Genomic DNA, 63,428 nt, shown 5'->3' with positions numbered 1-63,428 from the left:
CAGACCAATGCCACTGTTGTAAATAGATACTTTTTCTACATGGAGCGACATTGTGAGACATCAGAGCAAAACTCCAGTGAGAAATGCATCCTGTGTGCCATGTTCTGTGCAACTCATGTTACACTGGCTGGGTCAGGTTTTTTTTGCTCCCTAGAGCACTCTTTTTGTGTAATAATCCCCTTAAAAAAATGCATCACTAGAGCCTAATACCAAGGGAAATATGTCATTACAAGGGGAGTGGGTGGATGGATTCAGCCAAAGATAGAATTCTCCAGGTGTAGCATTTGCATTAACAACCTCCTAAGCATTCTTATTTTTTTTTTTTTAATTCCACCATAAAATTATGGCATTACTTGTTTTAAAATGCAGTAAGAATAATTCTACAAGAAACTTTGGGGATATTGTGAACCTTTAATACAGCTTGTCCCTTAGGAAAGGATTTTTTTTTTTACCTTACCAGCGTGAACAACCCCAACTTGGCCATCCTTTTCTCTTTCCAACTTAGCTTAATTGCCCTTCTCTGTACCCTCTCTAATTTAATAATATCCCATTTGAGCGTTGGACACCAAAACTGTACTGCATATTCTAGATGGGGCCTTACAAGTGCTCTATACAGTGGAAGAATGACCCCTCCTCCCATGACTCTATGCCCCTTTTAATACAGCGCAAGACCTTATTTGCCCTTGATGCTGCTGACTGGCATTGCTTGCTACAGCCAAGTTTATCATCTACAAGGACTCCAAGGTCCTTTTCCATTATGGATTTGCCTAGTGAGTACCATTAAGGGTATAAGTGGATATTCTTACATCCCAGGTACATTTATCAACATTGAATCTCATTTGCCACTTAGCTGCCCAGATTGCCAGTTTGTCAAGATCCTGTTGCAAGGATGCCACATCCTGGATGGAATTAATTGGGCTGGATAGTTTTGTGTCATCTGCAAACACTGATACATTACTTGCAGTACCCTCCCCTAAGAAAATATTTCACAGTGCCATGGCCTTTCACTCCAGCCCTTGCTATAGCAGCTGTAAAAAGCTTGAAAAATGATCCATGTGATCCGGAACATGTTGTGACCTAATAAATTTGTTTGCAGCCGAGCCTGTTGTTTGTGTACTCCATCCTAATCCATGTTGGTTTAATAGCAGCTGTAAGGGGATGCCTAAAAAAATCCAAAAAGCCAAGATATCCATCATGGTGTCTCGCTTGCCACAAGCATTGCATACAAACCCACAGAGGCAACAATCTAATTGGATAATAAGTTTGAAACAGACAAAAGAATTTATTTTAAAAATATCCCCCCCCATAAACGGGTACAGAAAAACAAATTGAAAACAAAATAAGAAAAAGCTCTTTAGTTTAAAGAAAAGTCATTAAATAAATATATATTTTTTTTTAGTATAATCTACAATTGTTAGAAGAACACAGGCTTAAAATACAAACAAAAACCATAACAAGGGGGATTTGCTTGTAAGAATATTTACCTTTGGGGTCCTGATTAAATACAATAATAATAAAAAAAATCTGTTAGATTTATTGTCAAGCTTTTAACACTGCTTAAATCAGGCTTAAATCAGGCTGCTGTTTCCCCCACAGTTTGCATGATAATAATGCAGGTGTAATTTAACCCTTAACTGCCGGATGCCAAAACCCACAGAAACCGGTGCAAAGAATAACACAAGTTGGTCTTATGTATACGCATACATATGCTACAAACAAAGGAGGCGATCCCCTCCTAGCACTGCCCGAGATATCTGGGTGTTGCAATTTACATTAGCTTGAAAGACTACATGTGATATCCCTGCTACAAAATTAGGCGGCCTAGTATGAAAAACCTTTACAAAAAGAAGCTGTGTGTATCTATATGTATACCTATGCAGAGCAGGGATTGGTCAGAAGAAGAGCTGGCCAAGCAAGAGCTAGTGGCGAGTATACTTCAACTTCCTCTGAGCATCTTTATCTTCGTTGTGGCATTTTCTTATGAAAACTTTTTAGATGCATCAGTGATAATCTGCTTGTTAATGCATTTTTGGTAGATGTAACATTTAAGAAAACAAGAATATTAAATAAATAGTTTCTCTTTCATACACGGACTGGTAATAAGGAAATAAAAAAATGATACTGGGGCAGAGACCGGCACTGAAGGACTGTGGATGAGCTTCAAAGACAAAAAACTCGTAAGAAGTCGTGAGTGAATAATGAGAAAAATCAGAACACATGGTGGCAGATTTAGCAATTTTCGGGTTCCAGGGGGGAAAAAAAAGGCAACAAATTTAATTTTTTTCTGCAGCCATGTTTTTGTTTTTTATTCATGAGAACCAGCATATTTAGGACAAAATATTTATAGCCATGTTTTGTTTGCAGAAAAAGAACCCCCCCCCAAACAAAATTGCACACAAACAAATATAACACTGATCCATTAATATTCAATAACGCTGTAAATCAGTTTTAATAAACTGGGGGCAGGAAAATGGATATTTCTTGAATCGAGACTCAGGAGCTTTTTTTATTGCAAAAGTTTGCATTTTTTTTCTTTAAAAATTGCAACCATCCAATATTTGAGAATATTCATTGCAAGCAAAATGTAATACAGGTATGGGATCCGTTATCTGGAAACCCGTTATCCAGAAAGTTCAGAATTACGGAAAGGATGTCTCCTGTAGACGCCTTTATTTCTGTAATAATTAAACAGTAACTTGTACTTGATCCAAATTAAGATATAATTAATCCTTATTGGAAGCAAAACCAGCCTATTGGTTTTTTTTGATTTTTACATGATTTTCTAGTAGACTTATGGTATGAAGATCCAAGTTACAGAAAGATCCGTTATACAGAAAGCATACTGAAGCAATACAGAAGTCCAGAGCTTTCTGGATAACCGGTCCCATACCTGTAATGAATTTTGGTAAATTTGCTAAGTGTGAGAATATGGCAAAGTGTATAGAATAGATAAGCTCATCTTGCCCCAGACTGGAGTAGAGAAAGCCTAAAATGTACTTGCTTATGTACACAGGGTGAAGCTATAAATGCTTTTCCATGTATATACATACACATATATAATGTATATAAAAATACCCGTTTATATACATAGATATTATACACAAATAGATTACACACAATCTGTATTATCGTCTGTGTATGTGATGTATTAATGCTAGTTAATGTTAAGTGGCAGTGGAACTTGAAATAGCATCAGTCTGATGTAGAAGCATGTACTTGCTTGTATGTAACATAGGTGTTGCATGAACTGCCATCCTAACTCTTTTGAATAAGGATTATTTCCACCTCCTCCAGAATTCTGTTCCTACCATTCCATTCCTGGAGTGAGACACCCATTCACCCTGAGTTGTGTGGGCATTTGGGCACCCTGGATATTGGGGAGTGGGGCACCCAACCCTGGAATGCCTTATTGCCTTGAGTCACATGTACAAAAAAAATGAACAAAAAGTAACCGAAAACCGCAAAATTAAGATTAAAAAAGGCTAAGGGAGCAGACCCAACTCATTTTGAATAATGCCATTTAAAGGTTTAAAAGCACCCACTCCTGTGTGACAAAAGGTTCCTCTCCCTAAGGCAGTTTCAGTCAATGAGTGAGATCCTCTGTAACTGCAGAGAAACGTGCCAATAAACTCATTCAGTTATGAAAAGGGTTGTTGAACATTACAATGAATGACAATATATAACCGCCTGATCCCCCTCATCTCAATGGTGGGCAATCCAACGATTTATTTTAAATGGCAGTATGTTCAATGTGTCAAAAACATTAAACAGAGCCATGCGAGCCTAACATACCAGAACATTCTTGAAGACAGGCAGCAAATGAATTAGGGAGAGATGGGGGATCTGATCATTCCAAAATGGAGCGTTCATATGGCCATTGGTCATATTACTTTTAATGCTGCTAGTTACTGGGCAGGCTGACGCCCATACCCTGTATACTTCCAGTAAGGGGACTATGGGCACCTGGCGCCTCTTACTACCACTGTACCCACAACTACCCACACTGGTCCTGCAGTTGCTCCCATGAAGCTTAAAAGCCCAGGAGATGGAGGTATGCTCTTGTTGCTCTCCTCCCCTTACCCACCCAGGGCTGGAGTGTGCAAGTTCCAAAGGTGCTATGTGGCGACATGAGCCGGCGAAGGGATGGCCACAAACTCACGCAGGATGTTGCGGGCCATTTCAATATTATTGTGGGCTATGAGCAAGGCCTTGTTCACGTCCTGTTGGGAGTAACCTTGACTCAACAAGCTCTCAATCTCGCTGGATAATGGTGCAGGAGGAGCATCCCCTGAACCTCCATCAACAACTGGCCTGCGTTCAGAGTTCATCCTCCTTGGAAATGGTTTTGGGGGGCGCTCAGGAACCTGAGACGACTCGAGAAGCCCTAGAAATAAATGTAATACTGTAATTTCCGCATCTAAAAGTTCGTGATAGATAAGGTGAAGTAAGATTACAATGTACATTTTTATTAAAAGCAAGAAAGTATGGATTATGATAACAGTGTGAACCAAACAAACTCAAGGAAAAGGTACAGTACTGGCAAAGTAGTACAGAGAGTGGACAGCATTGCTTAGTAGAATGCTGTGTCTGTTGTCTTCTTTTTCTACAGTAGGCATTCTGTGCATTTTTTCTACTATTATAAATAATACTTTATCTTTATATGTGGAGTTTAATCTAAAATACTTCTAAAATCTGGTTTTGTTAAATTTCTATTTTTTTTTATAAAGCAGTGACAATGTCCCAGTTCTAAGTTATGCACTTTATAGCAGGCTGAAATATTGGGACAATTTTCTGCCTATTTTTTCCTCTGGACAGGCATTTCCTGCTTTACTAAAATATGACATTCTAGTGTTGAGTTATGATTTTGCTTGGCCTTAGCATCAACAAGCCTAAACAAAGAAGTTAAAACTACCACTTTAGAAGCAACAAGAAAATGAGTTTAGCTATTAGCAATCTTTGTTAAATAACATATATTGTATTTTCATTAGTACTATGGTGGCCTGCGACCCCCCCTTGTGTGCCCCCCCAACATGAAAGTCTGGCTGCTGTGATTCCTTACCTTGTGTAAGATTTAAAAGTTCAGTACTGAGATTAACTGGCCCCTGCACTGTTTACATAGAGTAGCAGACAGGGAAACCTTTGTGTGTGCCATACTCTGCCTGCCCTATGCTACCTGTGTGTGCCATACTCTGCCTGCCCTATGCTCCCGGTGTGCCATACTCTGCCTGCCCTATGCTCCCTGTGTGTGTGCCATACTCTGCCTGCCCTACGCTACCTGTGTGTGCCATACTCTGCCAGCCCTATGCTCCCTGTGTGTGCCATACTCTGCCTGCCCTATGCTCCCTGTGTGTGCGCCATACTCTGCCTGCCCTACGCTCCCTGTGTGTGTGCCATACTCTGCCTGCCCTACACTACCTGTGTGTGCCATACTCTACCTGCCCTATATTACCTGTGTGTGCCATACTCTGTACACTGTGGGATGTGAGCGTAAAAGGGTTTGTTCTAGGGGTTTGTTAGAATTTGGAAATTGTTGTTAGGGGCCCCTAAGGCGTTTAGTCATGTTCTGGGGGTGTGCTGTGTTATACACAGGGGAGGAGGAGCATATGGATTTAAGGGTATGTTTATAGTATATTTGGGTATGACTTACATTTTTGACGAGTGATATGCCTGCCATGAGTACCAACCGTTTGTTTTTTTTGGTGTGTTACCACCATTAATGTGGACATGATTATTTTTGTGGTAACATGGGTGTGGTTTAAAATAGAGAGTGGCCAACACTGGCTTCTATTTTTGTCCCTCAACCACGAAGGCCAGAAATATTCTGGCCCTTGGTACCACAGAAGTTGGACACCACTGGTAAATAGGATACTGTATATATATATATATATATATATATATATATATATATATATATATATATATATATATATATATATATATATATATATATATATATATATATATATATATATATATATATATATATATATATATATATATATATATATATATATATATATAAACATTGTCTTTGTACTCACCTGCTCCGGAGTCCCTGCCAGTGGTTCCAGGGCAGAAGGCAGGTGTGGCATTGGGAGCATCAGAGAGGGTGCGGCGAGCAGGAGCCATGGGCAAGTGGGGTTTCAGTATGTCATATTCATCATCCTCATTGTCGTCATCCTCTGGTCCATTGCTGGCTGTTGCAGAAGTTGTTTCTGGTGAAATAAGCATAAATGAACCCTTAATAAATCACACTGGTATTGTACAGTTCTATTGATGAGAGGCAGAGACAGGCTGATCCAGGGATAATGATCAGAACAAAATATTGACCTACAGAGACCTGTCAGAATAGGACTGTACCTTCTCAATGTGGTCCTCTGCTGACTGGATGATGGGGCAGGCTGACATTTTGGAACTACATGCACCAATGAGCAGTCTTACTTCCTTATCAAGTACATGTATTGCTTAAATGTTACTTGATACATGTAGATGTTTCTGCCTTCTGTCAGTTATGCAAAGTATATTTTTACTCTTTCAGACCAGTCACTAAGTGATTTGTACACTTTAACTACAGCTTCTTTGTAGAATTCCTTTATTTATTTCAACAGGTACAACCCAGCAAACACTAAGTAAAAAAATATATTCATACATTCTATAAAAACAAAATCTGAAACCAAACGCTGCAGCTGTACTGTAAATATAATTATACCTAGTACAATAAAATTAAAGTCTGTCTTAAGGTGTCCTTTGTAAAACATTAATTTACTACCTATGATGTCATTTGGCACAACACCACCAGTCTAAGAACATTCACAACAGTGGCCGAGCTAAAACGAAACTACACGTGCTAAGTGTGTTCATCTTACAGTGTAAGCCCACAGCTATGTGTGATTTGTCTTCTCTGTATTCTCAGTGTTTTATTGTATGTTTATCATCACTTGGGCCTCGTCTACTTTAAACACTACTAACATTACATTGCTACAGGTATCAAATAGTTCTATTGTAATGCAACAGTCAGTCTTTTACATCTCTGCCCCATAAGACAAGAAACATCCTGTATCAGGAGCTATTTTGGCACAGTGAGTAAGTACATTGGAACTGTAGAGTCTATTTAGGCCTCACCAGAATAGCAAGTAAAGCTCACAAGTGAAGCTGGACTGACAATTTTAGAAATACTTCTTTTAAAGAAAACAATGAAAATAATTGAAAGCATGGTTTTTCTGCAATCTCATATACCTGAACAATATGAGGTTTTCTATTTTGTATGCTTGATTTCTGCTTTACAACACTGTGTCCAAAATTGTCAGGTTCTTAAAAGAAAAGTAACAACAAAAAATCAAAGTGGTTTAAGATAATGAAAAAAATAATGTACTGTTGCCCTGCACTGGTACAACTGGCGTGTTTGCTTCAGAAATGCTATATTAGTATTTAAAAACAAGATGCTTTGTAGGAATGGTTGCAACCATTCAAAGCTGAAAAAGGAGACAGCAGATAACTTTTGTCGTATACAATGGGAATCTTCAGAGCTTATCTGCTATCTACTTTGTATCCTGTGCTTACATGGCTGCCCCTATGGCTACACAGCAGCTTGTTTATATAAACTATAGAAACACACTAGTTTTCCCAGTGGGAGGCAACAGTAAATTATATTGTCATGTTTTTAAAACACTTTCATTTTTTGGGGGTTACTGTTCCTTTAATTATATATCCTTCCACTCTGACTCTTATTAGTCCTCTTTTCCAAATTTTTCAGAGTATTTAAAACAAAAAGGTCAAACCAAACTAGAATCCTTGATTGGACCTTATTTATTATTTAAAAAAGCACAATTTTTCCGGAGTAAAACTCGATAAAAGTTAACAAAAATTACGAATCGTATGAATTTTTTGTTTTCTTTTCCTGGCCTTTTACCCGAAAAGTCAGAATTTTTCTGATTTACGCCCAAAAAGCCCTAAACAGTCTGGTTTTTGGGCTAATTCCAGCACAGACCACAGAAACTTACAAATAGGATAGGGACCGTTCCCATTGACTTATATACAACCTTGGCAGGTCTGAGATGGAGTATTTTCAGATTCTGATTTTTTCCATCCTCGGGGTATAATAAATTTCAAAAAAGTTTAGTTTGAAATTTGGATTTAGATTTTATAGTTAAAAAAAGTTTTTTGGATTCGGAAACATGGTTGTTCACCTTTGGTCTTCATTTTTATTATTACAGTTTTTGAATTTTTTAGAGGTTTGTTCAGCAGCTCCACAGTTTGGAATTTTAGTCACTATCTGGTTGCTAGGGTCCACTTTAACCTAGTAAATAGGCAGTGGTTTGAAAGACAAAAGAATATGGAGGAGGGCCTAAATAGAAATAAAAGTAATAAAAAATAACAATAACTATAACATTGTTATAGCCCACTAGTTGGATCTTTATTTTTACTTTTTATTTCAAAGGTAAAACAGAGGTATGTTTTTAAATATAACAATTTATGTTCAGAAGCGATTTTCCCTGTATGGACCTGAATAGACATTATATGAGAGAGATATAATGTGATTTTTATTAATCTCAGATCCTTTGTTGACCTAGCGTCAGATTAATTTCCCTAGTCAGTGTCGGTCATTTGCTACAAAATCATTTTTAGAACTATTTTATTTCGATTAGTTGGTCCTCAGGCTGTCATGCTCAAAACATATTCTCTCCATAGTATGAAAGACTGCTATTGTATTCTCATTGGTATTTTTCCCTCCACCTTTCCCTAATATACCCAAATCTTTGCCATTTACCTTCTTCTCTGCTGGGCTCCACAACAACAGGAGCGGTAGCTTGGCACTGGATATTGTACATGGTCTCATATGACTCCCTTTCAGTCTGCTGGTCAGGTGGCCTGTATACATATGAGAAAAAGAAGACAGAACATATAATTACATAACATTTACTAATTGCATGTGTACAAAACTTGAATACATTTGCTGTGATGGCAATCACCATCCATAGCTATAGTGGGCTATTATGGCGCTCCTTTTGTGACTCAAAAATGTATTCTACAGAGATCTATTTATCTTTGTCCCAAAACAAAATGATGACTTAAAGCGACACGTTATACTGACAAATTACAAATAAGAAAAAGAGACACACAAGAGTCTTTTGAAAAGCTAGCAACATCATGGTCCCACTATCCCCTTAAGAATTTTGTTCTAAAATATGAGCAAGAAAGACACTTTCAAAATGTTAAGGATTGCTAGTGTCTCATTTTCTTTTGGCCACACAAGGCTAGATATTTGCCACAGTAATTCCCAAATGAATATCTTTAACAACCATCACTGTTCCACAAGAGCTGCTTTGAGTACCAACTGAGAAACCTGTTGCTAGACATTTTTGACAGCTAAATATTCATTACCACAGATTAGACAGGGTTTGTACCGTGGAACTGCTTTACCATTAATCAAGATGGATTAAATAACAGTTTGAACATGTGAACACGTTTGATATATTGGGTTAACCTTCTGGTGTATTAAGTATTTTTATTTTACACATTTCTTTAGTATGGGTCATTTCTAACAGCTGTTGTATGCACATTAACTTAGATCAGCTTGTCCCTCTCCTGTCTATACTGTTGGGGTTCCTCCGATTGCTTGAAGTCCGTTGATAGACACCGTTCATCCACATCACAACAATTCCACAGGTAATTTTGCTCACTACTGTTATTAATATATTTACATGGTAGCTCCTTGTTAATTAAAATAAAGGGTATACACCCCTCCAAAATATGTTATGGACATTTGGCGACATCGTACTCTGGGCCATAGCCATATACAGTTTGGTTATATGCAATTCTGCCATTGATTGGGTAGCCTGTTGCTTACACATTAACACCATTCTTTGTTGCATGACAATTCTATATCATCCCACTTTGAGGGTGAGGGTGTGTTCAATATTTTAACTGACCATAGTGCCAGATTTTCTGGTCCAAGTACAACCCTGAATGTAGCATATGATACTCCTTCTGGGTACTGAAGGGATAGCCTTCAAATTAGTCATATATGCATATATCCCATTACTAGGAGCACTAGCTAGTTGCTAATCTGTCTCAGAACTCATATATTATGCCTGTGAACCGTTGGCCTAATATTTCAATCTGATTTCATTATTTGGCTCTGTACCACAAAAAAAATTCTTCTTCTGCTCAGTTGTGTATATGAATTCACAAAGTGGATGATGTTGGACAGTTTCTTGGCCTTGATTCCCTATGGGAACACCTGGTCCATGGAGGTGGCTTATGCTGCTTCATAGGAGCTCTGTATTGCCACATTTTATATTCAGTAGCCTATCTACACTTAAAAGGATAGTGTCATGGGAAACATTTTTTTTCCTCCAAAATGCATCAGTTAATGGTACTGCTGCAGCAGAATTCTGCACTGAAATCCATTTCTCAAAAGAGCAACCAGATTTTTTTATATACATTTTTGAAATCTGACATGGGGCTAGACATATTGCCAGTTTCCCAGCTGCCCCCAGCCATGTGACATGTGCTCTAATAAACTTCAGTCACTCTTTACTGCAAGTTGGGGTGATATAACCCTCCCCCATCCCCAGCTGCCTAACAACAGAACAATGTGAATGTAACCAGATAGCATCTCCCTAACACAAGATAACAGCTGCCTGGTAGAGCTAAGAACAGCACTCAATAGTAAAATCCAAGTCCCACTGTGACATATTCAGTTAAATTAAGTGGGAGAAACACCAGCCTGCCAGAAACCAGTTCCATCTTAAAGTGCTGGCTCTTTCTGAAAGCACAGGACCAAGCAAAATGACCTGAGATGGCTGCCTACACAACAATATTACAACAACAAAAAATACACTTGCTGGTTCAGGAAAGAAATGTTATATTGTAGAGTGAATTATTTGCAGTGTCAACAGTGTTATTTAGAAATAAAAACTACATCATAAAAATCATGGCAGAATCCCTTTAATTTGCTTATGGTGAACACATTTTTTGATTCAATGGTGCAGAAACAATCTGCACACAGCATGAGGTTTACTAAAGCTACTACACAACTGGACTTTAAGAGACGCAGTGTTTTTCTTTTCTTCTCTTTTAGTTTCTGGGTAGCCATCTTGTTGTCAGCCTTTTTTATTGTTTTATGAATCAATATATGCTATGCAGTTTTTATTTGTTTGCAAAGAACAGAGTGTTATAGAGGTTGCTATGGCAAGCAGAGGTTTTTTCCACCACGGGGGAGGGGGGGAGTTTCCAGTTGTTTGCTATGGAAGTTACACTGTTTGAATTTCTATACAAATTCTCCTGACGAAGATCACAATATTGTGACCATTCAATATTGAACTTTAATGGACCTATAATGAATGTATGATTTTTTAAAAACTTCTATGCTGCAGATATTAAAACTACACTGAGCCACCATTCCCCGTACCGAGCATCTTATATATAAATGTGTTTTTTGTTTATTTCCCCTTTAATGGGGGGGGCATACTAATTCTTCTGTAAATGTTTTAATACAGAGTAAAAGATAAGAATCAATAAATCACAAACCGCAAGCCAGGTAAAGTCTCTAGAGGTCTCCTTGCTTCTGATTTTGGTACTGCAGCAGGAATCAAGGGTCTTGATGAAGGACACATATATTCAGACTCATCTCCACTGTCCACATGATCCCCTACTGGAGGCTTTGGCACCGGGAAAGGCCTGGGGAAATATAAAAAAAAATGCAAGCTTAAAACCTGAACCAGAAACACTGTACAAACGTCAGATGTTTTCAAGTACAGGTGCTAGCCAAAATTAGCCTGTCCCTATGAAGCCAATGTTAATGACTTTGGTAGGTTCAATATTATTACTATTATTCTTTATTTATATAGTGCCGACATACTTCACAATGCTTACCAGGGATTTCAGGTCATTCATTCCCTGCTGCAGTGGAGCTTACAGTCTAAGGTAAATTTTAACAGAAACCACTTAATTTGCTTGTTTTTGGTGTGTGGGTTAAAAACTGAGTACCCTGAGAAAAACTATGCAGACACAGGGAAAACATACAATCGCCCTGCGGACAGAACCCTGGCTATTATAGGTGAGAATAACAGGCTAACAATGGCACAAGGTTCCAATGAGTTCCACATCATTTACTTTAAAGTGCTGTAAGTGTCATTTAATCAGATGGCTACAAGCTAGCCCTTGCAATGTAACTTTAAAGGGAATAAAAACAGTTTTCACTATAGATAGCAAGGCAAAAATGTAATCTATAAAGGCTGGAGTAAACAACCAAGAACATTACTTCCTGCTTTGCAGCTCTTTTGGTTTCCACTGATTGGTTACCAGACAGCAAGCAATCAGTGACTTGAGGAGGGGGGGGGGCACATGGGCCATATCTGTTGCGTTTGGATCTGAACTGCATGCTGAGGATCAATTGCAAGCTCATTGAACAGTTATGTCTCATGTCCCCCCCCCCCCCTTCAACTCCCTGACTAACTCAGATTTAAGAGAGCTGAAAATCAGGATGTTGGGTTCTGATCTATTATGTTAGACACCCAGACACTCCAGCCTTCATAGAGGACATTTTTTGGCTAACTATATTAGAAACATTTTGTATTTTGCACAGCCACTTTGCCCAGTTTTTATTTTTACACTGCAGTCTATATGCCAATGGCATATAGAGCTTCTATATTACCATGGGTAAATGCAGTGCTGTTAATGAGGCATTCTATCCAGTAAAAATGGTCTAACAGGCCAGTTATTGTCCCTTTATTAATCCTAATCCGAGTAATGATTGATAGTCTACTATAAAACCCAACAAAATGATGCCTGAACTGCTTCTGAATTTATAAAATCCTTGACCATGAAAACAGAATATCAACCTATATTTGTTACACACATACATGCAAGTACATACACAAACACGTATCTACCCACTTACTGCATTAACAGTTACCTGGCGGCCAAAGAGTAAATAGCATTTGCAGAGGAAGATGGCTTCATTTTGGTATCATCAGTATCTAGTCCTTCAAACAATTCTGTGGTGGCACTCTGATTTCATAAGCAAAATAAAAAGCACAAAAATGTCACATATGAACTTGAATAAATATAAAAAATGGTGGCATTAAAAGCTGAATACATTTTAGATAAAAACAATTACAGATAAAGCAAGGTGATTTCGTGACCATATTTTGTACATGGTTGTTGATACATCAAGACTGTGCATCAATGGAACCACTGATGAAGACAAGATAAAGACTATAAGTATCCATTGACCACAGTTCATCATCAATGCTCGACTGTTCCCAGGGCCTTACTTACTATGCCTGTGTTGTCCAAGCTTTGTGTACTTCCATGTTGGTCTCTCCTCTCATCAATGTGTGAAGGCAGTGTAAAAGGCAGAGAATGCCGATTTGTCAACTCTCTTCCGCCAGTCCAAGGGTCACCAGGAGTCAAATTAGTGGCAGGTGCTTTGGGAACAGCTCGCGGATGCCAGGTTTCTCCAGGTCGATTATTGGGCAATGGAAGGGGCTGTTCTGCAGGGGTAGAGGGTAGAGGTCTCCTCTGGGGCCTGCTTTCACTTGGCATAGAGTGAGGCCTGTCTGGGGGTGGTGGAGGCGGAAGGTCTCGCAGAGATGGGGGCATAGGCAAAGGCTTATCTTTGTGGTGTGAACTGCTGGAAGCCTGAAAGATAAAACCAGTTCAGATGTAAAACACACATACAGAGGGTTAAAGGTGGCAGACAGAAAACAGAGAACAATCAGTTTATACACTTTTTCAAAAACACATTGAACCAACACTTATGAAAGATTAGGGAACCTGCACCCAATAAAAGTGAATTAAACACAAAATAAAGTGTTGACACAAGGTTGTGGGACATGTCCTAGGCAACAGAGAATTATCTTAGCATATTCAGAATATTTTGTGCGCAATTTATTGGGCATTGGTGTTCCCACATGAAAGTAAATGCATTTTACATGCAGGATTTAGAACTTGCTGATCATCTTAAAATGACTTTACAAAAATATTTAAATAGGATTGCTGCCATTGTAAGCAGCACTGTGAGTACAAATATGGTAACCTTACCTTGGAACTAGTTGATGGACTGCAAGCTCCAGATTGGTTGGGCGTCCTCTGCTGCAGCAGGTCTAGACGGGGAGGCACAGGGGGAAGTGAGGCTTGTGGGGTGATCAACAGTGGAGAAGGGGGTCTTTCCACCTAGATCAAAGCAAATAAAATGAAGAAAATTTACCAGAATACCCTTTGCAAGAACTTTTAAAGACTCGGAAACTCCACTTTAGAACGGTTTCTCGAGGTTATGTTGGCCCATAGTCAATAACCCCAGACATACCTTCGCCCCTGCCAGTTCTTTCATCACAAAGAAAGAGTCATTTCCACTATCATCATCGTCATCATCGTAGCAAGGGGAAGGGGTTCCATCTATATAGTGCCGAAGCATTTTTGCCATGCCACCACCTCTTGGGTCAAATGGATCCACAACGATGGGCTCTGTTCCTTTGATTTCACAGCGACAGAAAGGACAGCCCTGTCCCTCAGATTCCTACAAAACCAGCAGTGTTAAAGAAAAGTATAGCAAAACAACAAAAGCAGAAAGTTTACATATTAACAGAACACCAGACAATAAATGTGTGACTGTTCTAGTGCAGCCACTGTTTACTATACATTACTGACAAATTATCCCACTCGCCTGCCAGGAGGTGAGGCATGATGTGCATATTAGATGGCCACAGGGCTCAATTTTAACATCCTTGTCATTCTCAGCACAGATCTTGCAGAGCTGGAAGGTAGAGCCCATCTCACAGTACAGCTCATATTGTTCCTGAGGAAGGAACAGGAAAACATAAATTAAACAGACATCAATCTAATAACAGAATAATTAAAGTAACTTTGATACACAATAGCTTGCTTAACTGAGGATGTCTGCTGAAACACAGGTTTTCATTCGTAAAGGCCATAGGAGTTTGGATGAACTTGCTAATAACATTTAAATAAATTATTCACTCTAACAAGCAACTAAAGAGTTTAAGAAGGAACATCTACCATTTGTCCCCCAGCATGACATAAAGCAGTTGCGGGCTTTGTGAAGTATCACACTTTTACATATATTACATATACATACTTATTACATATTAAATAATACAGATTTGTGAATCTTTAAAATCCTAATATAGTATTTTCATTTTCTGACGCTAAACAGAATATAAAATAAAATATAATGTATGTCCCTTTCCCTCACAAATCATATCTGCATTTACAATGAAAACTGGGAGCTGTCATGTTGACTGTGTATGCAGAGGCCAATCTGAAAAATTCAATAATAAGTAACTATTAATAGTTAAGTAACTCTTAACATAACTGCAGAACAAATTTTAATAATGACAGAAAAAAACTGTAGAAAATAGTTTGGGGGGGGAGACCTGTGTTCAGCTTACAACTGAAGAGAAAAGTATTTAACAATAAGTACATAAATTTCCTTATCTCCCACATCTAGGTGACACACCAAAGCAACCCCACAGTGAAATGTCCCCTTCATTTTACTTGCACTGACAGCTGCAGATGGGAAACTAACTGCAGATGGTCCCTAACTGCTCTGCAGGGAAACGCTCATACTTTCATATGGCAGGGGGGAGCACACCAACTTACTTCCCTGACCTCAAGCAGCTTTGTTTGCTTCCCTATAAAGCAGCCGGCGACTGTGTATCCAAAGACCCAGTGCAGTCGACATATTCTGATTATTAATCAGTCTTGCTGTATTGGCTTCTATGGCAGATATTTAACCTGTGCTGTTTTAATACTTTATGACTATCCCTAAGCTTAACCTCCCAACTGAAGCCCAGACCACACTGATCATGTGCATGGTCTTGCAAAGATGTTTAACAAAGTTACAAAGTTATGTTTGGTATACAAAATACAGTATTTCTAGCATTGTTCTATTGTAGACTTTAGTTCCCCTTTAACTTCGTGGAGGTATGTGGGGAGGACCAGGTAGCCACCCTACAAACTTGCTTGGCTAAAGCTGAATTTCTGTGAGCCAAGATGCCCCAATGGCTCTAGTGGAGTGGGTCCTAACTTTGATGGGAGGCACCTTCTTCCATGCCAGTAAGCCCGCCTCAGTGTCTCCTTAATCCAACGTGCAATGGTGTTTTTCGTGGCGGGAAGACTTTTTCAGGCCCCTGAGGGCACAATAAACAGGGTATTCCTCTTCCAAATGGATTTTGTACTGGAAATGGAAGTAAAAACCCGGGACTGAACAGGAAAGGGCCCCAAGCTCTGAAACCCGTCTATCTGACAAGGTTGCGACCAGAAACACGTTCTAACATGTGTAAAGGAACTGGGTGTATGAACTGTGGAGAAATGTGGGCCATGCCCTGGAGGAATATACAGACATCATCTGAAATGGCCATCCACTCCTGAAATAGGACGGAGAGAACAGAAATCTGGGCCTTTAGAGAACCCAGGCTAAGACCTTTCTCGAGACACACTTGGAGAAATTGCAAAATCCACAGTAATCTGAATACCACGAAAGGAATACCCTTGGAACTATAGGTCTCCCACACCCTATGATAAACTTTGGATGTAACAGGTTTGCAAGCCTTGATCATGGTTAGGATTAGGTCTTCCAAAAAGCCTTTGTGCCTCAGCACTGCCGCCCAGGGCCGGGCCAGCCTGGACGAGCGCCTCAGGCAACCCGACCTGCTGAGTCGCCCCCTACACTGAGCAAGTGCATGCACGCTGACAACAACGTCACAGCGCAAGCCACCCTCAAGTCACTTAGGTGCGCACACAGAAGTAACATCGCACGCCACGCTCCTGTCACATAGACCGGACGGGGTTAGGCAGCAGTTAAAGGTACATGCCAGGCGCCCCCCAAGCTTTGCGCCCTAGGCATGTGCCTACTCTGCCTACCCCTAGTTCCGGCCCTGCTGCCGCCTCAAGAGCCAACCCATTAAGGCTTGTTGAGGATTGTGATGGAATTATGTATACATATATAAGGGGGTCATATATTAATCTGTTTTTTCCAGCTGACATACAAAAACACATTCCGATTAGAAGAAAGGAGGTTCTGCCTAAATATTCAGAAGGAGTTTTTTAAAGTTAGAGCTGTGAAGATATGGAATTCTCTCCCTGAATCAGTCGTACTGTCTGATGCATTAGATCACTACAGGTCTATGGCAGATAGCTCATAGTACAAGTTGACCATAGTACCCCCTCTAATGCAAATTGGAGAGGTTTTAAAAGGGGTTATTTGCCTTCCTCTGGATCAACTAGCAGTTAGGAAGTTTATATGAGAGGACCCGTCCTTCTTTGGCACAATGAAAAAAAAACTGTCTAAAATTTGGATGTGGAGGAACTGGAACAATGACCCCAGTTCTGAGAAGCAAGTTTATTATGGAGATAAACGCATGCCATTTGATTTCCTGAGAGGGAACTCTGGATATAAAAAAAAATACTTGGGGGGGATGCAGTTGAACTCCAGTGGTAACCCGCTGAAACTGTCCGGACAATGCAGGGGGGGGTTGTCTATGAGTAGTATTCAGGTATCCACAAAAACAGGATTTTTTGATACTCACCGTTAAATCTGTTTCTCTGTAGTCATAAGGGGGACACAGGGACCGATGGGGTTAAGCTCCACCCTCCAGGAGGCAGGACACTTGGTAACAATTAATTAAGGGGCGTGCCGTGCTTGGCTTAACCCCGCACACAGTGCTCAACACTCAGTTTGTTCCAAAAAAATTTTAACCATTATAACTGAACTATAACTTATGACAGAATGAAAGTCAGGGATTATCCTGGACACGACCATCAGGTCAACGGCTCGTCCTAGGGCGGGAAGCCCTGTGTCCCCCTTATGACTACAGAGAAACAGATTTAACGGTGAGTATCAAAAAATCCTGTTTTCTCTGTCGTCTTAGGGGGACACAGGGACCGATGGGGACTTAACAAAGCAGTCCCAAAAACAGCAGGGTGGGACGAGCCAAATTTAACTGATTTAGTGGAAGATAGACTGCAACACCTTGCGACCGAGGGAGGCCTCAGCCGACGAAGTTTTGTCGAGTCTGTAGAATTTAGTAAATGTATGAACAGAGGACCAGGTAGCTGCTTTGCAGATCTGATCCAATGAGGCAGCATTGCGCCATGCCGATGAGGCTCCCATTGCTCTTGTGGAATGAGCCTTGACACCTTGTGGTGGTGTTCTACCTTTTGACAGGTAGGCTTGGCAGATGGTTTGTTTGATCCATCTGGCGATGGTAGTCTTTGATGCTGGTAGACCTTTACGAGGTCCGGAAGGAATAACAAATAGAGTTTGAGATTTCCGAAAGGGCTTTGACCGTTCAAGGTACCACCGGAGTGCTCTGACTACGTCTAGATTGTGAAGACGTCGTTCCTTGTCATTATTTGGAGCTGGACATAATGATGGAACTATGATTTCCTGATTAATGTGGAAGGAAGACACAACTTTGGGTAGAAACGAAGGAACTGTCCGCAAAACTGCCTTGTCCTTGTGGAACACCAGAAAGGACGGATCACAGGATAGTGCACTCAGTTCAGACACCCTTCTGGTTGACGAGATTGCCACTAGAAACACAGTCTTGTAAATGAGCCATGTGTCGGAAATAGAACTCATGGGTTCGAATGGAGGGTCAAGTAAGGCCTCGAGTACGAGATTAAGATCCCAACCCGCGACGGGCGGTTGAAATGGAGGAATTACGTGAGCCACTCCTTGCAGAAAAGTCCGTATGGTGTCCTCTGTTGCAAGTCGATGTTGAAAAAGGACAGACAACGCAGATACTTGTACTTTTAGTGAACTGAGTTTTAGACCCAACTGCAGACCACGCTGTAAATAGGACAACACTCTAGGCATGCTGAGTTCTAGAGGGGGCAGGTTGAGCTCTTCACACCAACTGTAATAGGAACGCCACACTCTGTGATAAGATTTGGAAGACGTGGGTTTACGTGCTTTTAGCATAGTTGAAATAACTTCTTCTGCTATCCCTTTTCTTCGCCAGATGGATGCTTCAATAGCCATCCCGTCAAAGCGAACAGTCCGGGATTTGGATGTGTCACTGGACCCTGGCTGAGCAGATCTGGTCTGTGTTGTAGACGGATCGGTTGTTCTATGGACATCTCTTGCAGATCGGAGAACCATGTTCTTCGAGGCCAATAGGGAGCTACCACAATTACCGTGATGGTAGATCTCCTGATCTTCTTGAGGACTCGAGGTAACATCGGAAGAGGAGGAAAGACGTATGCCAGGTCGAACGACCAAGGCTGTGTCATGGCGTCCACTCCTTCCGCTATTGTGTCTCGGGAACGAGCAAAGAACCTTTGAACCTTGCGATTGGTTCTGGATGCCATGAGGTCGATCTGTGGGTAGCCCCAGAGATTTACTAGCTCCATGAATGCCTCCGGATGAAGTTCCCATTCGCCCGGATGTACGTGATTTCGGCTGAGGAAGTCTGCTTTTATGTTCGCCACTCCTGGGATGTGAATGGCCGACAATTGTACTTGGTTGGTTTCTGCCCAACCCAGTATTGCTTGTGCTTCCTTTAGTGCAGCTTTGCTGCGTGTTCCTCCCTGCCGATTTATGTACGCCACTGTTGTGACGTTGTCGCTTTGGATGCGAACTGGTTTTTGGTGCAGGCGATGTGACCAATGGAATAAGGCTAGTCTTACTGCTCGCAATTCTAGTACGTTGATGTGAAGTTTGGACTCCTCGGGAGACCATTGACCTTGTGCAGATAGGTTGTTCCACGTGGCCCCCCAGCCCTTGAGGCTCGCATCCGTGGAAATTACACTCCAATCTGGGCTCGCCCATGATTGACCCATGGCCAGGTTGTCCATCCTCAACCACCACAGAAGAGTCTCCCTTGTCGTGTGGGAGAGGTTGATCACTCGCGACAGAGGACCTCCTTTCCAGGATGACAAAATGTTTGCTTGTAAGTCCCGTAGGTGAATTTGAGCAAAGGGAACTGCCTCGATGGTTGACACCATGAGTCCCAGTACTTTCATTGCCATGTGGACAGTTGGTCTCTGGTGAGATAGGAGTGACTGTACTTGATCTCTGATCTTGTGCTGTTTGTCTCGTGGAAGACAAACCATCTGTGTCATTGTGTTGAATTCCAGGCCCAAGAATATCATCTGGTGGCTGGGCTGTAGGTTGGACTTTGACCAGTTGATGGTCCAGCCGAATCTCTGCAATAGTCGAGTCGTCTTGCATAAGTCCTCCTTTGCCTTTTCTTCTGATCTGGCCTTCAGGAGAAGATCGTCCAAATATGGAGTCACTGAAATGCCTTGTAGTCGTAACGTTGCTGCCGTTACCGCCATAAGCTTGGTGAACACCCGTGGTGCTGACGAGAGTCCGAACGGAAGTGCCACAAATTGAAAGTGTTGATTCGCGAATGCAAATCGGAGGTATTTTTGGTGGTGGATCCAAATTGGTACATGAAGATATGCGTCCTTGATGTCTAAGGACATCATGAGCTGTTCGTGCTCCATGCCTCGTATCACTGATCGGAGTGTTTCCATCTTGAAACGAATGGACCTGATAAACTTGTTGAGCAGTTTGAGATCTAAAATTGGTCGGAAGGATCCGTCCTTCTTTGGCACTATGAACAGATTGGAGTAGAACCCTGAGAATCTCTCCGGCTGTGGTACTGGTACAATTACTCCAGTATGTTCCAGTTTGGAAATGCATTGTAAGAATGCTCGTGCTTTTTGGGGGTGTGATGGAACCCTGGACATAAGGAATTTTCGAGGGGGTAGATTTGTGAAGTCGAGATGATAACCTTCCGTGACTATCTCGTTGACCCAAGCATCTGAAGAGTGATGGATCCATACCTCCCGGAATCGTAGTAACTTGCCCCCTATTTGTTCTAGCGATTCCGGAGGGGGTGCCCCGTCAGGCTGAGGTAGACTTATCTCCTGCGGGCTTCGTGAAGGTTTTGTTGGACTTCCATGGGGTGCGAGTTTTATCGTTGGTCTTGTTACGAAAGTGGGAGCGTCGTGGTGGACTGTACTTGCGTGTGTAACGTCCGCTTTGGCCACGAAAAAACTTTCCGCGTCTGGCTGTCCCCATGGACCTGCTCTTTGCCTGAGGAAGGAAGGTGCTTTTTCCCCCTGTTGCTTGTGAAATGATTTTCTCAAGTTCTTCACCAAATAATCGTTGACCTTTAAAGGGCAGTGAGGTTAAGGATTTCTTAGAACTTAGGTCAGCTGACCAGTTTTTAAGCCATAAGGTCCTCCGTGCCGCTATGGATAGAGCTGATGTTCGGGCTGTAATTTGTGAAATATCCAGGGTAGTATCACAGAGGTAAGCGGACGCCTCCGCAATTGTTTGCGCAGAGGACAGTAGGTCAGTTCTGGGCACTCCTTCTTGAATGTCTGTGACTAAAGATTCTGCCCATGCTTGAATAGCTCTGGACACCCAGGCTGAAGCGAGACAGGGTCTCAGGGTCGATCCAGAAGACGTGTAAATAGCTCTTAGGAACCCCTCTAACCGTCTATCCGACGGATCTTTAAAGGCCGCTGCGTCAGTTACCGGCAATGTGGTAGATTTTGATAATCTGGACACGGGAGCATCCACCATTGGAGGATTGGTCCACTTATCCACAAGCTCCTTGGGAAAGGGGTAGGATTTTGAAAATTTCCGTGTAGCTTGGAATTTTCGTTCTGGATTGTTCCATTCATCTTGTATCATGTCCGTCAGCTGGTCATGCGATGGAAAAACTGTTGTGGACTTCTGTTGTCTCTTGAACAACCTAGATGTTTCAGCTTGTTTTTGTGCTTGAGAAATATTAAGTACTTCGAGCACCTTTTTAATGATGCCATCCACATCATGTTGGGAATCACGATCTCTCTCACCCTCATGATCTTCCTCTTCTTCCCCCGAGGACTCGTCTGAAGGTGGTATTTCGCCTTCTGATTGAGAGGAATTTTGTTCTGCCGACAACTCGTCGGAAGATACATGTGCTAAGGAATCGGCCTTAGAGTCATGAGAACGTTTGCGTTTGCCGCTTGGTCTGTGACTAAACTTAGCCAAGGCTTTTCCTAGGGTATTAGCAATGGCTGGTAATCCTTGTAAGGATGCTAAGGACTGAGACAGTTGAATAGCCCAGGAAGGAGCCGGTAGATCTTGCACCCGGCTGGGCCCCGGCTGTAGAGAAGGGCTTTCTGACCCAGGATTTTCTGTCTGTGTCTCTGTAGGAACAGGGTTGTTGGAAGAAGCATTTTGTGCCCCCTGCCCCATTGAACAAGATCTGCACAGTGGCTCGTTCTGACCCCCTGGAATCTTAGATTGACACTTTGTACAGGCAAAGTAAGTCACCATTGCTGTTGTGGGTACTCTCCCCCCGCCCTAGTGAATAATCCCACTGGCCTACCTTCTGCCATTGGATATCACCTGAGTGGAAAGTAGTGTGCGAGAGCTGAGTCAAGTTCCAGCTGTTGCAACTGTATTTATGGAGCGTGGATAATTTCCAACTACTCCGCTTTTGCCACCAACTGAGCTCTAAACTAGGAGTATGCCTTGTGGAGCTGTGTTGGTCTCTCCCCTGTGCGTTCCGGCGCAGCCAGCCAGTCCTCTCTGTAGAATGAGCGGGGACAAAATGGCCGCTGGAACGCATATGCGTTCCAGCGCGAGCGCGATCCAAAATGGCGACGCGCGCCAAACGGAACAGGGCTCTGCAGGCGCCGGACTCCCCGCCCCTCCTCCTAGTGCGTGCGGATCAGTTCACTCTCCCTCTCCCTGCCGTCTGGCCTCTCGGTTCTACACAATGCGCAGTGTGCGCATTACAAGTAGGGAAGCCAGCGTGTCAGTGCCTGTACTCGGCTGCAGGGAGAGGATGATGCAATGTCTTTTCCCCACTCCGGTTCCCTCACTGAAGGTACCGGGGGGCACGGGGGCACAGAGCACGGGTGGCGAGAAGAGGAGGAGGGAGGTATGAGGGGGGGGGGGGCGGAGGGGGTTAACAGCTGGTGCCACCGTAGCAGGGAGGTTACAGGCAGGTGCCAGCGTACTTACCCAATGGTAGGTTCACAACGGCCAGACCCTCTGTCAACCGAATGGAAGCCAGGCACTGTCTGGATGGTCGGTATAGCCCTCAGGCTAGGTAATGACCCCGGTGAATATTACATGGTGGGGGCTAACCAAAGGATACAGGCAGCCCTGTTCCTGGTATCACCCCAGGTGCCAGCCTCAGCTAGCCGAAGAAATCTTTCCCCACAGGGAAAATCCAACCTCCTGGTAGCAGGACACTTGAAAAACTGAGTGTTGAGCACTGTGTGCGGGGTTAAGCCAAGCACGGCACGCCCCTTAATTAATTGTTACCAAGTGTCCTGCCTCCTGGAGGGTGGAGCTTAACCCCATCGGTCCCTGTGTCCCCCTAAGACGACAGAGAAAAACTGAAGGTGTCCCCTATGCATCCAGCATCTGGAGTCTCCCAGGCATAGTCAGGAAGAGTTCTTGTCCCCTGATGACTTGGGCTGAGGCTTGCAGTGCTGCCATGACGACTTCCCCTTCCTGGAGAACGGCCCTTGAAGGAAGATTGGGTGTTCTATGGAGAACTGGACTTATAGTTGCAAAAGACTTGGGTCCAAAAGTAATGACCCTTTCTGTAAGAGGTCCTGGGCAGGCAGGCAGGCTCACTTAATTATCCGGGGGGAGCGCTGATGATGGGCATTTGGCTCCTCCCCGTAGCTGCTGGTAACCCCTTTGATTTAGTAGCCATGGTGTATGGATCACAGCTTGGGGGTCCTGAGTAGGCGACTAGACATAGATGAACAGTCAAGCTGACACGGCTTAACCCTGGGAGCAGGCCCGGACTAGCAAACTGTAGGTTCTGGCAAATGCCAGAAGGGCTGCTATAAGGTGCCATAGAAAGTCAGTATTTAGTGGGCTGGTGGGGGCTGTGTGGGCTGATTGTGCTTCTGTGTACCTGAAATGCCAGGGCCTATTTTAATTCTCAGTGCGGACCTGCCTGGGAGCTGATGCTAACCATCAACCGATGGCTCCTTTAGTAAAGCCAGGGCCGCTTCTGCCATGAGGCAAGGTGAAACCCTTGCCTCAGGCGGCAGCTAGCGGCCAGTTACAAGGGGCGGCAAAAAGCCGCCTCTTGTAACTTTAAGAGCCGATCTTCCGGGTTTTAACCCGGAAATTCGGCTCCGCTAGTGCAAAGAGCGCTATTGCGCTCAATGCACTAGCGATACTGCCCCCTGAAACCCGCTCCGACGCTAATTTTTAAGTGCGGAGCGGGAGAGGAGGGGGGCGGCATCTGGGCTGCTGCCTCAGGCGGCAGCAGCCCCAGAATCGGCGCTGAGTAAAGCCCGCCTACCTAAAGGCCAGTCCAACCTCCTATACGAAGGACACTGAAAATACTGGCGCCCTTTGAGGATAGTAGGGCATAAAGGGTCTTCAGCTCTGATGTCATCATTTTCCTTCCCCCGAATGGGAGTGACCCTTTACCTCACGTTCCCCAGGACCCCCCTAGACATGGGAGAAATGTGGATCACTACAAATAAGCAAAGTACTGGTTTGGGTTCCATTATCCGGAAACCCTTTATACATAACGTTCCAAATAACAGGACGGTCATCTCCCACATACTCCATTTTATCTATATAAAAATTTAAATTTTAAAAATGTTTTTTGCTTTTTTTGCTTTTTTCGGGTTTAAAGATTTTTTAGTAGTATAAGGTACGAAGACAATGCTTGACAAAGGGGCGTGACCCCGAAACGTTGCACCTGCACTGCATTAAAAAATTGCAAGGGCTCGCCCTGCAGCTTCAAATCCTGTGTGCCGGTGTGCTTTTTCGTATCTACTGAGATGCCAAGACATAACTAATGCTCAGCTTTCTCAGCCTTTTTGTCATTTTAACATCACTTGGTGATTGGTTTAAATAATGTCAGAAAACCTTTTCGAGTAGGAATACAAAATAGTGTTTTAGTATAACCCAGACTACCTGAGTGACTTTGATGTGGTCCTGAGGGGTGGGCTCACACAAGCCTGTCAGATCTGAGTTTTGGTTACGTCCATCAGGAAAGAGATAACTGCAGGTAATAAAGGGTAAGGGGTCAGCAAAGAACGAGCAATGATCAAAAACTGTAAAAGCATATTATACTGTATGTGGTTAACTGTACTGTGCATTTTTTCTTGACCACTTAAGACATTTTTGTATCTATTGTGTGCACTGCCCCGAGGATTGTACAGACGATTTAGAACTTTATGTAGTGTACTAAGCAAAGATGCAGTATACAAGGATAAAGATGGGCATGGTTCTTACAATCCTTCCCGAAAGCCATCGATCAATGCTTGGAAGAGTGGTTTGTTGTGTGGGATGGTCTGTAGAATATTTCCATCGCCTGTGACATATCCAATTGCCCACTGACCTAGTCGTGTGCAGCTCAGGCGAAAAATATAACTAATGAGAAAAGAAGTGAAAAAAGAAAGTTTTTTTTTTTTTTTTTTTTTAAGCCAAAACACAATTGGTCAACAAAACATGACATTTAGGTCTAACAAACTAAGCCACAGCCACACTTCCTTTCTACAATCATGCATTGTTTCAGGCATGTACCCAGCAATAAGTATATCTATGTACTATTTTCATCAATACAGGACTGTTATTTCCACTAATGAAAAAATTCCCACTATTTACATTGAAGGGCTATTTAATATGTAGGTAGGGTTGACACATTTTCTAGAAAAAAATACCGGCTATCCTGTGTTTTTCGCTATACTTAACATTGTGATCATGCAACATTTTTACATTTTTTACCGGCCAGGCAACCCTAAATGTAGGCTTTACAGTGAGATTCTAAATCTGGTTCTGGTGAGCACTTCTGCTTAAGAATGAATGCTCTACAAACAGTTTTAATCTGATTTTGTTACCTCTTAAACTCACAGCTTGTGCCCTGAATGGTTAAATATCAGTACTCTACCCAACCATCTTCAATCAAACTGAATGCAAACTAACCTCCCTGGCTTGTGGATGAATTTCTGGAGCCGAGCTTTGACCTCATCATACGTCAGAAAGGCCATGTATCCAGGATGTGTTACAGCCAAACTATTCCAATTCCTGAGAAGAGAGGACCATGGCTGCAACGGAAAAAAAGACATGGATTAACTGTTTTAAGGTATCACCACATTCCCAACAAACAAATCCATAACAGAATGCCCCTCTACAATAAATTGAAGCTATTCACTACCTATTATTTAAACAAGTCACTGAATGTAAATCGAGGCCACATGCTTGGTATAATGTTAAATAGGATATTTAGAGCCTCTGTTATATTATATTCAAGGGCTCTCTGTGACCAAATGTATGTACTTTCACTTAATGTATATTCTGTATTCACATTCTTAATTTTTTTCTATAATCTTGTCCTTACAAATCCAAGGACAGTGCACTAGTGCATCAAGTAATTCGTTTTAGTATGATTTAGCCAATAGTAGTCTAAGACATTTTTAAGATCTTTTATGGTTTGTTTCATTTAAATTTTTCATCTACAGCTTTTCATTTTGTAGTAATGTAGTAATGTAATTTGGGGGTAATGTAATAAAAGTTGCAGATTGCCAATAGTCTAGTGTCCTATTATTATTATTTATTTATCAAGTGCCAGCATTTTCCTAAGCAATGTACAAGAAATAGATTTATACATTGAAAATGCAGATTTACAAAGCAACCAATAACTGAAAAGAGCTTACAGTCAAACTTAATAGCAACCAATCAGCCAGCAGAATTAACTGTGTCAACTGTTTAAAAGCAAGTATCTGTTTGCTTGCTAGGGGTTACTGTACCTGGGCAAATTGAATGTTTTTTTATTACATAAAGGTTTAGCTGTAACAACCTGTATGAAGTTGAACCAGAAACCTGGTGTTTCTGTGCAGTCTGCATTTCCACTGTGCTATGTGAGCAGACAGCTAAGGCTATAGCTATGCTTTGTAACTGCAAGTAAGAATGGCTTGATTCACCTGTTGTCAATCTGGCGACAATGGCTGATGTTCGGGTGCCTTCAAAGGCTCCTGGTCAAAAAATTTCCATCCGGCTCGATCCATGAGCCGACCGATAAAGTCTTTTGCCGATATCGGTCTGCTCATCTCCCACCATACAAACACAGAATATCATACGAAAATTACGTACTATATTATCTGTTCGTCTATGCCCATCTTTAGCCATTAAAGGAGAATTCAACCCCCTAGGAGCAAAAATCCCTCCCCTGCATAGCTCATTACCAGGCAAATGCCTCCAACTGCGCATGCGCCGGAAAGTCACAAAGTTTCCAATTTCTTTTTCAGACCTTGGGGTTTGTTTTGAGTTTTTGGATACCATATTTAACATATGCACTCTAATAAACAGTACTTAAAATAAGTAGCTTTCTATTAGTGATGTGCAGGTCGGGTTTTTCCTGACCCACAACCGCCCACCCTTGCCCAACTTCTTGGTTCCTTTTATAGACCCGGAAGTCAGAAGCCGGCATTTGGAAGGTCGCACCACCTGGAAAGGGGGGTACGAGTAGGCCCGAACCCGCCCAACCCGTGGGTAAACTGGCGAGAATAAGGCCAGCCCGCACATCACTACTTTCTATATATGAACATTTTCAAATATTTACAGGGGCAAATGTCTATGTTTGACTTTAGCCCTGATTGTTGATTCCATCTCTGCACTTTTAATCTAGGGCCTGTGCACTGGGTGCAGCCCTACAAAGCTACTCAGGTCTTTGCATGCCGACATCAAATCTGGTGCAAAAATATGTGTAGTAACTCAGATCATTGACTATTGATAGAGGTGTATAGAACAATCCATTGCTTCTTTAACTTGAAACCTCACCTGAAAAAGCCTAGTGAAGATATCAAACTCAAACACAGAGATGTAATCATTGCATGTGAGGTCAATGGTGGATTTCAGTGCCATGGCTTCCAGTCCAGAGGAGATTGGTTGAACATCATGCAGTGCAAGACGGAAAATCTTCCAGGGGACTATAGTTCTGCATCATCAACAGGAAGAAATAGTTAAACAAGCTATGCAAAAGTGCTGTGACATTTACATATGATTATCTCAATTATATGCCATGTCTATAAAATGAAACCATGGATCCAGCTACTTTGTTTATAATATCTAAATATTAATATATATGGGCAGCCCATTGCCATACTCCCTTATTGAAATAGATATAGAGAGCTAGATGCTATACTTCTCTCCAAATGCGTTCCGCCAGAATTCCGCTGCATCTGCCTTGGTTATTCGGAATGAATCGCCTTGGAATTGTCCATTAGGGAAGATAGCTTTCACCTCTGCCAGCATGTGACTAAAGATGAGCGATAACTTTGTCAAGTTCCTTCTGTGAAAAGCACAAAAAGACATAATAATGTTAAAAACAGTCTGTAGCATGTTTGGGGTAATGTAATAAAAGGTGTAGTGTGCCAAACGTTTAGTCACCTATAGCAACCAATCAGCAACTTGTTAAAAGCAAACATCTCTTTGCTTGCTATGGGTTACTGCATCTGGGCAAATTTAGTGCATTTCATTACATTTAGGTTTAGCCCTACTAAAAAGCACCTTACTAAACCCTACTAGTTTTTATATTTCAAAACTGAACAAAGCTTTCTGTCAATCTAATGAACCAGAAAAAAGTCACTATTGTAGAGTAACTGACCTATTATATAAAATAAGCATGTTGGTCTGGTAGCAATAATGACAAATATGCCTAATTTGGTATTGTACAAATGAAAGGCCAGCACCTTAATGCATGTTTTTTTAAACCCAAGGTGCTCAATAGACATTGCAGTTATGTAGTTGAGTGCAGTGTGGTAACATGTAATAAACAAATCACACTATATCGACAAGTTACAGCATGGACTCATGTTAATTGACATAGTTATTGCAGCACTATGACCTGTGTTAGCCCCTTGACAAAGGGGTACAACCCCGAAACTTTGCACAACTGCAAATAAAAATGCAAGGGCTCTTCCCTGCTTGCATTAGCCTTTGAGAGCCAGTGAATTTTTTGGAACTGTCTTAAGGCTCTACACCTGTGTTTGAGTGGCTGATAAAGTTAGGATATAAAGTCAGCCACTTTTCCACCTCAGTGGCAATGCTTGCTTATCTTCTATTCATTTGGCAAATTACAGTGCAAGTGCATGATTATGGGTATTTCAAGTGGAATATTGGATAGTGCTTGTGTAAATACTATCAATGGAATAAATAATATGAGATTTTACACTGGCAATCAGCGAAGATGGTCTTTGGCAATCCAGCATCCCAAGTATGAGTATGTTTCAGGCAGCCGGAAATAACAGCCTAACATTGTTGGGAACATATCTGTTCGGACAGATGTATTTTTATAGCTGAAAGTTTGCTCTAAAGCGAAGTACTGGGAGCTGCATTTCTGGTTAACCCTGTTTTGGGCACATAACTGCAGAGTAGGTGAGGAACAGTAACACAGTTGCTGCTGCTTCTTATTTAAAGATAAAGGGAAGTACAACATATTTATAAGTTAATTTCAGTTCCCTTTAAATACTATCTTTCTGCACATGAACACAATGAGCACATGAACTTCTGCAATGAACACAAGCAAAGCCAACAGCCTGGATTGCCAAAGGCTCAACTGGTGTTAAAGGTGCCAGTGTTAAAGGATAAAGTGCTATAATACACGTTTATTTATATACCTGTATATGATACAAATAGACTGCAAAATACAGCTGCATATACAATGTCTTGTAATATCATAATTTATAACTGGTGGGTATTAAGATAAAAAGTGCAGATTTCCACTGACTCTATTGTATAAAAGCATTCATTCTGCAAGTGGTCTGGTACAGTCATGGAACGCTTCAGTGACTTCTCATATTCTAAGACTAATGCCACAAAGAGCTGATTTTCAGCCTGCGGAGCATTAACTGATCCACTGGCCTCTGACCGCTCCTATGCCTGCCCTCACACAAATAGTGCAACACAGTGCAGATACTCACACATAATCCACTCCGTGCATCTGCTCATAGGCCAACACTGTGACTTTGTGTGCAGACACAGGAGTGGGTAGAGGCCAGTGGATCATGCATAAAAGGCTGATTTAGACTGGATGGGACCCTTCAAGATTTATTTTTTTTTGTCCCCATCTACCTATGAACTCTACAGAGTGCAATTTATCATCATTTTGATAAAACCTGGAACACAAACATGTCATTTGTCAACTGGCCCACAACCTGGGAAAGGCTGGCTATTCTAAAGGGTTGTGTCTTAAGCTGGCCATAACCGATCGTTCCCCATCTCCCGACCTGCCACTAACCTTTCAGATCAAATAAAGTAGAAAAAAAACAGATCAGCCGATGTTCTGCCCCTGACATCAATCGTACGAAAGTTATGTCCGACAAAAGCTAGTGACAGTCTCCCACTGAAAATCGTCCGATCGGCAATACATGCAGAGATATTACCCGCAGCCGACAGAAATCTTTTAACCTGTCCGATCGAGCAAATGACCGATCCGACGAAAAATTTCGGGACTTTCCATACATGGTCCGAAAATCGTACGAATCCTCAGATCTATGGCCAGTTTAAGCTTAGACCCTGTGGTTAGGCCCAGATCATTGTGCTAGTGTGTGTATAGAATTCTAAATTTTATACCTCGTTTATACCTTGTTTTTTTATCATAAACCTATTCTCTAGTTTTAGTATTCAGCTAAGTAATATGTTTTTTTTCTTTCCTCCAAATAGTGCTTTAGTTAAATTTTATCAATTGTACACATACAGGGCTGTTGTCAATAAAAGGTTAATTTCCTGCATTCAGAACTTCCTGTATCTTCAGTTCACAAGCGAGCAGAAGGGAGGGGGTGTCCCCAAACATTTCCTCTTGTGATACTCAGAATATACATGACACCAGCAAAAATCATTTTTATGTTTTAAAGTTTAGAATACCAATCATAGGGCAGAAGCAGCAATAAATATTCCCCTGGTATGGCCCATGTGACTGACTGGTTGGCCGGTTTTAAAGCTGCTATTAGGCAATAACCGTTATGGCCATATCATAGGGGAAGTGTTGTAAAGTCTTACAGTGGCCACAACATATTTTCAGTTATGGTGGATAGTCATAAGCAGCTACACAGAATTGAAGGAAGTGGGAAAAAGAACTGGGGAGTGATCTTCTCCTCAAAGGATAAGCATGTCATCTAAGCAACAGCAAGAAGGATGCATACTTCCCTTCAAATAATTAAAGGGCATATATCCCTTCCCCAAGCCAGAAAGAAACGGTCCTCATTAGTTGTTAGTTACTGACAATGTGATTATTGCTATCCAATTTTTCCCTCGGATATGTTCCATCAGATCCACAGTATGAAGCCGGATACTTTCTGAAAAAGGTGACCAAAGACTACAATGGATATATCAGCTTTCCTTTATCACTCACAAATGAGTGAATTGAATCTACATTAGTGTCAGTTTCAAGTGGTTGGGGGCTAAAATTCTGGAATACTGCGTTAAATCTAATTTTAAGGGCGATTCTAATATTTTTAACATATGTACTTTATAGGGTTGTGAACAAGCACAATGCTAAAACAGTGCTTCATCAGTAGGTGAATAAATAAAATAAATAAATAATTCAGTAACTCTTGCAATTATAATGTGTCCATCTAAGTGTGACAGTTATCAGTAATCAGTGGCATGTTGTTTGAATTCCAATAATGGTGCCTCTCTGAGTGGGAGCTGGTTCAATTTTGGTGTTTCAGTAACACCATTTTCCTCTACTCTCTTTTAGGCATCTACTATGGCTATAAGATGCATGTCTGATACAGTTTTATCCAAGGGACAAACTTACTCATTATAAGTAAGTACACTAGAATAATTGCAAGGGCATTCATTTTCAACTTTTAAGTTTCAAACTCTATCACCCTCTATCGGTTTACGAATGTCTAGGATGACAAAAGTATCAACCCCTACTGTCACACTAACAGGGGTTTGAAGAAATTCTTGGGAATACAAATTAGCATTCAACTCAAATCTCACTAACCGGTTTAAAGCTGCACCCATTACCAAATCAACTGCCTGGTGTTTTCCCTAGGGGGGTTCAGCAATCCCCATAGTCTGTGAACCTCATAAGTGTTATAGTGTCTCTATAGAGGTTACAATATATTATTATTTAGGAACTAGGTTCAATATAAAAAACAATATCAATGGCATAAAATCTGCTCTAATTTAACCACATTTACACCTAGCAATAAAAATCTAAAAGTTAGTACTGTAGTCTTTTTTAATAAATTTTAAAAAGTATTAATTTCTAAGGTAAATTATATCTATTAATATCCAAGGTAATTTCTAACAATAAGGATGTGTCCAGATCTACATTGTTTTTACCCTATCTCAGTTTGTATGCAAGGTAGTGAATCTAATTTCCATCTCAATGTAAGGGCGGATAGGGAGTGTGATTCAGCATTCCAGCAGCTACTGACTTGTATGCAGAATTCAGCTAAATGCTTGGTGTAGGGGTGGGAAAAACTTGCTGTCTAAAGCAAGCTTATAATTAGATTCTATCTGCCCCAAAATTCCTCGTTTGATAAATATTTATATTATGCTTTGCTAATATTGCTTTGATAATTAAATCCTATTTTAATATAACTAGCTACCTATAATAAATGCCATTATTGGCTCAAAATTTTGCAATGGTGTAAACAATGGTTTTCAATAGGAGCTCATGCTAATTCTGAATCCTCTGTGAGGACACTGGTTCTTGGGGTCATTCCCATGGTTTTGCCGCTCTGGCACTTTCTTGGAAATCTCAAAGGGGATACAATAAAACAATGTTTTGCTTTCGTTAGACCAAGAGTATGATATGAGTAGACATTCTTTGCAAATCTGATAAGAATTTTTGGGTCATTTAAATGTTAGGTGTTCAAGTTTTTTCAATAAATAACCAACCAATTCAAGTTGGGAGTACATTCGAATGTCTTAAAATAACTTCGAAATTCAGCCTTTGATAAATAACCCCCTATGTGTTATCATGTAAGGTGTGTGTGGTACATAAAGGTTTACTATAGGACCTTTTAATTTCAAAAGAACAGATCAACACTGTCATTACCACAGTTGTAAAGAGTCAGTAACACGATGATAACAAGCAGTACTGTTTAAGTCTCAATAGAAGGTCTGCTTTGCTCATTTCATCTGCAGAAGCATGAGACTAGGCTAAAAAAGGCATAAGCAAAGATTCTTAAAGGGGAACTCCACACAAACATAACTTAAGCTTTTTGGAAGATAAACATAATTCCAAGCAACTTTGCAATATATATAATTTATACAATAAACAGATTTTTCATGATTTTTAATGGTTTGGAACAGTTCCCAAGTCTAGCCCCCTGCTCTCCTAATGATCTTTCTGACTACTTTTCTGAGCTGCTGACTATTGCTTCTTTGAATCAGCAGTCATCTGTCCTCAGCCTGTATCCTCCAAACCCCACAATTCCCTGCAAATGTGATTTCAATAAGGAACAGAACATCACATTGCAGTGCATTGTGGGGTATGTAGTTCCTGTGTTGTTGTCTGTAAGCTGTGGAGAAGTTGTTACAATTTGTAACATCAGTGTTTTATTGCCTACTTTCCTGCCAGGATTTCAAATGATGCAGAAAGAGAAGAACTGTTAAACAGCTGGATTTTATCGTAGAAAAAGGCATTTATTCATACTTTTTGAAGAAACAGATAACTGTGATGGCTAAATTACGGGTTTCTGTGTTATGTGGTCCTCTTTATCAAATTTTGGTTTGGAAGCCAGAGTTCCTCTTTAACCAGAAATTGCACATTTCTGCATTTCCATGACGTATTCTGCTCTGTGTGCACATTGACAGGCCAATGCTGTGAAAAAAGACCTAGTGTGCCACTTCCCTAAAATCAAAAAAGCTTGTTTTTGTTTTCGACTGAAACTCCTTACAGAAATACGCTACAAAGTACCCATGGTCACTCTAGCTCCAAATGGGCCCATATTTACATAGCAGATCCCAGATAAGCTGTTTAGGGAAATCAAATGTCATTTATGACTCTCTACACATATATAAGAGGAGGCTGCTTTCATAAAAAGGTTGGACAAACATATAACTTTTAAATATAACAGTATTTACATATCTTGCACTACTGGCCCTTTAACCATGTCCTTGCCATGGGTCTTATGATGCTATTCAATGATTTCAGGCCTTTAAAGGGCAAATAAACATAAAATAGATGTTTTTGTTTAAGCGGAACAATGATTAATTTAATAGAAAACTATTTAATTAGTGCCACTAGCAAGACAAAAAAATGCAAGTCTCTTTCACAAAAACAAATTGTGACTCAAATTAAGGTAAGACCAAAGGACCAGTTAATGGTCAGTACCTGCCTCAATGATCGGTCTTTCAGCATGGGAACTGGAGATCTCTTTTAGAGAAAGAAGCTCTAAATGATCTTCTGACCAAATATTAGGGGGCAGAAGCGGCTGTCGCTACAGGGGTGAAACGGCTGTCGCTAGTGAAAATTCACCAGAAATCCCATATACAGGCACATCGCCAATTTACTAACAGGCGTAGAGGACAATTCCCTAGTGAAAGAGACCAGCACAGTTTCACACCATATTGCTAGGTGAATCTTTGCTCAGGCGAACGATTGTTACTACACAAATTCCCTAAAGTGCGAATTTTACAGAACGTTACCGGTTTTGCCAGAGTTTCCTTCGCCAGCTTAGACCTGGTTAACTGATAAGATGAAGCTACATCCTCCTCAATCTTATGTCAGTGAAATCATATCCTGTATGCGAAAAATCAGAAAAGTTCTAACAAAAAAACAAGTGTTTTTTCATATTTTAAAGGAAAACTATACCCAAAATTAATACTTAAGCAACAGATAGTTGATATCATATTAAGTGGCATATTAAAGAATCTTACCAAACTGGAATATGTATTTAAGTTAATATTGTCCTTTTACATCTCTTGCCTTGAGCCACCATTGCGTGATGGTCTGTGTGCTGCCTCAGAGATCACCTGACCAGAAATACTACAACTCTAACTGTAAAAGGAAGAAGCATGGGAGCAAAAGACACAACTATGTCTGTTGATTGACTCATGTGACCTAAGAAGTATAGTTTGTTTGGTTTGTTTGTGAGCACAGTGAATCCTACAATCCCAGGGGGTGGTTCTTATTTTGTAAAATGGCAATTTTCTATTTATGATTACCCAATGGCACATACTACTAGAAAAGTAAATTTTTATGAAAATGGTTTGTTTACATGAAGCAGGGTTTTACACATGAGCTCAATATAGTTTTATAGAGACCTACATTGTTTGAGGGGTATAGTTTTCCTTTAAAGCAGGATTGCCTTCAGAAGTTCTAACTATTAAAAATGTTTGTGATAAGATTTTTTTCCAACCATTTGAGGGGCATGGCACATTGGTTTTAGGGTGGGCTTATGCCTAGGGCATTAGAGGATCTCTTTATTGTGCTTCCTTGGACTTTTGAAATAATAAGTGGCCACTTCAAGCATTTGCACCAACATCTCTAATAAAGACGACTATACGACCTATATGTGCCCGCCCAATTCAAATTGACCTAAACGTAAGTGTTCTAAATGATCGTTAGCAAAAGTTCTCTATGAACTATGCTGGTGCGTACTCATTAATGCAAGCAAAACTTCGCCAGCATTCGGCTGCAGAGAAGAAACTTTGCATTTTAGTGAATTAACGTAATGGTAGCGAATTTGGTAAAGTGACGCAAAGTGTGGCAAAGCCTTCGAAGGTGAAAATTCGCCCTTTAGTAAGTCTGCCCTAGGTCTGTGAGTAACGCACACAGAAACAGTATACTTTATTTTTCAACATTGGTGCAATTAAAGTAGCTTGTGCTGAAAATACCTTTTGCAATTATCAATGGTTTTTGCTATTTCTTTCTCTAAAAAGGCAAATTTGTAAATTGAACTAAAACTGCATTCTACTTCCCCAAAGAGCAAAGTCAAGGGAAGGGGTGTATTTATGCAGGTAGACACATACAAGAGTCCTCTGCACTCAACCCATTATCAATATATTTAAGACAGAGACATTTTGTGCATACTGCTACTAAAAAATGCCTTACCCTTTAAACAAAACAGGGATTGTTTGTCCATATATTGCAATATATTTAAGCTGGCCAACTACGTCAAAGTCATCCCATATCTGGCCAGTCCTACGCTTAATTTTCATCTGATTCATTAAGAATTCTATTGCTTCATTATACATTTTACAAAGGGACTAGGTTTTACCTGCAACTTAACTTGCTGCTTTCAAAGTAAACCTCCATACTTGGCTGCCCTTTTATTAGACACCAGTGGGATCACCTGACTATAGCTGGGAAGGGTGGGAGCTACAACATAGAGCTGGTCACTGCTCTTGTATAACTATAACAAACAAGGGAAAGTTGTGCTCACCACTATTTTTTAAAAACATTAGGCGGGGGTGCAATGAGGCTGTGACCACAAAATACATATAGACACATACAAGAGTCCTCTGCACTCAACCCATTATCAATATATTTAAGACAGAGACATTTTGTGCATACTGCTACTAAAAAATGCCTTACCCTTTAAACAAAACAGGGATTGTTTGTCCATATATTGCAATATATTTAAGCTGGCCAACTACGTCAAAGTCATCCCATATCTGGCCAGTCCTACGCTTAATTTTCATCTGATTCATTAAGAATTCTATTGCTACATTATACATTTTACAAAGGGACTAGGTTTTACCTGCAACTTAACTTGCTGCTTTCAAAGTAAACCTCCATACTTGGCTGCCCTTTTATTAGACACCAGTGGGATCACCTGACTATAGCTGGGAAGGGTGGGAGCTACAACATAGAGCTGGTCACTGCTCTTGTATAACTATAACAAACAAGGGAAAGTTGTGCTCACCACTATTTTTTAAAAACATTAGGCGGGGGTGCAATGAGGCTGTGACCACAAAATACATATAGACACATACAAGAGTCCTCTGCACTCAACCCATTATCAATATATTTAAGACAGAGACATTTTGTGCATACTGCTACTAAAAAATGCCTTACCCTTTAAACAAAACAGGGATTGTTTGTCCATATATTGCAATATATTTAAGCTGGCCAACTACGTCAAAGTCATCCCATATCTGGCCAGTCCTACGCTTAATTTTCATCTGATTCATTAAGAATTCTATTGCTTCATTATACATTTTACAAAGGGACTAGGTTTTACCTGCAACTTAACTTGCTGCTTTCAAAGTAAACCTCCATACTTGGCTGCAGAGGACTCTTGTATGTGTCTATATGTATTTTGTGGTCACAGCCTCATTGCACCCCCGCCTAATGTTTTTAAAAAATAGTGGTGAGCACAACTTTCCCTTGTTTGTTATAGTTATACAAGAGCAGTGACCAGCTCTATGTTGTAGCTCCCACCCTTCCCAGCTATAGTCAGGTGATCCCACTGGTGTCTAATAAAAGGGCAGCCAAGTATGGAGGTTTACTTTGAAAGCAGCAAGTTAAGTTGCAGGTAAAACCTAGTCCCTTTGTAAAATGTATAATGAAGCAATAGAATTCTTAATGAATCAGATGAAAATTAAGCGTAGGACTGGCCAGATATGGGATGACTTTGACGTAGTTGGCCAGCTTAAATATATTGCAATATATGGACAAACAATCCCTGTTTTGTTTAAAGGGTAAGGCATTTTTTAGTAGCAGTATGCACAAAATGTCTCTGTCTTAAATATATTGATAATGGGTTGAGTGCAGAGGACTCTTGTATGTGTCTATATGTATTTTGTGGTCACAGCCTCATTGCACCCCCGCCTAATGTTTTTTAAAAAATAGTGGTGAGCACAACTTTCCCTTGTTTGTTATAGTTATACAAGAGCAGTGACCAGCTCTATGTTGTAGCTCCCACCCTTCCCAGCTATAGTCAGGTGATCCCACTGGTGTCTAATAAAAGGGCAGCCAAGTATGGAGGTTTACTTTGAAAGCAGCAAGTTAAGTTGCAGGTAAAACCTAGTCCCTTTGTAAAATGTATAATGAAGCAATAGAATTCTTAATGAATCAGATGAAAATTAAGCGTAGGACTGGCCAGATATGGGATGACTTTGACGTAGTTGGCCAGCTTAAATATATTGCAATATATGGACAAACAATCCCTGTTTTGTTTAAAGGGTAAGGCATTTTTTAGTAGCAGTATGCACAAAATGTCTCTGTCTTAAATATATTGATAATGGGTTGAGTGCAGAGGACTCTTGTATGTGTCTATATGTATTTTGTGGTCACAGCCTCATTGCACCCCCGCCTAATGTTTTTAAAAAATAGTGGTGAGCACAACTTTCCCTTGTTTGTTATAGTTATACAAGAGCAGTGACCAGCTCTATGTTGTAGCTCCCACCCTTCCCAGCTATAGTCAGGTGATCCCACTGGTGTCTAATAAAAGGGCAGCCAAGTATGGAGGTTTACTTTGAAAGCAGCAAGTTAAGTTGCAGGTAAAACCTAGTCCCTTTGTAAAATGTATAATGAAGCAATAGAATTCTTAATGAATCAGATGAAAATTAAGCGTAGGACTGGCCAGATATGGGATGACTTTGACGTAGTTGGCCAGCTTAAATATATTGCAATATATGGACAAACAATCCCTGTTTTGTTTAAAGGGTAAGGCATTTTTTAGTAGCAGTATGCACAAAATGTCTCTGTCTTAAATATATTGATAATGGGTTGAGTGCAGAGGACTCTTGTATGTGTCTATATGTATTTTGTGGTCACAGCCTCATTGCACCCCCGCCTAATGTTTTTTAAAAAATAGTGGTGAGCACAACTTTCCCTTGTTTGTATTTATGCAGGGACATTTCAGTGAACAGCTAGTTTGTTAGACTTTTTCTTCTTCTTTCAAACGAGGGTCACTAACCCCAACATCTAAAACATTATTGCTCTGTGATGCTACACTTTGATTGTTACGGTTACTTTTTGTTGTTCTATTCAGGCCCTCTCTCTCTCTTTCATTTTCCAGTCTATCAAAATGTTGTGTCGTTACCCTTAGAACAACTGTAACTCTGGGAGTCTATGACACACAGAGAGCATTGGTCTCCAACCTGAGCCTCTCCATGTATTTATACAACTCCCAAACTGCTTCTGGGTTTTGTAGTGAGCAGCTTCCTTACTGAAGGCAGAATTTGCAGAATACTTTCTCCACAAGAAGGGATGAACCTAATCTATAATTATTGGATTCAAAAAAATAGAATAGAGTTCAAGAAAAAGATTTAGGGCCCTTGCCGATATGCCCTATGCAGCATCTTGAAACATAAATTCCACTGTAAAACCGCCTCCTTGATGTAGTTAGGTTGTTTATGGGAAACATGAAAACTAGAAAAAGCCAGAGGCAGACTCATTTTTTAGGCATAAAATGAGACTAAACATTCCATACTTCCAGCTTTTACGCAATGTTTTGGGGAGGATTTGAGCCCTCCTTTCTGCCTAAGAAGGGAAATTTTTGCCCAAATAAGGGGCAAGCCATTTCCACCTGAATGGTAGCCTCTTTTCTTTCCAAAGAAAGTTTGTTTGATTAGCAACCTGATTTACATGCAGCAATCTTTATTGTTTTAGCTGCAAAGTTATTTCAGGTGGTCACCCACGGGTAGAGCAGTTATCTATGCCCTGAGTGCCATTACTTTGAAGTTATGATACATGTTTATCTTAAACACTTTTTTCAAATACAGGAAGATTAACTAGCCTCATTAACCAGTTTGTCCTGGTAATTGATAAGAACATACCGGTATGCATTCTTTTGTTGGCATGGAATTACACAAACTTTTAATATGCTATTTTCCTTATGGCAAAGGCTGCAGAGTGGATGCAATATACAAATATATAAAACTGTTATATTTGCAGACCTTTAGATAGAATTGTTATTCAGCAGGTATCTTTGCAAATGGTTGAAGTCTGGTGTTGACTACGGTAAGCAAAAAAGGTGTGAGGGAAAATGTGCTGTAGTGCTGTAGTAAAGTAAGCATTTTGCATGCTATATAAAGCTATTAAGACAGCTCTGCAAAAATAAACTTGCCTCATACTGTGACAGAGGAAGTATGAACTGTGTAACTGAGGAAGCACATTTGAGCAAGAGTTAGTCTTTTAAGGGGATACTGTCATGAGAATTTTGAGAAAATGAACCAGTTAATAGTGCTGCTCCAGCTGAATTCTGCACTGAAATCCATTTCTCAAAAGAGCAAACAGATTCTTTTTATTCAATTTTGAAATCTGACATCGGGCTAGACATATTGTCAATTTCCCAGCTACCCCAAGTCATGTGACTTGTGCTCTGATAAACTTCAATCACTCTTTACTGCTGTACTGTTGGAGTGATATCACCCCCCCCCCCAGCAGCCTAACAACAGAACAATGGGAAGGTAATCAGATAACAGCTCCCTAACACAAGATAACAGCTGCCTGTTAGATCTAAGAACAACACTCAATAGTAAAAATCCATGTCCCACTGAGACTCCTTCAGTTACATTGAGAAGGAAAAACAGCAGCCTGCCAGAAAGCATTTCTCTCCTAAAGTGCAGGCACACGTCATATGACCAGGGGCAGCTGGGAAATTGACAAAATGTTTAGCCCCATTTCAGATTTCAAAATTGAATATAAAAAAATCTGTTTGCTCTTTTGAGAAATGGATTTCAGTGCAAAATTCTGCTGGAGTAGCACTATTAACTGATGCGTTTTGAAAAAAACATGCTTTCCAATGACAGGATCCCTTTAACATATCTTGTCAGAGTAGAGTTTTAAAGGAACAGTAATCCAAAAAATTAAAGTGTACTGTTGCCGTGCACTGGCAAAACTGACCTGTATGATTCAGAAACTCGTTTATATAAACAAGCTGCTGTGTAGCAATAGCGGAAATTGAAAAAAGGCTATATGGCACAGGTAAAATAGTGGATAACAGATAACACCATTATGTTCTACAGAGCTTGTCTGCTGTGTAACCTGAGCCTTTTCTCCTTTGAATGACTGCTCCCATTGCAGCATATTTTTGCAGTGTTTCAGAAGCAAACACAGCAATTTTAACAGTGCAGGGCAACACTATATTGTCATTACTTTAAAACTCTTTAATTTTTTGGGGTTGCTGTAAGAATCATTGCATTCCTCTTGAATACCAGTAACCAAGTTTTTTTATGTTTTTATACACTGGGGAAAAGTAATTAAATGGCTTCTTTATAAGTTCCCAGTCTAATATGGAAAATGGTCAAAATGTTTACTGTATATTCCCAACTACTGTAATACTATAATTCCGCCTCATAAACAAGAAAGATTATTGATTTATAACTGTCAAGGCCGCCGGGAGCATGAAGAGACGCGTCTGCTCCCGGCGGCGAAGAATCCAAAATGGCAGCCCACGTGGACACTGGGACGCCAGCGCCACAACGCCGACACATTCGTAAAACACGCATGCGCAAACACGCCGGCGCAAGCACGCCGGCGTAAGGACGCCAGTGACGTCACTATGGCGCCAGATTCAACTATAAAAGGGCGCCCAGGACGCCAGAAGGGCGCCCAAGAATAGGTTTTGCTACCCTGAACCTGGGTTCCTGTATTCCTGATTCCTGACTCCTGTATCCTGATTCCTGCCTTGGTTTTGACCCCCTGCCTGGACTCTTGACTTTTGATCCTGATCTGCCTGCCATTGAACTCTTGCCTAAACTTTGACCTTGTATCTTGCTTAACCCTTTGGATACCGCGACCTTGCACCCTCAAGAGGGTTTCCTCCTTGATCCTGACTACCTCCCTGGAGGGAGCTCCCGGCTCACTGACAATAACTAGTTATTCACTTCCTTATACCAGTGTTTCTCAAACAACGGGGCCTATTTATTTCATTGCAAAATGTCAAATTAGCCACAACATTAACAATTTACTAAAAGTTTTGGAAGATGAAGTTTGTATTAGCAAATATTTTCCTCTTTTTATTTTCACCAGATGTACCGGTAAGTACTCCACTATAAAACCAATTTATCAAGAGCACCAACGTATTTTCTCACCAAATGTAATTTGCCAGGCAGACTGGCAAACTACCATTATAAAGTCACTTTAGCATCTCATTATATGTCACATCCTCCATAATATCATTCCATATACAAAACTGGTTATGGCAATTCACCAGCAGATTTCCCCCATACAGTTGCATAATACCAATTTTAAATAAATACACAATGTAACCACGAATATACCAGTAATAGTTATGCCAGTAACTTCCATCTTCATCCCTCTACGATGGAAAGCCTTTGCAAAAAGCAAGTAGATTTGCAGAATGTACAATTTACTTGGATTGTTTTTTTTTCAGTTATTTATTTTTCTTTTTTTTAAAGAAAAACAAAAAAACTTTAAACTAGTCGGAACTGCCCTCCTTGCAGTTATCCTGCTATCTTTGGTTCCCTTTAATTTCTTCATTTACTTACATATTACAGTTAATTGTATTAAAAACACAAATATATGCATTTTTTTAAATCTATATTTAGTCTGGATATACATCGAACTGCCCAATTAAAAAAAGCAATTACAATGAAACCAATATATAGAGGACCCTAGTGGTTTTAGATCTCCATTACAAAGTGAACAAAATAAAGCAAAAATAAATGGTGCTATGGCCCTTTAAAGGAACAGTTACACCAAAAACTGAAAGCATTTTAAAGTAATGAAAATATAATGTACTGCTGCCCTGCACTGGTAAAACTGCTCTGTTTGCTTCAGAAACACTACTATAGTTCATATAAACAAGCTGCTGTGAAGCAATGGCGGAAATTGAAAAAAAGGCTATATAGCACTGGTTAAATAGTTGATAACAGATAACACCATCATGTTCTACAGAGCTTTATTTGCTGTGTAACCCGAGCCTTTTCTCCTTTAAATGGCTGCCCCCATTGCAACACAGCAGCTTATTTATATAAACTATAGTAGTGTTTCTGAAGCAAACACAGCAGTTGTATCAGTGCAGGGCAACACTACATTATATTGTCATTACATCACTTTAATTTTTTGATGTCACTAGCTCAGAGTAAGAGAGCTGAAAAGCAGGAAGAAGTGTTCAGTTCTGTTATGTTAGACATCCAGTCACACCAGCCTTTATACATTACATTTTTGGCTATCTAACTATATTAGAAACATTTTTTTTTGTACAGCCTATTTACCCAGTTTTTATTTTTACAATGAACTGTTCCTTTAAGCTGATTAGTGCCTGTACTAGTGATGTCAGACCTACCCATTCAAGTCAATACAGCACTGTCGCTATTCGGTATTTAACATTCATGACAATGGGGGATGGCATTTCAGTTGCTTTTTAGCTGACTGAAAAGCACTCATGTGCCATCAGGATTAGTTTTAATAGGTGAAAACTGTCAGTCACGCACCAACACACATGCACAAAACCCCTTGTCTGGATTAATACGTTTCATAATATCACTAGGACACTAAATGGCTTTAACAGTGGTAATGTACTTCTTCTTTTCTGCAATCTTTCTGCTGTTCTGTTTTGCAAGCTTCCTATTTTTACACCAAGCTCATCCTGTGTCTTTCTTTACCTATAAAGTCACAGCAAAATGCTTTTTCCACTCCCCCATACATCTTTAGCCATTTTAGGCTAAACAACCAGTTTATTCTTGCTTTTTATACGAAAAGCACAGACTAGGCTAAAGAAAGTTTTCATGGGTTATTATATTAACGAAAAGGAAGTGATGCCAAAGTCAGTTCCTGAAATGGCAAAATTCTATATTGCAGTAGACAGGAATAGATTGAAAAAAAAAAAACACTCAGGGAAAAAAAAGACAGGGTGACTACTAAAAATGTTGATAGCTTTTACAATAAAAAAAAATGAAACTCTCACTTTCACAGACTGCACATGAACATTTCTAAATACAACATGTTAAACAGTTCATACAAAAAAGCTGGATAAACATAAAATCAAGTGAAGCAAAACAACCCAAAGAACTGCTAGTAGACTAACCTTGGCTGAGAGTTCTCCTCATACATGCGTTCCTTGCCCTCTTTAAACAGGCTTATTGTTTGCTTAGTCTTCTTTAAGAGGTTTTCAATGAAAACACGAAAATATTCATTTTCTCCCAGAATCTCCATTTTTCCCTCATATCGGGACATAATGGTCCGAAGGTGTTGATAAGTGTCAGGAAGTAGGTCTAGAATGTATGGAGGGCTATTCTTCAGAGCTAGCCTTTGATTCTGGCACAACCGAACAACCTGTATATGGTAGGAAATCAGAAGGTAAATCACTTTTTACAATTACGAAGTACCTTCAACGTGGCACCATACAATTTGTGAACAGTTAGTTGAGTGAGTAAATCGTATTGTGATACATGTCTATTGGATAGACTTCTTTTCAGGCCCTCTCCTACTCAAAATATGTAAACCTTTGGAAACTACAGTTTCAATATTTACAACAGGGGAAATACAGGTCTCCAAATCTGAGAGCTGCAGACTACCATGGTAAGGACAGGAACACCAATCTGGCCAGAAGAAAAATTTCTTCATTCTTAAATGCCTTAACATTTGCACACTATTGCAATGACTATTATGGGAAGGCATTAAAGCCTTAAAGTTGATCTGTCACAGGAATTAACTTTTAACATGTTGAGCCTCTCTTTAGTTCCCACTGCTTATCTAGTATAGGTAAATCTAAAAAACAACTGGACTTGCTGAGTAATCAATGAAGACGTTTCACTACTCATCCGAGCAGCTTCTTCAGTTCAACTGACTGGTGTGGGAAGTTCTCGTCATATAAACTCTTCCACTAATCCAATCACAATGGCATATTGTAACTCTTCAAAGAGGTGACATCTGAAGAAATTCACAGAGGTGTAAATTCTGTGTAGTTACTGTGATAGGATTATCCAATGTGTCATGCAACTCCTAGACTTTATAACATATAACTTTATCCATGCAATAGTTCCCCTTTCTATAGGAACAGAGAATAAGAACTGCCAATATCTATTGACGAGGGACTGATATGCTGTACAATGGACTAAAGCAAAGGCAGAATTCAATGGAAATAGTATTGAATCATTTTTCTACAATGGCTATAAATAGAGGCAAACAACTTAATATGTTTTATTATTCATAGGTGACATCTAAAATCCTCACAATGTTCAGGATAAGATATAACAGATTGTCCTTGCTTAGTTTATCCACATAGCATGTGGGCCCAGCCTCCATAGTTAAATGGTTAAATGGACACTATACCCTTCTAGCTTCTCCTTTGAATTGTGCATACGACAGGAGATCTATTTCTGCTGACATTGTTTTATAGTATTATTGCGTACAGGATATGAATGAACATAGGGATTGTTTCTGCTGCTGCTAAATTAGGCCAGACTGGTTGATCGTTCTCTTCTGCTAGCAGACCATGTTTAGGGTTGTAAATGTCAGCAGCTGCTTCCCATTCAGTAGAATGGGAAACACACTGTCTAAGGCACATTCTGCTGAATGAGTTATTGTAAAAAAAATACTTACATGGGAACACTTATAATGGTGCGAAGCATAATATTTGGCTAAAACAGTAATAAAACTGTTAAGTATTCTCAGCATAAGAAGAAATCACTGCTTGTAAAATAGAGCTAAATTGATTTTACCTTTTCATTTTAGTTGGGTAGAGTGTTTGAATTAGACACCATGCATTAGTAATGTGTAGGTATCATCATTTATAGACTTAACCATTTTATGGACGGAGAGGAGCCAGGTCTCCTTTTTATTTTCAACAAGCTCCAAATCTATAATGATGATTTTGTAATGTGGGAGAGATTTCAGCAGCTACTTGTTACTGTGGGCATATACTACTTATCTGAAAGTCATCATTGTGGGACCTGCACAAAATGAGACTGAGAGGATGTCCACTAGCATCTTGCATATATTGTTTAGCTCAGTGTCCAACCAGTGGGCCACAGTTCTTTACTAATGGATTATTGGGGTGGGGGAATAATGTTATTAGTACACTTAACAGATCTACACTCAGGGTCTCAGCATCTCAGCTTGTGTCACTGTTTCCACTGCAGACGGTTTGAGGTTTCCTCTTGGTGTGGAGATGTTGTGCATCTCATTTCGCAGCTTGTGCTGAAGTGATAGTTTCACAAGGCTCTGCTAATCCATGACATGGTGAAAAGTAGAATAAAACTAAAGTATTATAATTAAGACACTGTAGATAAAGCATACACATCTCTTTATATAATTAATTCTATCTCACTCTTTTTTTTATTTTAGAGATTGCAGATGAAATAAAACCAACATTTTTGACAGGGAAATGAACACAGTATTATTTTTAACCATATGTGCTGTAATATGGTCCTCTACAGAAGAAAATAAGTGCATCCTGCAGCTCTGGTCAGGGAAATATTTTAGAAAAAACAGGTATTCAAACCCTAGTTTTTTGTATTAAAATGATTTAAGACTGTAAATATTTAAATCCTCTGTTTGTCTAAAAATTTGTACAAACCCTAAAAATGCCTAGTTCAAGAAAATATTGATAGACTATAGATATGGAGGGACACTTCCCCCCCCCATGCTCTTGCTCTTACTTTAAGGTTATTGAGCAGATTCACTAAGCGTCAAAAATGCGCTAGCGATGCCTTCGCCGCACTTCGCCAGGGCGCCGCTAATTCACTAAAATCTTTAGTTGCGCTCAGGGAGGCGAAAGGTAGGGAAGTTGCTCTAGCGTTAATTCGTCAAGCAAAGCAAAGTTACGCTAGCTATGCCTAATTTGCATACTGCGCCAAGTTAAAGTACAATGGATTTATATGTAGCAGCAATTACATTACATTAAACAAGCATGGGAAAGCTTCATAAAATAAAATAGAGTTGTTATTTTGCCCTATACATGTGCCCACTGTATAGTTTAGGTGCCATATGTTAAGAAATGTAGGGGGGAAGGAGGGTACCCCCAAAAAACTTTACGATCTTTTTCAGCCTATCACCCTTAAAAAAGTAAAAGACACCAGTGTTTTTTTTGAAGCAAGCCCTATCTATTCTATTGCACTTCGCCCGGTCTGAGGTGGCGAAGGCAAGTCTGGCACAAGAGGTAACATTCAAGAAAATCCGCAAGTGAACGAATTAGCGTAGTTACATCCCTTTGCCATAGCGCAATTTCGTCTTGAGTAAGGGTGCGAAGTAGCGCTAGAGTAGGTCCACTTTACTAGCAAATTATGCCAGCACCCATTAGTAAATCAGTGAAGTAACGAAATGACGTCACGCTGGCGAATTTTCGCTAGCTTTAGCCACTTCGCCCTTTAGTAAATTTGCCCCTTTGACTTCTTATCTATCTAACTGGTATTATTTTTCTTATATAATCAATGTTTTCATATAATTTTCATATACAGGTATGGGACCTGTTATCCAGAATGCTTGGGACCTGGAGTTCTACTAGAAGATCATATAACATTAACCAAACCAAATAGGCAGTTTTTTCTTCCAATTCGGATCATTTACATCTTGGTTTGGCTCAAGTACAAGATATGGTTTTATTATTACAGAGAATTATTTTTTTTTTATAAATTTGGATTATTTCATTATTATGGAGTCTATGGAAGACGGCCATCCTGTAATTCTGAGCTTTCTGGATAATGGGTTTCCGGATAACGGATCCCATACCTGTATAAGCAACGGTAATGCTTATTACTGCTTTTTTATACTCTTGTTTTGTCATATAGCTATAGTGTTGTTTGTCACATATCTATTGTGTATCACCATATATATATGCTTTCAGTTTTCTTGAAAAAGACTTGCCAAATGTAACATTTATATAAGCTGTGCCAACTTTAAAGCTGCAGACACAGATACAAATAAACTAGTATTAGTACGATATAGACTGTGATATTCTGAGGCAATTTGCTAAATGTCAAAGCAACTGTTTTTTTACAGTGATTCACCCAGCCAAAAGTTTAAAATCTACACAAGAAGGTGAATACAAATAAGGAAGGCCAACTAGAAGTTGCTAATAATAGGACATTATATTTCATACAAAAAATTAACTAATGATGAGCTGAATATTTTAAAAGTGAACATCCCAGTATTAGTAGATTCATATTTATGAAAGGTGTGTGTATGCTGCAACTGGTTATGCTCCTGCAGCACAATCCTTATTACAAAAAAATATTAAACGCATAAGATCACATTTTGATTTTTTGATATGTAACTTTATTCGTTTATTATGCACTTATTAAGTGTAAAATAAAAAGTTGTAAAGTGTGTATATAACTTAACAAGTTCATAGAATGCAAGTAATGCTGCACAACGTAGACTTTTTCCGAGCACTCCTGATTTCATGAGCCTGCGGCATGCAAAGCCTTCTGACTAGGAAGTGAGAAATGCAAAGACAGCTTTTCCCTGTAGGCATATGGAAATTAACACTAGCACGATTACCCCTCATTTTACAGAACCAACTCAATTTAAAAGTTGATCTGCTGCCTAATGCAGATCTTAATGCTTTCACTGTAGAAAATTCATGCTGTATCAATAATTCATGTTAAATACGTGGTAGAAATTGAAAATAGGTTAGTGGGATACATATATACTCCTAATAAATCATGCTATGTTGAACTTTTCACTTACAGCGGTTTCAGAAACCATGGATAAGTATATTCTCATAAACTGTCCTTCGTAATGTTATGAGTTATAATTATGGCGTAACAATGTAATTTGTCCCACATGAATCACTGAATTTTCTGTATTAATAGAAATAATGTACCCCTTCATTAAAGTATAACAATATTGAATGACATTAAGGGGCTGATTCACTAACTTCGAGTGAAGGATTCAAAGTAAAAAAACTTCGAATTTCGAAGTGTTTTTTGGGCTACTTCGACCATCGAATGGGCTACTACGACCTTCGACTACGACTTCGAATGGAACTATTCGAACTAAAAATCGTTCGACCATTCGATAGTCGAAGTACTGTCTCTTTAAGGAAAAACTTTCGACCCCCTAGTTCGCCATCTAAAAACTACCGAACTCAATGTTAGCCTATGGGGAAGGTCCCCATAGGCTTTCCTAAGTTTTTTTGATCGAAGGATATTCCTTCGATCGTTGGACTAAAATCCTTCGAATCGTTCGATACACTTGTCTTATTCAACTAAAAGGGCTCTTTAACATATTTGTTTCCAGTAGAATAAAGCATGTTTTTAGAGGATTAAATTAAATTAATAAACACCCTATTATTGTACCATAGTTCATAAATAACGTAAAACAACATACATGTTATGATGTGCAGCACGTGTGCCTACCCCTATTTCCTTTGGAGGAAAATAAATATAAGCAAAATATAAACATAAGGAAGTCATATAAAAATACCTATGTAAAAAACACAGGTTTGATATAAAAGTGTCCCAACTATTAAGAAAACATCACATCCAATCTCATATTCATTAACATATGCCACCATCAAACCTGTAGTAAAACAAAAACAATTAGCATGCTTTTTAGGGCAGAGACACACGCTGGTTTTTCGGGAGATTAGTTGCCCAGCGACAAATCGCTTCAGACGACTAATCTCCCCGAACTGGCTTCCCAGTGGCAACAATGTAAATCGCCGGCAGAATGGCACTTGGATCGATTCAGCTTTCCGAAGTTGCCCAAAGTTTCCTCGTGAGGCGACTTTGGAAAATGAAACGTTCCGAGTGCCATCCTGCCGGCGATTTAAAAATGCCTCACTTAAGTCTTTTAAGATGAAGAATAATGTCTTAGGGTAGTGTTGACTTTATTACACTACTTTAGTGAATATTACACGTTATTTCTAAGCATTAAAACATTATAGTTCTCCATTTAGCAGAGCAAGTTGGGGCTGACACCAAAATACCGGCACCATATGGTTTAATATTGTTACACTTTATCATTTGTTTTTCAACAGATGCTATGAGATGTTTGCAGCCAAGAAGATTGAACCTATATACAGCTGCTCACTACCAACACTGGAGAAATTTAGGGATGCACCAAATTGAAAACCTTGCCTCTTTCGGCAGCGAGTGGCCAGTTACAAGTAGGGATGCACCAAATCCACTATTTGGGATTCGGCCGAATCCCCGAATCCTTTGTGAATGATTCGGCCGAATACCGAACCAAATCTTAATTTGCATATGCAAATTACGGGTGGGAAAGGAAAAAGTATGAACATTTTTTTTCACTTCCTTGTTTTGTGATGAAAAACGTGATTTCCCTCCCAGACCCTAATTTACATATGCAAATTTGGATTTGGTTTGGCCAGACACAAGGATTCGGCCGAATGCTGAAAAAGGCTGAATCCTGAACCGAATCCTGGATTCAGTGCATCCCTAGTTACAAGGAGTGGCAAACAGCCGCCTCTTGTAACTTTAAGAGACGAAATTCTGGATTTTAACCCAGAAATTCTGCTCCACTAGTGCAGAGAGCGCTATTCTGCTCATTGCACTAGTAATTCTGCCCTCCTTTGACCCGCTGCATTGCTGCTTTTTAAGCACAGAGCAGGAGGGGCAGTAGCCCCAGGATCGCCCCTGACAGGATTCAGTTGTGGAATTGGCCAAGATGTGGCTGTTTTTGGCAGGATTCGGATTCAGTCAAATCCAAAAAATCAAGTGAAACAAGGAAGTAAAAATATTTTAACTGTGTGATTAGTGTGTGGTTCTCTTTCATCTTCTTTACATGCAAATTAGGGTTCAGATTTGGTTTGGTATTTGGACTAATCTTTCACAAAGGATTTGGCTGAATTTTAAATTAGTGGATTCGGTGAATCCCTAGAAAAATTAGTTCTTATTTGAATTGAAAACCAAGCTGTTTTCACACAAACTATGGAGGGCAACAGTCGTACTTCATTGAAACACACTCCAATAATCAGTCAATCACCGATAGTACTGAAAGTACCCACTACCATAATAAGTGAAATAGGTAAAAATGTAAAACTAATTGTAAACATGAATAAAGAATCAGTAAAATGCACTGTTTTAAGCATAGAAATAATAAATTCTAAGCACCTTTCCAGAATACATAACTATAAAACCACTAAAATGTGTTTAATTATTTTGTATGTGTGAATGCAATAGAAATCTGTTCTTTGTCCCTCTGTGTACTCTGGGTCAGACTCTTTAAACAGAAGTTAATTCTGCAATGCTTCTATTACATTAGTCATACAGACAATGCTTTCAACGGCAGTAACATTTACAAAGTACTTTAAAACCATTGAACAGATGTAATGTATACACATTACAAAAGTGCTTTGAAATGCACTTTATTTAATTATGCAGAAAGTGTTTAGGGGTTGCTGTCCAACCTACACTATACAGCCAACAGGGTGCCCATACAGTTTAGAAGTGGTCCTGGTCTGCTTATCGTGGGGGTGGTTTTAATGGAATAGACAGAGCTCTGCAACTGTGTAACAAATAGAGGGGCGTTTTATGTGTAAGAAGGAATGAAAGCAACCGACAGAAACATGTGGTAAAGCAGTTAGGCAATGAGTGTGTCTAGGACATGATTCCCTCAGTTAATGGTACAAGATAGAGAATAATTAAATAAGAGGCACTAAAGCAAAAGCTGTTATCTGTCCAGGGATTGTGTCATGAGGAAATGGAAAACATGTGATGACCAAGGAAAGGGGGATTGAAACAAGCAGAGAGGATGTATCAGGACTGGAGGTGCAGGAGAAATAAAGGCAAAATAAAAGGATGTAGGACACAGACTCCAATGAAAGCAGAAATAAGGGGAAGTAGAAGGGAATAAAATAGGAGAACTAGCAAGGGAAGTCACAATATTAGTGTTGCCTGCCATCAGTTCCTGTTATGCTGCCGGGGACCGGAGTGGCAATAAACACATGGAATATATCGGGCGACATTACACACAGACCTTATGTGGGGACCCTACTGTATATTACACCCACACACACGAGCCCCTCCGTGATGTCACCAGGACAAGTAATGAGACATCATCCCCAGTTTCAAAGGCACAGATGGTATGACTGAGAGGGGGCATGTTTAGGGAAGCCTGTACCAGTAGTCACATCATAAAGACTAAAGCCCTTACCTTATCCATGAGTTTCCAACATTTCTCCACCGTCTTCCGGTCCACGGCCCCCGGCTGCGCAGTCGGATGGTGGTGGTGAGGCTGGAAGGCATCTTTCACCAGCCCGATCAACCCGCCGCCCTTCCGCAGGTTAGTCGCCATGGTGACAGGTGAGAAGCGTGGAGCAGCAGGCTGAAATTCCCGGGGCCCCCGGACACAGCCCTCCCTGTGTGCACCGGGCTGGGAGGGGGAGATGATTCTCCCGGGGCCGAGCGCCGCCGTCACTTCCGCCTTTTCAGAACGTGCACAAAACTGAGTAGTAATGATTAGCATGAATCCACTCAGACTCGCCCAAACATAGTACAGTAAATGGTGCAAGTGCACTCAGCAAGATGCGAGGCCTGGTACGGTCATAACAGCACTGGTGACAGGCGTGGGGTAAATGGGACCAAAGCGTCACATCGGTAGAGTGGATCAGGAGTGGGACGTTCTGATTTCTGTAAGCGATGTCCTGTTCTGTCCCACTTAGTCACTCACAGAGGAAGTACAAAGCCAAATTCTGTCAAATAGGAAACAAATGTCCGCTTACTTGAGAGTGACACCATTCTCAGCTACAGATACACTGAATAAACATTTCTAAGCCTCATAATGCCCTGTATGTTTTTTTTCTAAGGACTGTTGAATAGTAATTGCTGGTATAGGGTAGCCAGGTATTAGGTAGGCAGGTATAAGAGATAGGCAATCTAGGTAGGCTGCTATAGGATAGGCAAACTAGGGAACCTTGTATAGGGAACCAGCAACTTCTACCCAGCTAAATGGGTGTATACATTATATTCCAGCTATTCAAGTTAAAAATGTAATGCATTCAGTCACCAGTGGACCATTCAGATGGATAACTTGAAACCAGTACTAGTGATACCATGAAGCCATACCAGTGCAAGGCCACATGAAGGCATGACATGATTTGCAAGCCTACACATGCATGCAGGTTGCCATTTAATTAATCAGAAACCGGTTTCACAGTATGAAACCTCATGCCTCTAATGTTACGACACAAAGCGCCGAATGCTTTTATATAAAAAATATTTGAACAGAAACAGTCACTGCATGGCTATCCAAGCTAGAACTAATAAAGACTTAAATTGGTTACAGTACATGAGAGATTTTCCATAGAAGACTGGCCAGCCACTAGTATATCATATGTGTTATATGAAGTTGTAGCTGGATGCGATGCAGCTTTCCATTTCCCCACTGCACATCCTCTGCTCCTGCGCCCAGTGCTAATCCAGCGCACAGTAAACTTTGATAAGTGGGGTCCTTCCTTCCCAATGTGGAGACAGGGCCCTTCTCTCTGTGCATCACTAACACCCTGAAGGAGGTGATGGTCCCAAGTACAATCAGCATCGCCACAAGCAAACTTACCCTGATGCGCAAAGCAGATCTTGTTCCACTGAGACTCTCAGCTTTTGGACAGTCATTGCATCACATCCAGCTACAAGGCACACGTAGGTCTGTCAGCTAAACGGAATGCAGGCAGTTTCAAACACTATAGAAACAATCACTCATGTGCAATTCTCTGGCTCGCTGCCAGCCCAGTGCAGGGAACGGAGCAGAAGCGATAGGGGCAGGGAGCGGTGGAGGAGGAGGGGGCCTGGCCCGTTGCTGATGATGAGAAGCGGCTGAAGCTGCCAGCATTGATTTACAGCTCTCTCCACTGCCTCCACTACCACCCGTTCCTCCAGTGTCCAGGTGGCCGCTTCTCATCAATAGTGCAGGAGGAGGAGGGGGCCCTGACAGTCACTGCATCGCAGGCATATGGCATCCATCTTGCTCCTTCACACACTGTCAGTAGAGTAGCCAGGGAGGAGAAATCGAGCCCAGCAGCATCGATGGTCTCCTTTTCTGTACAGGACAGGAATTGCAGTTTCTGTAAGTTATTTCTTAATAAAGGCTTTGTGATTTTAAAGTATAATTTGTGTTGGTGTTTTTTTTTCTGACGTGTACTAACTAATTTTTTTGATGTTACTGGTCCTGTAAGTATTTCCATATGTTATACAACTTTTTGTGGTCCCACCAATATTTAATGCATAATACATTTCACTGACTTTACACCATTTTTCTGGTCCATTTTTTTTACATATGGCAACAGAATATCCTCTATTATGACGTGTGAGAGAGAGAGAGGGAGTGTGTGTGTGAGTGTGTGTGAGAGAGGGAGTATGTGTGAGTGTGTGTGTGTGTGTGAGAGAGAGGGAGTGTGTGTGTGAGTGTGTGTGAGAGAGAGAGGGAGTGTGTGTGTGTGTGAGAGAGAGAGTGTGTGTGAGAGAGGGAGTGTGTGGAAATATTAAAGGGGTTGTTCACCTTCAATGTACAAATCTTATGAAACCACTAACAATGCTCTCAATGTGTTAGAAAACCCATTTTCCATAACAAAAAGTAAAAATGCCATTGTAAAAGCTAATTTTTTATACCTATTAACTCAGCCCTTCTCCTGTCTCTCTGACCAGTTTTCTGAAGTGATGGGAGTGGCCTATTTTGAACCTGACACACCAAGAACTTCCTATATGATGACATCATCATGCCCAGGCTTTGCCCTTACTTGTTTCCTATTGGATGTTGATACTGCCCTCCTCCTAGTAATTTATTGGGTGCTTGTGAACTGTAACCGGTCACATAATTTGAATGGTCATTGGTTGATTACTCAATTGTAATGGCAGAGGTTAACAGACGCAGCATATAAACAAACCTGCTTTGTAACAAACAATCACACAGCCATGCAGACAAATATTGCAGAAAAGGAAGGAGCAACATTGTTCTCCCAATTCTGGCACTCTCCTTCTGCCTAGACTAAAACTGAATGGAGTGCAACCTCTGGGAATAAATACTGGCTTTTCTATATTTTTATCTTTTAATACCTTTGGCATTAAGCATAATGTCAGTTATTTACAAAATTGCAACAAAAACCAGCACTGACTTGCTTAGAAACGTATGTAACATCTAGCAGGGACAGTAGGGCTGCCACCTCACCCTTTTAAAACCAAACACATATGAAATCCACAGCCTGCATGGCTAATTATCAACTCATTTAGATGCTGCAGACTGAACTGATTTCTGTGCAGCCATGTATCATGCATCTAAATTAATTGCTAATTAGCCATGCAGGCTGTGGATTTCATATGTGTTTGGTTTTAAAAGGGTGAGGTGGAAACCCTAAGTGATTTTGTGCGCTCTCCCGGGGGGGGGGGGGGGGGGGGGGGGGGCAGTAATTTACCTAGGAAAACGATACATTTTTTAAGTGTTTAAGTGTTCCACTTCTGGAACAAGATTTAGAGCTCTAAATACCAAAATACCACCAAAGTTATATTTTTCATGATACAGTGATCTCTACCAGAAAAATATTTTACTTTATGCACAAAAATTCAACTCATTTGGAAAGCCTCAAGCTCATACAAATAGTCAGCTGCTGAATAATGATTTTTTATGAGGTAAATACACAAAATAATATGTCCCCCCCCCCAAATAATATATTTCTGGAAAGTACAAGTGTCATCTCCCATAGTATCCATTTTAAAAATGATTTTTTTTTCTCTGTGATAATAAAATAGTCGCTTGTACTTGAGCCCAACTAAGATATAATCTTTATTGGAAGCAAAACCAGCCTATTGGGTTTATTTAATGTTTACATGATTTTCTAGTAGACTTAAGGTATGAAGATCCAAATTATGGAAAGATCCATTATCCGTAAAACTCCAGGTCCCAAGCACCTCGATCCCCCCCATCTGCACAGTTGAAGTCTCTGCTGCACACAGCCCACACTCCCCCTCCCTCTCACAAACTTGTAACAGTTTCTCTTCAGTACCTGAATGCTGCTCAAATTCCCCAGCACAGCCCAGCACAGGAAGCAGTGGCAGATTGACAGCAGACATAGCCAATAGGAGTTAAGTTAGCTGCCAGTACAATGTGTGATGTCATATAAGGAAGAGGAAGTGAACACTGTAGTGTTTTTGGGGGTCAGTGACCCCCTCCCAGCACAGGGTCTGTGTGCAACTGAAGGATTAGTACAGGGACACTTCTGAGGTGAATATCTCTTGAACTGTACTTTTTCTGTTAACTATTTCTATGGAAAAGTTTGTTCTATTCATGTGAACTGTTAGATTTGTCATTTTGTTACAAAGGTGAACAACCCCTTTAAGCAACAAACAATGTGTTTTTCTCTCAGTCCTCATTAAAGGAAGCACTGCATGCAAACACTGTCCTTGTCAGATTTAATTAGAAGGTGGATGCCTTCCTCAGCACCTGCTACAGTATTGTACATATCTGTGGTTTCCAGAATCTGCTTCTGATGTAGGAGCCGTGTTAGGGGCGTATTTATATTAAGACACCCGAGGGCCTGTGACTAAGGCGGCAGGTTTTGGGGGGCGGCCCTGGGCGTGCCTATAAATTTAGTTTTTTAAATTAAAAAAAAAAAGATTCTCGAGCCTCCGCCACCGATTTCCATTGGAAATCCAGTGACAGAGCTGGTGGGGGGGGGGTGAGGGGTTAGGGTGCACGGCATAGGGGGAATGTTTAGGCCCTTGCTGGGTCTGCTGCACCCTACTAAAGCATATTTGTTGGGTGCAGCTCTAGTCTCAGTCTCTATAGACAAGTGACAATAGACTGTGGCAATAGGCTGCAAGCTTCAAGGGATACTATGACTTTCTATGTCTATTTAAGCCTCTCTTGAAAAAAGAAAACTATTCCAATTCAAACATAAAGAGCTGCAAAAGAGTAAAGTGAAAAAACATATTCCCAACAGAATAATACTGTCTGCCTCAGTGATCCCATAACTGTATCTCTCTAGCCACTGCTAAACTACAATTCCCAGCATTCAAAGCCAGAACCAGTAGCAGAGTTGTAGCTGATGGGCTAAGAGAGGAGATCTCAGCAGGACCTTCCTTCATTGGGCATGGGAGAGTCCAGTCAGCGACCAGTGAGTTCTGATGGTGGCCCTGGTTCTATGACTGCTTATGTTTAATGTCTATTTGTTGTATTTTCATAAATGCACATGTGTGTGACTGATGTGATTGGCTGCAAATTACTGGTATATCATGCCTTACTTGAGGATGACATCATTCCCAGCTCAGCACTGATTGGCTGAAAGCTGCCAGGGAAGGTGACAACAGCTCAGGCACAAGTGACCAGTATTTCATTTCTGGATTCAGAGGTAAGTGGAACAGACTTTATGGGGGGGGGGGTAAAGTCAATGATACAAGGGGATAATTTGGGCAGTGTGGCTTCCATGATTTATAGTAATGCCGGGACTAGAGCCAGGCCCGGACTGGTAAACTGTGGGTTCTGGCAAATGCCAAATGGGCTGCTGTAAGATGCCATAGACAATCACTATTTATTGGGCTGCTGGGGGGGGCTGTGAGGGCCTATGTGTGTCTCAAATGCCAGGGTCATTTTTAAATCCCAGTCCGGACTTTAGTCTAGAGCCAAAGCTCCCAAAATTGCCCAACTATTGCCTGCTATTGTAATTGTCTGGGAAGGTGCTTGTCATGGAGATGTCAATTTGTCTTTCCCGTTCCATCTTTTCCAATTTCACTGGAAAAGGGGGGAGCATTTTTGGTTATAAGCCATCAGGGGGTACAAAGGGGTACAACTACAAGGAAGGGGACAATCAATCAGGGACCTTAAAATGGTTTCTGGTGGCAGCCCTGCCCCTTCCCAAACTACTAAAACTTGTGGGTACCAAAGTACCCAAAATCTGCCTGTGTGCAATTGCTAAGGGGAGTGAGACAACATAAGAACTTGCTGTCCCATCGACTCTAATCCTGTGCTTATCTAGCTGTGCCTTAACTACATTTCCCAGCACCCCCTGTGGCTGACTTGTAGATATAGAATATAGTATGTTTGGTATTTCTTGTTTACTTGTTACAGCTTTTGAAGTGTTAGACCATTTACTCTGCTGCCATTTAGCTGTAACTGTCAACTGCCATTTTTCCAACTGCCATTGGCCAACTGTCCCACTCATCACTCATCCTAGTGGCCTCAGCATTAGAGTAGATGATTGGGTAAGAGAGGACCTGCGAAGAAAGACAAGTAGCACAAGCCTAGAATTAGGGTGCCTTGTGTTATGGGTGCAGGGGCAATGATCAGAGCTTGACTGGTTATGAAAAGCCCCAGTGGGCCCATTACTCACCTGGGCCTCTAATGGGAACCAGTTTCTTCTGCCCCTATTAAACCCCGCCAGTAACATACAGCTTTACAGCAATGGCACAGAGGGGGAGTTGGGATGTTTTGATCCCATGTGATTTCCAGTTCAGTGTATGGCCAACCAAATGCTCACTCCCAAATGATCACTCCCATTCATTTCTAAATTCAATTTAATTGAGCCCTGGTGAAAGCAATTGGCAAAGAAAAGAATGAGGGTGATTCCAAGTGTTCATTTAACTATTAGTTTGTGCATTTTGTCACCAGGACCCAACCTTGATTAGCAGGGTTGTCTAGGGCCTTTGATTGCACCAATCAATTCTGTCTCTCACAATCAGCTCCTTTATTCTATTAAAGTTGCTGCTGATATGTGTTACTGGTTATTTATAAGGCACAACCATATTCAGTAGCGCAGTATTGAGCTATTAAGGGAAATCCAGTATATACAGATATATTTATGGCAGAGAGGGTTCAGTTCACAATCTCTTCTCTCTCTTTCTCTTCCCATAAAGTGAAATACGAGAGATTCCTAGTGATTTCCAGCGATTCCTACTGATTCTCAGCGATTCCTACTGATTCTCAGCGATTCTCATCGATTCCCAGGAGCAGAAGAAGATAAAGAAGAAACACAAAAGTCTTTTTAAAGACTATCAACGTTCATCAGGAGCAGAAGAACAACTTGCCCAACCCATTGCAGGTTATTTGGAGGAAGGTAAGGATCCTGCATTTTCCTATCCAGGGCCGCCATCAGGGGGGGACAGGGGGAACAAGTGTCCCGGGCATGAAGGGGGGCCCAGCAGTGCTGCACTTTTGAAAGAGCCGGAGCTGTGCTGCCATTTTTCAAGTTCCGAACAGCCGAAATGCGGAAGTGCTGAAAAGCCGAGCAGCCAAAGGACCCGAAGTCACGAAAACAGCCGAAGCCGAACTCCCGAAGCGGCGAAAAGACCGAAGTCAACGAAAAGAGGCGAAGTTGAAGTCCTGAAGCCATGAGTTAAATTCTAATGAACACCAATTTGTGTTTTATTTATGTAAATCCCCTGGCCACCAATGTATTATTTTAATATTCTATAGGCCCCTGCCACCAATGTTTTTTTTTTAAATATTTTTTGGGGCCCCAATTATTATTTTATGGGGGGCCCTAGTGCCAATGTTTTTTTTTTTAACTTATAATAGGGTTTTATAACTTGGGTGGGGGGGGTTACTTTTTTAGCGCTGATGTCTGTGTGGTCTTTTAACTGTGATGTGGAGTGGGTGGTATCTGGGTTGGGGCTCAGGCGGAGCCCAGGGGGCAACGAAAATGTTGTTGTATGGGGCCCTGTGATTTCTAATGGCGGCCCTGTTCCCATCTGTAATATGTATTACACAGTAGATGAGGCTGAAAAAAGACACACGTCCATCAAGGTCTACCTTTTTGTGTAACTGCTGATCCAGAGGAAAGTAGGGCCCTGACATAAATAATGGGCTGATTTGTGGACCAAATAACATGGGATGGTATTGTCTTAAAATTGGGACATGGGGAGCTGGTGGGGAGGGGCATTCTATATACATAAGTAAGCATTTGTTTCTTATTCGAACCATATTAAAACCATAGTTTCTGAATGAAAAGGGTTCTTATTAAATAAGGTGTAAATATGCTGCTGTTTTTCCCTTTTTATTATGTTTATTTCGGGGTCTTACATCTTTACGGTAACTCTAACCTTCCCAAATCTCTATTTTATATTACAGGAGCATCAAAGATGGGCATGAGTGCAAGTAGCCGGCTTTACTACCAGTGGCGCTTTGAAAAGGTAAAGGTGCTCACAGCTAATTTCCTCATTTTATTTTCTGGCTGCTGCGAAAGGTATCCAAGGGGTTAAAGGAGGGGCTAACCCAATGCTAAACATGTCATATCTTCTGTGTAAATACAACGAAACAGAAATTTGACAGGGTTTAGCATAGTGTGTGCCCTGACCTCAATGTTTTCTTGCTTCTTACATTTTTCTAGCCCGCACCGTGGATCTCGCCTGATCTGGACATCTTTGAGATCAGGGATTTTGAGGATCCACTCGCAGGCCCTTATCTCGAGTGCATCAGGGACAAGATCACCTTTGACATCAGGTTTGCACTCTACGATCTGTGGATGGCCAAGGACTGCGTGAAGATAACAAAATGGTGGAAATTACACCTTAAGAACGAGTTCTGGCAGGACTATAGATACATCAAGGCCCACGTGAAACACCTCTACAAAGAGCTAGAGAAGATCAACAAGGCCATCCTGATTAAGAACAATGAGAGATATTCAGGTGCAGTACATAATCCATCCTTTTCTTTCCCACACTTGGCTTAATCACCTGATTTGTGCTTAATGTGCTCCTAAATATTACAGGTGTGGGATCCGTTATCCGGAAACCCATTATCCAAGAAGCTCCGAATTATGGAAAGTCCATCTTCCATATTCTTCACTTTATTCAACTAATCCAATTTTTTTTAAATGATTTCTTTTTTCTCTGTAATAATAAAACAGTTTCATGTACTTGATTCAAACTAAGATATCGTTATTGGAAGCAAATTCACCCTATTGGGTTTATTTAATGTTTACATGATTTTCTAGTAGACTTGAGGTATGAAGATCCAAATTACAGAAAGATCCGTTATCCAGAAAACCCCAGGTCCCAAGCATTCTGGATAACAGGTCCCATACCCGAATAAGGATTTTACAGGGATATCACTTGCTAACGTAAAAAAATATGTAGTCTGAGTTATCTTGTTTGGTTTTACAGGTGGTCCTCGGAACAACTCGGCAAATGATACCAGCACCACCAGCAGTTTCCTCGGAACCAAATACCGATGTACCTCAGTCTAGGCACCACATCCTCAGGAAACAGCAGTAACTATGGGACATCTCAATTCCACCAGTGATGCCCCCCTTTCATCCACTGCACTTTCACCAGCGGTGCTTTCAGCCACTGTAGTTCCACCAGTGGTTCCTCCCCTTTATCCAAAATATGGTGTTATACACAGGAACTCTTTTAAGCCACTTGGTAGACCCTGCATTCCTTTTCATTGCATCCCTCCAATGGAATAGAAAGGAATGCAGCATTCATTGTGCGGCTTAAATGTGCCCTTGTTTATGCTGCCATATTCCCTTTTCTTTCTCATCCTTTCACTGCAGTCCCTTACCTTACCATATCCCCCCCCCCGCTTCCCTTGATTCTATTTGGCGCATTGATCGTGGGAGCAAATCCGATCGCCTTTAAGGGGTCAGGAAGGAATTTTTCCCTCTAGTGAAGGAAATTCGCTTCTCAGAGGTTTTTGCCTTCCTTGCGATCAAAAAGTGCAGTTTATCTAATTATTAATAAAGCTGTGAATTACACAGATTAACCACAAAGTCATTGTGTGTATCTTTATTGTGGGTATTGGGCTAGGGATTTGGCAGGGATAATATATAGAGGGGGAGGGAGAGAAGTTAGGATAAGGCTCTTATAGAGCAGGACTTGGTCACATTGGTTCTGTTTCTCCTTGGTTCCTAACAATGAAACGGAAACAACATAAAACTACTGTGTCAGTCCTATTATTCTTCTTAGGACTTTTAGGAACCTATGTAATACTGAGAGTAAATACACATCCTTCCCAAATCTCACCCTAACTGGCCTTCGGACAACTCCTCCCTTTGGGTCTTTGGAAAAGGGCCGGCTCCGTAGTTAAGAAGGGTCCTGATGGTTTGTGTTGGTTTAAGGAAGCCATGGAAATTGAATATTTAGAGAGAAAACCAGTTACATGCAGATCTGCAACCAAATTCTGTTTTAGAATCATCATCTCATGCTCTAAAATTCCCTGGAATTATGGAGGAATCTACTAAGGCAAGTTATACTGGGTTGCAGCTGGATTAGGTGGGATATTTATATAGACTTGACACTGCCCAGCCTTTATCACACCCATTTATTAGTGTAAGAAGGTATAATCTATAGAGGTTTTATAAAACAAATGTTGAGAATCAGACTCCTGGAATGAACACAGGGTTGAACATAGCTAGCTGTACTGTATGGAGGAAGGTTATACAAGCTAAAAGTGCATTACACAATTCCCTCTGTAAAAAGCTGATAACGCAACAGGGTAAGACTGAGACTGTGGGTGGTTAAATAACAGCAATACCAGTAGTTTAGACATACAGTATGAATGAGGGTATTATAGATAAAGGGATCATGCAGGCAATTGGTTGGCGGAAGTGATGTCGTGCGCACAGTGTAGGGGGCGTGTTTAGGTCAGGTGCCTAGGGGGGCATCGGATTTATATACAGCCCTAGGAAAGAAACAAATTATCTGAAATTAAATGTTAGTACCTTAAAATATTCAATATCATGACATCTTTACGAGTAGTAAAGGGAACCAACAGCACTGCTTGTGCTATTTATTTCAGAACATGGAATAGTACATTAGCTCTGATCTATGTTTGCAAGTGATATCTATTGTTAATGTGGCTACACTTTCGAACAAGTAAAGCCTATTGTGTGTATGTCAGAGCACTGGAATGAGATACCTGTACTTGGATTCTTTCTGGCACATCTAGATAAGTACACCAAAAGGGATTCTATACACTTACATATTACAGCAGAGTTCTGGTAAGCCCAGAGGAATGCCCAAGATGACATATTTATGGTATTTCTCTTTCCCAAAATTCACCATTTCAGGGGCCCCTAACTACTCAAAAGTGCTGCACATTATACTTCATGTTTGTAACTCAACACAATACCTTTTTAAAAAAAAGAAATATACTAATTTTTGAGATACTATCTAGGCGGTTTTTATTGTTCAGCATAGTGGGATGTCTAAGCAGTTACTGAATGAAGCAACATTGCAGTGAGTTGGGACAAAGTGTATCATTTACGTTATATAAATACTTGAAGTCATATGGTGTATGAGCAGCACATAACATTTTCACAGGCAACACAAAGACAAAGGAGGTATGATAATAAAATTTCACCAGGTGTAATTACCTAGAGTCAGTGTCGACTGGCCCACAGGGATACCAGGAGAACTCCCGGTGGGCCCAGGTATCAGTGGGCCCTCATGCTGCTAAACATTTGGCATATTTCATGGTCATTCTTTATTTCTATGCATTCCACAACCTCACTGTCTTGACTGTGAAGAACCCCCTATGTTGCTTCAAATGAAAGTTCTTTTCTTCTAGTCTAAAGGGGTGGCCTCTGGTACAGTGATCCACTTTTTGGGTAAAAAGGTCCCCTGCCATTTGTCTATAATGTCCTCTAATGTACTTGTAAAGTGTAATCATGTCCCCTCGCAAGCGCCT

At 40.7% G+C, this 63,428-nt stretch overlaps 1 protein-coding gene across 1 annotated transcript; it reads right to left on the bottom strand.

The window, feature by feature from the left end:
• Positions 1–2,778: 2,778 nt before the first annotated feature.
• cbl.S (Cbl proto-oncogene, E3 ubiquitin protein ligase S homeolog) lies at positions 2,779–53,852 on the bottom strand. The gene is made up of 17 exons (XM_018242283.2): positions 53,373–53,852; positions 51,972–52,509; positions 43,936–44,183; positions 28,170–28,316; positions 27,806–27,962; positions 25,952–26,073; positions 25,262–25,399; positions 24,941–25,028; positions 14,672–14,803; positions 14,315–14,524; positions 14,050–14,181; positions 13,285–13,647; positions 12,920–13,014; positions 11,533–11,682; positions 8,768–8,868; positions 6,042–6,215; positions 2,779–4,384 (listed from the first exon to the last, which is right to left on the bottom strand). The coding sequence occupies exons 2-17, from the start codon at positions 52,281–52,283 to the stop codon at positions 4,116–4,118; spliced, it is 2,838 nt and encodes a 945-aa protein (XP_018097772.1). The 5' UTR covers positions 52,284–52,509; positions 53,373–53,852; the 3' UTR covers positions 2,779–4,115.
• Positions 53,853–63,428: the final 9,576 nt, after the last annotated feature.

The sequence above is a fragment of the Xenopus laevis genome, chromosome 7S (genome assembly GCF_017654675.1).
Source record: "Xenopus laevis strain J_2021 chromosome 7S, Xenopus_laevis_v10.1, whole genome shotgun sequence".
Classification (NCBI taxonomy): domain Eukaryota; kingdom Metazoa; phylum Chordata; class Amphibia; order Anura; family Pipidae; genus Xenopus; species Xenopus laevis.
This window is presented reverse-complemented; position numbering and strand designations above follow the sequence as displayed.

Coding starts and splice junctions, on each gene's coding strand:
- cbl.S (XM_018242283.2), bottom strand. CDS start 52,283: ATGCTAATCATTACTACTCAGTTTTGTGCACGTTCTGAAAAGGCGGAA. Junction 27,963..28,169: donor CGGAACGCATTTGGAGAGAA/GTATAGCATCTA, acceptor TTGATGATGCAG/AACTATAGTCCCCTGGAAGA. Junction 8,869..11,532: donor GAGACTTTACCTGGCTTGCG/GTTTGTGATTTA, acceptor ATATGTATACAG/GCCACCTGACCAGCAGACTG.